This window comes from Onychomys torridus, chromosome 16, assembly GCF_903995425.1.
Source record: "Onychomys torridus chromosome 16, mOncTor1.1, whole genome shotgun sequence".
Taxonomy (NCBI): Eukaryota; Metazoa; Chordata; class Mammalia; order Rodentia; family Cricetidae; genus Onychomys; species Onychomys torridus.
The window spans coordinates 20,861,716-20,933,804 of NC_050458.1; the positions used below are offsets into that span (position 1 = coordinate 20,861,716).

General features: G+C 41.5%; 1 protein-coding gene across 1 annotated transcript; it reads left to right on the forward strand.

The window, feature by feature from the left end:
- Nucleotides 1–10,469: 10,469 nt before the first annotated feature.
- Ccn3 (cellular communication network factor 3) lies at nucleotides 10,470–18,394 on the forward strand. The gene is made up of 5 exons (XM_036208251.1): nucleotides 10,470–10,894; nucleotides 11,021–11,246; nucleotides 12,408–12,659; nucleotides 13,749–13,963; nucleotides 16,889–18,394. The coding sequence occupies exons 1-5, from the start codon at nucleotides 10,811–10,813 to the stop codon at nucleotides 17,183–17,185; spliced, it is 1,074 nt and encodes a 357-aa protein (XP_036064144.1). The 5' UTR covers nucleotides 10,470–10,810; the 3' UTR covers nucleotides 17,186–18,394.
- Nucleotides 18,395–72,089: the final 53,695 nt, after the last annotated feature.

Sequence of the window (72,089 nt, forward strand, 5' to 3'; positions counted from 1 at the left end):
AGTTCATAGATTCCAAAAATATGCCCAGGCATAGCATCCACCAAAGACATTAGTCAGAATATTTTAAGGTTTATGTGCTCTAAGGGAAAAAAAATCTACTTGGCATGCCCATTTGGTGCAGACTCTGCTAGAGGAAGCACGCCACCAAAACAAGAAAATAAATTCAGAAGTAGTGTCTGGGTTCCCAGAACAGGAAAGTCAATGTGGTAATGTGTAGATGAATTTCTAAATGGCCTTATTAAATTAAAAAAAAAAAAAACACAGAGCCAGATATAGGGGTTAAAGCCTGAGAGAAATCAGAGGAATAGGAACAGCCACAAGCTAACCTCATCTCACCCATACCTCAGCTTTCAAATGCGAGCTACTTCCTATCTACCCACGCCTATATGCCTTGCTGTTCTGCCATCTGATTTGCTCTATCTGTCCAGCTACATCACTTCTTCTTTCTGCCCAGCTCTGTCACTTCCTGTCTGTCTGTACAGACCTCCATACCTCCATGGTTAACTAGTGTTGAATTTAAGATGTGTGCCATCACACCTGGCTCTGTTTCCAGTGTGGCCTCAAACTCACAGAGATCTAGACAGATCCCTGCCTGCCAAGTGATAGGATTAAAGGTGTGTGCTACCATTGCCTGACTTCTTTGTTTACTTACAATGGCTGGTCTTTTCCTCTGAACTCCAGGTAAGCTTTATTTATTAAAGCATAAATAAAATATCACTATAGAATTGGGAGCTCCCAGATGCAGGGTAGCCTCAGTAAAACTCAGAAATCAGCATATCTGGAAAATACCACATGAGGAGCAGGTTGCAGGCCCCAAGCAAAACATAGCCAAGTGGAGAGAAAGGAAAAGCAGCAGTTCATTGAATGTTGTTGGCCATTTTTTGAGGAATGCTATGATTGGCCCTAAAAAAAATTTTTTTTTTAGTGAAAATAGAATTGCAACACGTTTCCCTCCCTTTCCTCCAACTAAACCCTCCCAGGGACCCTCCCACCAACCCTCCCATGCTTCCTAACTCTCAAGTTGATAGCCTCTTAATCTTTGATTATTATTTTGCATACATATATTATATGCATACACACATGCATGCACAAATATGTATAAGTTCACCCACTGAATCCAGTTGTTCATTTTGTATATATAGTTTCAGGGATGACTATTCTGCATCAGACAATCAATAATTGGGCTCATCCCTAGAAGAGGCTAATCCTCCTTCTCCCAGCAATTATTAGTTGCCTGTAGCTTTTTATCTCTGGATGGAACCCTGGGAAAATATCCCCCTTCTATGGTAACATATCCATTGATTTTTTTTTTTTTTTGGTCTGGTTTATGCAACCACTTCTAGGAAAGACTGTTTTACAACTGACTTCTTGGCATTCTGGCTTTTAGAATCTTTCTTTCCTCCTCTTCTTCAATGTTTCCTGAGCCACAGATGCAGGAACTATGCTGTAGGTGTATACATTGAGCCTGGGCACCCCAATAACCATTAGATCTCTGTGTTTTGTCCAGTTGTGGTTTTATGTGTTGGTTTCCATTTGCAGTGGAAAGAGGCTTTTTTGATGAGTGGTAGCAGCCACACTTATCTGTGGGTATAAGGATAAGTTTGAGAATGAAGTAGAGGACTGTGCTGGTATAGCTAACAGGCAATAGTAGATCCTTTTCAAAGGTCTATAGCCTCCTTAACCCTGGGAAGCTGCCAACTTTTTCTCTTGTTGAATGAGCTTTAAGTCCAATTAGACAGCTGTTGGTTACCACCTATAATGTGAGTACCACTTCTTGCACCTTTATGCTAATCTTGCCATGTTGGTGATGGCTGTGGCTCCTACATGTTGCAGCTGAGGTGAACTTTTTCATTGCTTCCCTCTCTTGGAAGCTAGAATGGTATTTTCTAGAACCATGGAAGATACACTGCAGGAAAGAGGCTTTCAGGTCAGATCCAGCTCTAATCACCTGAGTCCTGTGTCCTAAATGTGTGATACCTTCAGCAATCCCAGGGGTCCATGCTCAACAACTGATAGGCAATCAAAGGCTACATCAATAATCTATGTTGTTTTGGGAGTCACTTGGACAACCACAACCAACAATTCAAAAGGAAGTTTCTCCTGCCTCATACTGGAGTTTTTGTTAGTCTATGGTTCATACGGGAAACATAGTCAGACTAAGTGTGTCTTAACTTCCTTTAAGATATGTGTGTGCATGTATGTGTGCAATATTAATCATATTATTGTAGATACTGAAGTCTGGAATAGCAGTCCCTCCAGTATTCTTCTCTTTGCTTAGGATTGCTTTGGATGTCCAGGGTCATATTTCACTCCGTGCAAATTTTAGACTTTTTTCTATTTCTATAAAGGATGCCGTGGGCATTTTTGGTTGGGATTCCATTGAATCCATAAGTCATATTTGGTAGGTTGGTCATTTTCACAATACTAATTCTTCCAATCCATGAACATGGGATGTCTTTGCATTTTCTATTGTGTTTCTCGATTTCTTTCTTCAGAGATTCCAAATTTTTGTTGCAGAGGTCTCTCATGCCCTTACTTAGGTTTATTACAAGATATTTTTTTGTTTTCTTGATGCTATTGTAAGTGTGTCCATGATCTCTTTCTCAGTGTGTTTGCTGGTAAAGCCCAGAAAGGCTACTGATTTTATAAGTCGATTTTGTACCCTGCTTTTCCCATATAAAACCAACTTAATCATGGTGGATGATGTTCTTGATATTTGCTTGTATTTGCTTAGCTAGTATTTTGTTGAGAATTTTTGCATCTCTGTCAGGAATATCAGCCTGTAGTGTTGTTGTTGTTGTCTTTTCCAGGCGTGGATATTAGAGTGAAATCAGTTTCGTAGAATGGGTGTGGAATGCTCCTTTTTCTTCCCATTTTTTGAAGCCTTTAAGAAGGAGTAATTATAGGTCTTTGGAAGTCTGATGAAATTCTGTGAATTCATCTGGGCCTGGACTTTTTAAATTTAATTTAATTTAATTTAATTTAATTTAATTTAATTTTAGTCAAAAGGCTTCTTATTACTGTATCAATATCTTCCTTTGTTATATAACCCTAGCCAATGATTTTAAAAGGGATGTGAAAAAATAAATAATAAGTTTAGGAAGTACAGAGTTTCATAAAACAGTGATCATAATTGTAATGCACCATCGGCTATAACTTAGATTATTATAATTAAATAACATGAACAGCACTTATCTAAACAGAAATTCTTCTTGGAGTTTAAAAATGGCGAATTGATGGGTGCAGAAAGGAAGCATAGAATTGTACTTTGTGATGTAAGAGAGATTAAATCCTCATTCACAAAAAAGTGGGGGTGGTTATTCCAAAATGCGGAAATTTGAAAAAGCAAGAAGCAATACTATGAGCTAACTTAGGGAATATTGTTGAAAGACACAGGGGAGGAAACTGGGGAGTAAGTAGTACTGAAGAACGTTTCAATGGGTAGTCACAGGAAGTGAAAGTTAATGTTGACCAGAACAAGAATGGCATCAATAGACACGCTGGCGTTGAAGCTGGAAAGCTTTGGCGTCTCAACCTAGACAAGGAGCTCCATGAACACATCAACTGCAATTCTTTCCCATTCCCCTTTCACCTCTTCCTGCTGCAAGGCAACACGAATCCCTGAAGGAAGAGTTTCCTGCATGTACCCAGAATATAGGTACGTTTTTAGACCACAAACTCTCCACAGTAGGAGATGACTGTGGACTCTTTTCCAGCCTTATCTGCGGCTACCACCATTTTCTCCCAACACATTCGACCACTTGTCATCTCCTGAACATGTTCAGAATTTCCCTCATCACACCTTTGTTCACATTGTTTGTGTCCAACACGCCTTTCCAGGCTTAACCAAATTTTATGACATTCGATCTCCAAAGCAATTTAGTGGGAAGATAATGTGTGTAAGTTACCTGTCCCAGAATTCTCTTCCCAGCCTCCACCATTCTCATAGTCTCACAGGAAAGACATTTCTTTCTTCTCTACACTGCCATGCCACTTTGCTTATGTTTATTTATAAGAACTGTCACATGCTGCCTCACACAGGCATTATTTTTACTTCATTTTTCTACTAAGTTATAAAATCCTTGAAACAAAGCATCTTATTTATCCTTGATTCACACCATGAAATATAAAGCAGTTATCTATGAAGGATTGGACAGTGTGGGCATTCACACTGTCAACTTCCCCAAAGTTCTGTGCTCATATATCTCCTTGCTGAAAATTCAGAAATTTTAAAGTGGGAGAGATTATGTAAGTATTTTCAGGCTCCAAATATAAATAGAACCTCTCTCAAACACAGAATGTGATTTTCATCTTTTTATTCTGAGGACAATAATTTAATTGGAACTTAACCTGTATTTAACTATGACCCCCTTCTGTGATATACATTTTGTCCCCAGCATTTATGAGTTGAGTTTCCTATCAACCAATATGAAGCACTGTAGACAGAGTATCAGATGACCTGATGTGCAGTCCATACATGGGTGCCTTGTCTCCAGTGTCAGTTTCTAGTCTTAGAAGCAGGACTGGTTTCACTCTGCCAAGTAGTCCAAAGCCACTTCAACTGTCCATAAAGAAGGAGAGTTCTGCTGGGTGGTGGCACATGCCTTTAATTCCAGCACTTGGGAGGCAGAGGCAGGCGTATCTCTGAGTTTGAGGCCAGCCTGGTCTCCAAAGCGAGTTCCAGGAAAGGTGCAAAGCTACACAGAGAAACCCTGTCTCGAGAGAGAAGAAGAAGAAGAAGAAGAAGAAGAAGAAGAAGAAGAAGAAGAAGAAGAAGAAGAAGGAGGAGGAGGAGGAGGAGGAGGAGGAGAGTTCTGGCCAGGTGATGGTGGCACTTGCCTTTAATCCCAGCACTCAGGAGGCTTAGGCAGGTGGGTCTCTGAGTTCGGGGCCAGCCTGGTCTACAGAGTGAGTTCCAGGATAGCTAGGGAAACCCTATCTTGAAAAGGAGAGCCAAGAGCTGTCTGTGAGTATTGCCTGAACATAAGACACACAGAGTCCTCTCCAGTAAAGAAAACTTTAAAAACAAGATTTGAATACCTAAATTTGGTTCCATTTCCCTAAAAGGAAGTCCTTAGCTAACTTATTTTTCACGCATCCAGAAATTTTCACTTGCATAATCTTTTTTCAATCTCTAGTCATTTTTTTCTTTAAGAAATTCATTAAATCCAACCTTTTTTTTTTTTACAGTATAGGCAATAGAAAAATACTGTTAAAGAATGGAAGATTAAATGTAAGAGGTTTGTGTGTGTGTGTGTGTGTGTGTGTGTATGTACGTACGTTCGCGCGTGCAGGCAGAAACAAGAGTTAGGTGTTTTCTTCTATCACTTTTCACCTTGTGTTTTTGGGACAGGGTCTCACTGAACCTGGAGCTCATTGATTGGGCTAGACTGGCTGGCCAGTGAGACCCTGGGATCTACTCGTTTCTATCTGCCTGGTGCTGGGCTTATAGAAGCTCACCACAACTCCTAGTTTTTAATGTGGGTGCTGGATATCTGAACTCAGGTCATTGTGTTTACATACCGAACACTAACCCCTGAGCCATCTCTGCACACCATGAACATTGTAAATTCAATGTTTTATTTCTCATAACCATGTTTTTAAATGTCCTGTCATGTTCCTGGAAAAGCAAGAAATAGGGGATCTGTCTGAAAAGCATTGACATGATCCATATAACTGGACATCAGCTGCAGCTGGCCTGCATCAAATAAGATGGGAATTATTCTGTGAGCTAACAATCCCCTGAAGCCCCAGAAAAGGAACATATAAAGGAAATTCAAAAAAGAATATGACAATTATGAAGGAGCCAAGTGAAGGAATATTAGCCCACTTGAGTATATGGCTCTGGCAGGCCTTGCCTTTCTCTTCCATTCCCTCTGCCTTGCTAAAAACTGTTAGATTACATTCCTAAAGCTAGCCACCAAGGTCTATTCCTTTATTTGGACATGTTTTTCTCCTGAGGATGACTACCAAGGTCCAGCTATCAAAGTATTGAGTAGCACGAATCTTAACATGTCTTATTAATAAAAACAAACCTGAGCCAGGTATTGGGGTGAATGCTGGAAGATCAGAGAAGCAGAACAAGCCACAGCCACCTCACCTTGTCAGTTCCTCAGCTGATCCTGTTTCCTCAGACTGGAAGCTTCTGAGGCCTCATCCAAATGGATCTCAGCTGAATCTCAAAAGCCTAAAAGCTTAACCAGCCTAGTTCCTGGTTTTCACACCTTATATACCTTTCTGCTTTCTGCCATCACTTCCTGGGATTTAAAGGCATGAGTCACCATGCCTGGCTGTTTCCAGTGTGGCTTTAAACTCACAGAGATCTGGATGGATCTCTGCCTCCCAAGTGATAGGATTAAAGGCATGTGTGCCACGATTTTCTAGCCTCTATATCTAGTGGCTGTTCTGTTCTCTGACCCCAGATAAGTTTATTAGGGTGCACAATATTTTGGGGAACACAATACCACCACAGTATTGAAGTCTAGTAATCAAAAGCCCCCATTGGCTCACCTAATTAACATGTCCAATTAAAATTAAATACCTCAGGCTGGAGAGATGGCTGAGAACTTGGTCTTGGGAGTCTTCAGCTGATACCTATCTCTTACACAGTGAAGGTGATCTATGAGGCCCATTATGCTAGTTAAGCACGTGGGGCTTGGATAAAGACTGACTGACTTAAAAATACCATGAGTGTCTGTTGATTTACAGAAAACACAAGGCTGAGGAAGAGAGGACACTAAGTGTTGTCCCAAAGATGGTAACATCGATAACTGCTTTTCATTGTTTCCATTTCTAAATAAGGAGACCCTTGGTTTAGTTGTCTACTGTAGAAGTAAGCTCCAGTGTTCTCTAAAACTTTTTTTTCTTTATTAAGATATTTTTTAAATTCATTTTAACATACTAACCACAGATCCCCCTCTCATCCCTCCTTCTTTCCCCCTCCCAGCCTTCCCTGCCTAACCCATCCCCCATCCCCTCCTCCATAAAAGTAAGGCCTCCCATGGGGAGTCAGCAAAGCCTGGTACATTCAGTTGAGGTAGGTCCAAGCCCCTCCCCTGCCCCTGTATCAAGGCTCTGCAAGGTGTCCTCCCATAGGTAATGGGCTCCAAAAAGCCAGCTTATGCACCAGGGATAGATCCTGATCCCACTGCCAGGGGCCCCTTAAACAGACCAAGCTACACAACTGTCTCCCTTATGCAGAGGGCCTAGTCCAGTCCCATGGAGGCTCCACAGCTGTTGTTCTAAAGTTCATGAGTTCCCACTAGCTTGGTTTGGTTGTCTCTGTAGGTTTCCCCCATCATGATTTTGATGCCCCTTACTCATAGAATCCCTCTTCACCATCTTCACGCCTGGACTCCTGGGGCTCAGCCTGGTGCTTGACTGTGGATCTCTGTATGTGCTTCCATCAGTTACTAGATGAAGGCTCTAGGATGACAATTAGGGTAGTCACCAATCTGATTGCTGGGTTAGGCCAACGCAAGCACCATTTTCACTTTTGCTAGTAATCTAAGCTGGGGTCATTCTTGTGGATTCCTGGGAACTCCCCTAGAACCAGATTTCTCCTTATCCCCGTGATGTTTCCCTTTATCAAGATATCCTTTTCATTGCTCTCCCACTCTGTCCCTGTTCCAGCTTGACTGACAGAGGGCTAATCTCCAAAATATATAAAGAACTCAAGAAACTAGACATCAAAATTCCAAACAATCCAATTAGAAAATGGGCTACAGAGCTAAACAGAAAATTCTCAACAAAAGAATCTCAAATGGCTGAAAGACATTTAAGGAATTGCTCAATATCCTTAGTCATCAGGGAAATGCAAATCAAATGACTCTGAGGTACCATCTTACACTTGTCAGAATAGTCAAAAACTTTTTATAATCATGAGAAAGCACCTCACATACAAAAGTAAGGAAGGTTCTCCAAGTGCATTCTGGGTAGGAATATTGACTGTTAAGTAATGAGGTTGCATTAGATGCAGAAAATGCAGACAAGAACCTCTGGTATCAAATATGGAAGGAGGGAAAGTGAAGAGAGAAGGAGGAAAAAGATAACCAATGTTGAAGCTTTTAACCCCATACCACGTGGCCTGGCTGCCTAACCCAGTAAATCAGCAAGACTTTCCAATAAGGACTCCCTTCCCAACGACCTCAGTTCTCATGGCATCTAAATTATAAAGTGATGTAAGAGACCAGCAAGCCATACCTGGCTGGCTCCAAGGGCAACACAAAGCCTGATGTCCCTTGGGTACTGCCAGATGGTCTTGTCTTCAGTGTATAGTTATTTCGATTTGAGGGTCTTCATTCCAACCTGCTTAGCAGATCATAGAACAGAGGTGTAACGTTTCGCTTGTCAAGTTCACTCTCTTCCTAAAGAACAGACCCCTTCTCCCAAGAAACTGTCTCTGCTTTCTCTGCCAGTCATGCATGTTAACTAACAACATACCTCACCTTCCCATCACACCTCACCTTCCCATCACACCTCACCTTCTCAGATGAGCCCATATAGATTCCTGGATCCTTTTTCCTCAGTTTCCCTAAATTGAGTCCAGGGAAAAGGGATGTGGCCATAAACATCAAAGACTTGGAAGGATCAGGCCTCTCTTTATGTGAGTGTTTCTCAACCTGTGTGCCATGACCCCAGAGGAGTCACATATTAGATATTTACATTACAGTCCATAACAGTAGCTAAATTACAGTTATGAAGTAGTGGCAAAAATAATTTTATGGCTGGGGGTCAGCACAACATGAGGAACTATATTAAAGGGTCACAGCGTTAGAAAGGTTGAGAACCACTGTTTTGGAGGGAAGGAACTGGCTTATGTTGTCACAACACAGAGAAGCTGTGAGGACTGTTAAAGAGACTTAGTCTTGACAGCTTTCAAGACCCTGAGACCAAGTTGCACTAATCCCGTTCAGTTACTATGGAAACATCACAGCATCCTTCTAATAAAATCCTCCTTCAGGCAAAACTCATTCAGGTTTGGTTTCTCTCATTCACCAGCAGGAGTCCTAGCAGCAGTGACTGCCATTTCCACCTTCTTCCCCTGTGCACCCTTTCCTAGAGTCAGCTCACCGTGGTGCTGCCCACTTGTCCTCATCCCCTCTTAGTCTACCCATACTTAGGGAGCATGGCCAACACTCTTGCCTCCCCACTAGATCTGCTCCTACTTGCTTTTCCCAAAGCTGGCCTCCATTTCATCACACATTCAGCATACCAAGAATCACCAAGAAGAGGGGCAAGTGTCAGGCCGAAGAATCTGTACTTTGGGAAAGCATACAGCTTAATGGTCTCTGGCGTGCAGCCAGCTGGAGCCATCCCCAAGCCAGGTGATGCATGAAGCCCATTAACCTGACAAGTACATGAATGCCCCCAATGGGATGGGCGAATTAGCTCTCCCACCTCTGTGTAAACGCTGAGTGCTTCTCAAAGAAAGCAGAATTGCTGCTGTTGTAGGAATATATGTACACCATAAAGATGGTGGAAGTGACTTTGCCATCTTGGAGCATTGTAGAAACAGCCCAGCTTCACTAGACAAGCTGCCACTGGCCTCCCTGCTATGGAAGGTCAATAATGTAGGGGCAATTTGTTTCTTTGTAAAGTCTAGAGTTCCATCACAGGACTACATAATTTTTCTCACAAAGTGTCTTTCTGAAGTAGTTATCCTCAACTGGGCTAGGCATAGTTTTCTTGGGGGCAATGTTGATGTACAGGGGAAAAACCTGTTTTAAATCAGTCACACTGGGTCACCTTTGATGGAGTGAAACCAGCTCTTTCTTTATCACTAGAGACAGCAAGCATATCACAGCAGACCACTTTTTCTTTCCTTTTTGCAATGAATACAAGGTTGGAGAGCTATTGTTCAGTTAAGTCTAGCAGAAACCTTCTCAATTCATGGGGCACTGTGTGCAACCCAGTAAGGCTTTCATAAGGACCTTGGACTGTTTGAAGTGGTTTTATATTTGGTGTGATACGGCAGGTGTTTCAAGACTTTTCCTTTGCCACAAAACGTTCCCCTCCTCTTTTTATTTTTATTTCATTGTTTTGTGTTTATTTCTACCAAGCATATGGAACTTGGGTCTAAAAGCCTTTGCAAATCTTGGAATGATTACAATCAGAAGAATTTGACCATTTGGCCAATAGTATCCCCTACTCTGACGGAACGTGTGGTGTGTGTGTGTGTGTGTGTGTGTGTGTGTGTGTGTGTGTGTGTGTGTGTCCTTTCTTCATCCCCACCCCGGTCAACACGTTTCAAAGAGTGCCCTAATAAACTGTGACAAACTTGCATGTGCTTCCCTTATGACTAAACTTCTGGGCCTCTGGCCAATCCCTGCCCTGCTCATATGGCCCCAAACGTCAGGCATCCCGGTCAGGAGCTCCTCCTTTGTAGCCCTGGTTCTCGAACAGCGAGGGCGGAGGGAGTAGCGGTGTCTTCCTCCTAGGGGAAGGTGAAACAACTACTCAGAGGAAGAGGGCGTTTCCTTCCCACGAGCTGGAGCTGGCTCTGGGTCTTGGCCTCAGGGCTCCACCCTGCCCTTCCCGGTGCTCTGGGAAAAGCCAGTCGCCACACACAGGCACATGCAGACCGGGCGCCACGCCCTAAGGAGAGCAGCTTTGGGGCCCATCACCATGGCAACAAAGGAGCTCCTTCCACTTCTCCACCCAGCTGACTCCCCCCACCCCTCCGAGCGCAGCCAACCGGCTTGTGCGTGTCCCGGGAGCGCGCTATAAAACCTTGCACGGGTGGCGCTCGCTGCTCAGCTTGACCTGAGTGAAGGGACAGTCCCCATTTCCAGCCCGTGACAGCCTTAGCATGCGGAGCATGCAGACCACGAGCACCTTCCTGCAAAAGCCATGCCTCTGCCTAGGCTTCCTGCTCTTCCATCTCATAAATCAAGTAAGTGGCGCACGCTTAAGATGCCCCTGGTCTTCCTGGACTGCCCCCAATCCGTCTCGGGCTCGCTCTGCCTTAGTTGGTCTCTGATAACCAGCGTTCCTTTTCTTGTCTTGCCTGTCTTTCTAGGCGTCTGCAAGTCAGCGCTGCCCATCCTCGTGCCCGCTCCAGTGCCCTACTACACCGCCGACCTGCGCCCCCGGGGTGCGCTCGGTGCTGGACGGCTGCTCCTGCTGTCTGGTGTGCGCCCGCCAGCGCGGAGAGAGCTGCTCGGAGCTGAAGCCCTGCGACCAGAGCAGCGGCCTCTACTGTGACCGCAGCGCAGACCCCAGCAACCAGACTGGCATATGCATGGGTAATGCTGTCTGCCCCGCCTGCTGTCGGTGGTGAAACTGTTCCCTCCTTTTGCCCTCGTCTTCCCTTTCCCCGGAGAGAACTAAGCGAAAACATTTGTAGCAATAGTACAGTACAGTAAGTGACGTGTAAGGAGAGCTTGCTGCGGAGCAGGCATCAGACTGAAAGGAAACATGCTCAGCGCAGGTACATCACTAGAGAGGGGACGAAAGCAGAGTGTAAGGGCTAGGGAAATCATTGCATTTGGCCATTTCCAGGGGAACACTTAGGGTGATGGAAGTATGGGCTTACTCACAGGTCTCCAGTTCCCCTCCCCCAACTGCCGTCCTGCACATTTGTTTGCACACCTGTAGTTGTCCTCCTTGAGCCAAAGCAATTCCTCTCTCCTGGGAGGACTATGTCGCTCCTATCTGGGCTGCAGTAAAATAAAACGCAGGCAATGAGCCAACACAGGCTCATGAAAATTAATCAGTGGGAGATCAATTTCCCACGAGGTCCACGGCTGTAATCAGGGTCAGTCAGCCCTACCTCCTCCCTTCAGTACGAGTTTGAAGTGAGTCTTCCCTTTTTTTTTTCCCCCTCCAAGCTAATGATGACTTCCTGTGCTTCGATGCCATGAACTCTTAATGCCCTTCTCAATCTGACCAGTGAAGCCATTGGGTTTTAAATCCTAAACCACTGCCGAAGGCGAATCAAAGCCGGTTCTGGAGAAGTGATGTTGTCTTCGGAGATAGGGTCTCCAGAGTGTGACATTACCATTGGTTCTTGCCTTCGTTCTGTCTTAGAAATGAAATTGTTTCGGAGTAGGAGGTCTGACAAGGAAGTAGAGATGTGTTAGAAGCCATCAGTTAGCCAGACCATGTATATTGGCAGTGTCCAGAGTCCACCTCTTTGCTTATCATCAGAACTAGGTGAAGAAAAAAGGACCAGGTGGGATTGGTGCCTCCTCCTGTTCTGGAAGCATCTACCAAGGTGCATTTCTCCTTGATATGTATAAGCCAGTCATCTGAAATAGAAAAGGAACAACTTCTGACCATGTCCAGGCAATCCAGTTTAACTGTGCCTCTTTTCTCTTTTTCCCCTCACTTTCTTTCTCTCTCTCTCTCTCTCTCTCTCTCTCTCTCTCTCTCTCTCTCTCTGCCTTCCTTCCTGAATATTCCAGTTCTAGAGGGGGACAACTGTGTGTTCGATGGGGTCATTTACCGCAGTGGAGAGAAGTTTGAACCAAACTGTCAATATCACTGCACCTGCAGAGATGGGCAGATTGGCTGTGTGCCCCGCTGCCAGCTGGATGTACTACTGCCAGGTCCTGACTGCCCAGCTCCAAGGAAAGTTGCAGTGCCTGGAGAGTGCTGTGAAAAGTGGACCTGTGGCCCAAATGAACAGGGGACACTGGGAGGCCTGGCCCTTCCAGGTGAGGAACTCAGCAGACACAGGGGCGTAAGGGGAAACACGGTCACAAGATAGGCATGGCTCTGAGTTTTGGATGGGAAGCCGGCTTGCTTCTGGCCATTCTCTTGTGAATTTCAGATTGCCCCCACGGAGATCAAATGCATCATTTATTTAAGCCTGAGCTAAGATTACAGAAATATTCACACAGCTTCTCTTTTAAAGGGACCCAATGGAATCAGTCATTTTTGTTTAATTTTTACCTTATTGGGTGGGTATTCTTTAACTGTCTCTCCTGATTGGCCCTTAGTAAAAACTTCTTTTCTGTTGGTTTTTTTGTTTTTTTTTTAATTTGGCTGTCTCTACCTACTCACCAAAATTAAAATGTAACGTTGAGGAAATGGCTTAATTAGTAAAGTGATTGCAGTGCAGGTGTGAGGACCTTCCTTGGATCCCCAGGACCCTTAATATAACTACCCTATCTATAATCCTAATACTGAGGAGGCAGAGATCTGTGGGTTACTTGAGTTCACTGGCCAGGTAGACTAACCTAATCAATTAGCCCAAGATTTCAGTGAATGAGTTCCTGAGGAACAACATTTGAAGTAAACCTATGGCCTCTGTACACATGTGTATACATACACATACATGTATACCTTCAAACACATGGCCACACAGAGAGAGAGAGAAAGACAGACAGACAGACAGACAGACAGACAGACACACACACACACACACACACACACACACACACACACACACCTGAATATATACACAAAAAATTGTCAGCATGGCCTTCCTGTGTAGCAAATCACATGTTGAAAACATTCAGCTTATGATGAGATATGGTCCTATGTTCATATAATTACTAAGTTTCTATGGCAAGTTGTCCTAAGCATCTTAGGGTCAAGTGAATAAAGATTTCTTCAAGTCCTGCATTGTGCCGTCCCTGCTTGTTAGGGGTTTACAAATAAACCTAGTTCTGTGCTCTGCATGAACTGGTATATGTTAGCTACAGAATTAAAATCCGCTGTCTAATGTTGTCTGGGGTGGGAGGGCAGCACTTACTGATGCCCGCATTTTGCTCACATAACTGTATTTGTGCCTTCGGTAGCCTACAGACCAGAAGCCACCGTAGGCGTCGAAGCCTCTGACTCCAGTGTCAACTGCATCGAGCAGACCACAGAGTGGAGCGCATGTTCCAAGAGCTGTGGGATGGGCTTGTCCACCCGGGTCACCAACAGGAATCGCCAGTGTGAGATGGTAAAGCAGACCCGCCTCTGTGTGGTTCGGCCTTGTGAACAGGAGCCCAAGCAACCGACAGATAAGGTAAGAGTCTAGATGAGGCCTGCCACTTTTGCATCGGTTACAGGTCTCCTTGAAGCCTTCAGAGTCACTGTCACACTAGTGACAGATCTGCTGTAGACAAGGGGCAGGGGGCATCCTGCATCAAAACTGTACTTTCTGTCTTTCTTTTTAAATCTACATAAATGCCTCTCCCAAGCAACTCACAGAAGTTCTACAAACAAATGGGGAAGAGCACACAGTTCTAGTCCTTCATCCAAATGAGGATGCCCAAGTAAATCCCATCCCAACCATGGAGGGAAAAACAAAATAGCTCTTCGGTTGCCAAATGCTGACTTTAACGAGGTTAGTTTTTTAAATAAATCAGGTACAAGCTATAGGAAGGAGCAGAATAGAGGCTATGTCTGCTTTGTTCCCATTGAAGTCACCAGATCCTACTGTGCGCCCTGGAACATACTGTGCACACAATAAATGGCTGTCAGTACGTGCCTGAATGGGTGTCTGGGAGTTATCAACAATATTTTTAAAAGCCTGGTAGAAATAGTACCTTTGCCAGAGTAAGGCAACCCGAGCCAAATGAAACAGCATATTTCTTTCCTTTTTCTTTTTCTTTGGGGGGGGCGGGAGAGGAGGGGCTTAGAATTACGTCAACACGGTATGTTGATTCTGAGTATAAGGTGTGCAGATCAAGAGCCCTAATTGGTTCCTGATGACATAACAGGTCTTGTTACAGAACTGGATCAGATAAATGTAATATCATATTTCACTATTACATAGATCCACAAAGCAGCCTGAGGCCAAAATAGAACAGCCCTTAGAAACTCAAGCTCTGTGTATCTCTGCTCTGAAGCAGTATCGTATAATGTTTAAGGGGGCAACACTAGACCTCTTCAGCCTAGCTTTAAATCCTCTCAACATGATCTAGCTAGCTGTGTGATATTGGGCAAATTATTGCCAATTTTTCCCCCAGAGAGTGTGACCATTGAAAATATCTCTTGCAGGTATAGTGGCACACACCTTTAATCCCAGCACCCAGAAGGCAGAGGCAGGCAGATCTCTGTGAGCTTGAGGCCAGCCTGATATATAGAGAGAGTTCCAGGAAAGGCAGGACTACATAGAAAGACCTTGCCACAAAAAAAAAAAGAAAAGAAAGAAGAAAAAAAGTAAGGAAAGAAGGAAGGAAGGGAGGGACGGAGGACATAGGGAGGAAGGGGGAGAAAACACCTATCTTGAGGTTGTCATAAGGATTAAACAAAATGAATTTGCAAAATGTGGGACATAGATCAAATATTCTGTTAATGTTAGCCATCAAACACTTAAAATTTTTCCCTACCACTAAAACAGGAGCCGTTGTGATTTCATTGGCTATGTGGCTGCCCACCTATAGGATTTTAGAGACATAATTATCTTAACTTTATGTTCCTTCTGCAAATTTTGAAAGAACACTTAGAAACACCTTTTCTCCAAAACTATACCCTAGAAATGCACCTCCTGACACTTAGGAGACAGATGTGTAACTTCACAATGAATGTTCACCCACACAAGCAGTCACACATTTACCTGCACACACACACACACACACACACACACTCTGCAGCAAAGTTGCTCCCTCTGGCTTTTAATGGCCATAGAAAAGAATATATCCTAAACATTAGCTACAAGAAAAGGAGAACTAGGCCCTGCAATATAATCATGAACATGGTTACTTCTTTGTTAAAGAAGGCCTTTTTACACAACACCTCTAGAATTTGGTCTTTCATATCATTCCTTTGCACAATCAGGTTTCTTTTAACTTAACACCTAATGTCATATTAGGAAATCCTGTACTTAAGTTGTTTATATGGTGTACGTGTTTTACACAGGTTCTAGAAATGTGTTTGGATTGTAGAACCAGATTCTTGTTTCTGAGGTTTCCTATCGTGTAGTTCCCCAGGTAAACAGTAGCATCTACAGATTCATGGGCCTATTATCAGATGTGCTAACTCTGGTTGTAGGAAGAACAGTTGTGTTCTAACAAACCACTGGAGTGATGCTGATGTGCACGAGGGTCTGAGAGCTGCTGACACGAAGGGATTCCTAATCATCACCCCACATACCATGAGCCTCACCCAGGAAAGTGTGCAGTGGAAAATTGTGGCAAATTTAAAGTGAAGAAGGAAATAAAAGTCATTTGTTTGCTTATTTAATGAAACTTGGATGATTTCTTTATTATCTGAACTGGTAGGATATTGAATAAACTCTCCACCCAATTCAGTTTCATAGAAAGAATCTTAAATTTCACTGTCCTAGAATTTCCAAGGTCATAATGTATTAGAAGGAACTGGCTTTGCATCAAACAAATTCCAGTGCTTGTAATTTTCTGATCATTTCAGTCCTTTGAGACTCTGTTTTTCAAATCAAATTAGGGTGGTTGTGTCTTGTATTAACAGTTACTCCTTTTGTGAATGAATGTTGTTGAAGTTAAATGAATTGATGCCTAGAAAGTGTTTTAAACATCAATAGACTTTAATAATGCCACATTTAGTCCCTCTCTCAGTAACACCAAAGGATGCATTTAGCTAAATAAAATAATGGCTTTAAATGAGAAAGATTCTTTCTCCCTCATGTTCACAGCCTCAAAGAAAAAGGGGGATTCTGCATATTTAGCATTATGTTCAAATTCTATGCAGAAAAGAACATGAGTGTAAGAGAAAAATAAGAATTGTCCAAAAGGCAAAGGATTGTCCAGAATTATTGGATTGGTGTTATTATTGGTTAAATATTATTACAAGTTCCTAGGTACTCTAGGGAAACACTGATTTTAGCTGACAAGATTGTCCAACTAAAGTTAATGATTTACTTAAAAAGATGAAAGAGCAAAGGACGCTAGGTAGGCGGGATGACTGCTAAAGTGGTCCTTCAGGAGAACTGCAGGATTGCCACTCAGTCATCTTTTTTTTTCTTTCTTAGAAAGGTAAAAAGTGTCTCCGCACCAAGAAGTCCCTGAAGGCCATCCATCTGCAGTTCAAGAATTGCACTAGCCTGCATACCTATAAGCCCAGGTTCTGTGGGGTCTGCAGCGATGGTCGGTGCTGCACCCCCCACAATACCAAAACCATCCAGGTGGAGTTTCAGTGCTCCCCAGGGCAAACCATCAAGAAACCAGTCATGGTCATTGGAACCTGCACCTGTCACTCCAACTGCCCTCAGAACAATGAGGCCTTCCTCCAGGAGCTGGAGCTGAAGACCAGCAGAGGGGAAATGTAACCAGTGTTCCAGGAAGCACATAGATGGAGGCAAACTGTTGCTGCTGCATGACCCAGCATCACCTGAATATAAGAAACATAATGAAGAAGTGTCCTATGTATGTTTCTGTGATCACATGAGGTCATTTATATTTGTCTTTTTTAATGAAAGGTGTTCCAAATGTAAACTTGGAATTGAGGTAAGCGCAGGATATGGCTTAAGGATGTCTTGCTTTCCTGTGCTGTTTATTGCAAGTGTAAATTTGTATAAATTTAAGTCAGACAGGAGATTTAATTTGTAGAATGTGTCATGTTACACTCATTTTCTGTGCACCAGTTCAATCCCAATAAATGTCACAGAAATGGATGACACAGTGAAATCTAAGCTCACCTTGACCATGTACATATATGTATCACCATATACTGACGTTGACTTGAGGGATCTCTACTGAGCTCTTTTTGGGATAGGTCAACTCTGCACTCCCAAGTCTAAGATGAAAGGCAACATGAAACTCTTGAACATGAAGTTCAGAGACTAATTTTCTACTTAGTGGTAGGAAATGTGCAGTATCTACAGCAGTGGAATGTCTGTTAATTAAGTGGGATTGGTGTCATGAACTTTCTCCATCATAGACAAACTGACTCCTTTCTAATCGAAAGAAGCTGAACCAAAAACTCCAAGTGCAGAGATGACTGGGCCTCTCAGACCATCATTTGTATCCTAAAGGCTGCTGAGGCTTATTCCTTCATAATCCAGTAGGGATTCTCTCATGCTTACACAGTACACTGAGGCTCAAGCCACCTAATTACAACCTCTGATGACTTTCAAATGTGCTTTTAGTGCAATTTAGAGGAGGAAAGGCAGAAGCTGCAAATTTTATGAGAGCTTAAAGTTACTGAAGACCTGCTTAAAATGCATCCTCTGGTCATAATTATGAAAATACAAGAGATACATGTGTACATATGTGTCTAGTAGATGAAGATCACCAAATGTGCTGCAGAATACAATTTGTACAACCCTTTGATGTCACCACACAATGATCTACTTTTGTCCTTAAAGTATTTATAAAAATATAAATTATACATTTTGTAAAATATTCTTTTTAATTTCTCTAGTTGTCAGACACAACTTTTAAAAATATGATGTTATCAGTGAGCGACTCTGGTATTAGTTTCGTGTTACAAGTTTAATGTTGTTTACTGAAAATAAAAATCCATGAATTAAATAGGACATCAATCAGTTGCATCTATTGAAAGCAAAGTAGATATTTTGTGATGAGCTCATAACTCTTTATCGGAAGGAAATGAAAGACAGCTTCATTGTGTTCCATGATCGCCATTCCCAAAGCCTCAAATATTCTCTGTGCTATTTGCTCAGACCGTTATCTTCAACCCCAGTCATTTTCCAGAAGCCCCCCCCCCCATCCTTATTCACTGATATCTTAATTTACTGTCTGAGAATCAATTTTCTTTCACTTCTCTGGCTCCCTTACCAAATTAACGGACATTCCAGCCTCCATTCCCATTATCCAGGTGAAATCATTAGTATTCTCTTGATCAGTTTGCACTGAATACCCAGAAAAACACCCAGTTACCCATCCATCAGCACTGTACAAGGGATGCAGCCAGCTATGACTGAAGAGATTAGGGCAAACAAATGTTACTTTGTAGCTAATTTCTACCATGAGGTTGGCCTAGATTGGTTGCATAGGTAACTACAATTTGCATAGTATAAGTGTTATATTGGCTATTTTGAATAATCCAAAGATGATAAGGTAAAGGAGGGTGTGTATGTGTTCTATACAAATACTACTGTTCTGTAGAGGGCCTTGAGCATCTGTGGATTATGAGATACCGAGAGGCACCTGTATTTTCAGTGATGATGCAAAGCAGGAACATGACCAGAGCTGCCATCTGGGTGATATAAGAGCCAAGCCACAGTTAATATGAGCTTTTGTAGTTTGAAATTTCTGGCTGGTGCAGGAATAAGTTCTTCAATAATTTTTTTTAGAAAATGAATTTTTTTCTAACTCCATTTCCACAGACTATAGCCTCCTTTCCATCCATCTTTACAGCTAGTTCATATTTGCCTTCAAGATAAACTGGAAAGCAAATTGGACTTCCAGGAGTTGATTCACAGATTATCAAGGCCATCTAACATTTATTGCATTTGTACATTGGCCTAAGCACTTCACTTCTGTTACGTCATTTAATTTGCATAATAACATAAAGTCAATACTCTTCATGTCCTCTTATTATTCATGAAAAACACTTTTTAAAGAAACAGAAAGTTAAAAGACAGGGCTATGGAGAAGTCTCAGAGTGAGCCAAGTGCCTGCTACACAAGCCTGAGGGATCTGAGCACTTGAGAAGAGTTGGGTGTGGCAGAGCACACCTGTGTTCTCAGCAATGGTGGAGAAGGGTGGAAACAGTATGATCCCTGGAATTCACTGGCCAGAGAGTCAAACTTAAAACTTCAAGATCTGGGTTTAGTGGGAGACTCTGTATCAAAAACAGAAGGTGAAAGGAAAAGAGGAAGACACCCAGTGTTGACTTCTGGCCTACACAGACACACACACAGACAGACACACACACACACACACACACACACACACACACACATACACTCACACCTACACATATGCACATACCCACACCTACACACACACATACACTCACACATGCATACCTACATACACAAATACATACACATACACTCATACACATGCAGACCTACACACATACACTCACATACCCTCACATCTACACACACACACACACACACAATCATCATAAACACATGCACGAATACACACAAACACTGTTCAAAAATATAATTTAAACCAAAATCTTGTTTGCAATGTGCTTCAGCTGCTGAATGAGTTCCCAACAGGATTATCTACTTTGGAACTCTTTAAGTCTATGCTTTTCACAATGAGTTCCAGCAACATATATTTAACTAGCTAAATTATGGTACATCAATTTTGAGGAAAAACAAGGCAATCTTTAACATGAGAATGGAAAAATAAGATAAAGTACACACCTCCAAAGCACAGGACTATTAAAAAAAGAATTTGTTACTATTTAGTTTGAAGATATCTGGGAACCTGATACAGTGGTACACACCTATAATTCCAGCTGAGGCTAAGGCAGGAAAATCACAAGTTCAAGGCCAGCTGGTGTTATAGCAAGACCCTGTCTTAAAACAATACCATCTATGAATATCAGTCAAAGAAGATCTAGGAGAGAATGTTCAGCATAATATTATGAGTGTAAAAAAAGATTAGTGTTAATGCTGTTTACACTTTTTATGACTGTGAACATTTTTCAAACTGAGGATGCACAATTGTTGTAACTAGAAAAAAGAAAATAAGACTGGATGAAGATGTCCCTTCAAGCCTCTGGTGACTGCTTCATGTAGAGTTAGTTGCCCATTCAAGAATCAAAAACAGTTGCTAATCAATTCATTTTCCTCATTTAGTGAATATTAGTTTGCCTCTATACACCTAGCATTGTTTTAAATCCTGCAAATATAGCTGAAGACAAAACAAGAAATAAATTAAATAGGTTACCCCTTCTTTCTGATATTTACATTTGGAAAAGCTAGAGCAAAAAGCAATGAGTACAGAGAATAAATATTTAGTAGTGAATAATACATCCTACAATCAAAACAGTGGCTAGTTTAACTTGAGGTAGAGTCTTAGTTAGGATTTCTATTGTTCCAGTGAAATACTGTGAGCAAAAAGCAAGTTGGGGAGGGAAAGATTTATTTGGCTTACCTTTCCACATCATAGTTGATTAGAGGAAGCCAAGACAGAAACTCAAACAGGACAGGAACCTGGAGGCAGGAACTGATACAGAGGCCACAGAGAAGTGCTGTTTACTGGTTTATTCTTTATGGCTTTCTCAGCCCACTTTCTTATAGAATCCAGTACTGCCAGCCCAGGGATGGCACCACTCACAAGGGCTGGGCCCTCCCTATCAATCACTAATTAAGAAATGTTCTACAGGCTTGCCTACTTTCTGATCTTATGGAGACATGTCCCCAGTTGAGGTTCCTCCTCTCAGATGACTTTAGCTTGTGTCAAGTTGACATAAAACTGTCCAGCACAGATAGCCAATGACTACCCTTCAGTTATTCCTGAAGAGTTGACATTTCCTCTAAATAACAAAAGAGAATGAACCTTCCAGTCAAAAATAAGTTAATGCCAATGGAGAAGAAGGAGGGGAAAGGAGGGAAGAAGAGAGAAATGGGGGGAGCTAGAAGCATGAAGGAAGGCCCATGTGGCTTCATGTAGTTCAAGCATCTCATGAGAGAAAGCAGCCGGGCAATGTCCTTGCAGGGCATGGGGTTGGGACTTGTCACTATTGCCAAATCTACCACTATTTTACAACTGATTCTTCATACTCCTGTTACAGACACATTGAGTGTTTTAGCCTCCATTATATCTCCCCAAGTATCTTACACACAGCACACCTCCTTGTATACCTGTTGAATGAGTAAATAATTCATGAATGGTTTCTACATTCACAAAACAAAGACCAGACTTTTAGACTTTCATTCTTACTATCACTATTTCTCACTCTCCAACACATACAAACACCCCCTCACAAATGCATTCCTGAAATTAAAATTAAAGGTTAGAAAAATGTGGTCTGACGTATGAATTTTTGTAAAGTTCAAGATGTTCTTGTAACACAGTAGGGGAACCAACACTCACTGAGCCTAGTTTAGGACCACAGACAGCCCTGGCTTGGGATGCATTCAAGCTTGGGTTTGAATACCAGGCTTGTTCTTTCCCAGCTCTGGCATATTAGGCAGTAGTTTGTGCCTGAGTCTCAGTTTCCATACCTGTAAAGTGAGACCACAAAGTGATGGGTGAAGAACTGCTTTACTTTGTCCTCAGCTGAGATGGTCCTGAAGATTCAAGACTTTCCCTTGTAAACTCAGGCCAGTCTCAGACAAAGGAGGTCAAGCCAGTTACTCTACACACAAATTACAGAGTTAAGACAATATGTGCTCAGCACAGTTGATTGTGCCTGTCACATAGCAGGCTTGTCAATGACAAATGTTATTGAAAAATGCCCAGCCCTTCTTTTCATATAGTTAATGCATATGTAGATTATTGAGTTGTGTGTGTGTGTGTGTGTGTGTGTGTGTGTGTGTGTGTGTGTGTGTTGGTCTGAATGTGTGTGGAGGCCTGATCAGCACTGTATGTCTTTCTCAATTGCTCTCCACCCTATTTTGGGAGAGAAGGTCTCTCACTGAACCTGGAGCTCACTGATTTGGCTAAACTGGCTGCCCCAGCAAACCCCAAGGATCCTCCTTTTTCCCACTCTTCAGCACTGGGATGACAGGGGACATTGCCATACTCAACTTTTTGCATGGGTCCTAGGGGTCCAAATTCAGATCCTCATCCTTAGGCAGCGAGCACTTTACAAATAAGCCATTTCCCCAGACCCTGGGAAGCTCAGTTTTATAAGGAAATAGAAAGGGACACAAAAAGCTGAATGACCTATTAAGGACAGAGTGCATGAGAGGAGGAGGGTTCAAACTCGGGGTCTGCCTAAGCTCAGAGCCAAAGCTGTTTCCTTTCAAGAGTGCCACAGCCACTGAGGCCAAGTATATTTTCAGCAACCAAAACAATTCCAACAGTTCTCATTTTCAGAGCTATTTTCCCAAACCATAAACGTTCTCTTTTAGTAAGAGCATTGCAAAGTAGTGAGAGTGTGAGGTCATTCAGCGAGTGTGAAATTTTGAAAGCACTTAGTCACTGGAGCTGTGATAAGGCACAACTTCATTGAAAACTATCATCAGAATTTATTTCAGGAACTTTCTTTCCCACACAAGGATTCAATTAGAGAGTGAGGCAAGGATACTCTTGACTAGACAAGGAGATAATTTGTCATATGCAAAGCTCTACTTGATGAAATTTTCAATGAAGTTTTTGATAAAGATTTCTGGGAAAGATTAGATTTCACTCTAAATATCCTTCCTGTAGGTACCAATCATCATGCTTCTGAATGGACCCCAGACCTCAGTATCAGAAGTCAAGTCATCAAATCAGTATGTCTTTTTGGCTGAGTGCTACCACGCTTCGGCAGAAGATCCTTTATTATAAGCCATGTGTTCATCTTCAGCACACTGTATGCTACGCTGGCTGGACCACAGAAGGTTCACAAAATTCAATTGTCACTTCAATAACATTGCTGGCATCGGCCAAGCTATGGATAATAAAGAATTCTCTGCAGCCTTCCAGCTGGGGACTGTAAATTACTTTTACATTAAGCCAGCTGTTCAAGGGATAATCAGGAGGTGTAAAGGGCAAGGATGGCAATGTCGACCTATTCTTCCTAATGGATGTGTTTCTCCTTAGGACTGAATGTCAGTCCAAGAAGGTCCACATACCATAAGCAGTTCCATTCTAATGGCAAGACTTCATACCAGAGCTTAGAAATAAATACTGTATAATTCAGGAAGAAGATGTTACTTTGAGTTATATTTTGTTTGCAGAACCTAAGACTCAGGTTCTGCTTGGAACATTTCAGAAGTTTGGAAGAGATTACAAAGTTCTTAATTTAGATTAAATATGGGTCATTGTGCTCCAGAAGTGATCCAGACTTGGCATAGTGAAGCAAAACCAGCTAGGGCCTTGGAGGGTATTGGCATCGGAGGGCCCTGTGAGAGGTTCTAGTTTCTATGAAAGTTCAACACTGCAAATCTTCTCTGTTCATTTGTGTAGGGCAGCATACAAGGAAGAGGATAAAAACTGCAGATTCTATGTGATGTTTCTTAAATCTGTGTTATGTTCACCTTACGTAAGGCAATTTCTTGACCAGCATACTTTTGCACCGAGCTAAACTAACAACCCTTCCTTAAAAAAAAAAAAAAAAACCTTAAAAAACCTATTTACTCACACACAACACACACATACACTCACTACAACACACTTAAATAAAGGTCAAAGGACAACCCACAGAAGTTGGTTCTTTCTACCATATGGAATCAAAATCCCAGGGATCAAAATCCAGTCATCAGGCTCAATAAGTGCTCTTTTTTACTGAGCCATCTCACTGGCCCCAGTCCCTTCTTTGTGGTCAACTATTTTTTATAACAATTATTATTGTTACTACTTCCACATTTGTCTCTCACTAGACTCCAATCTGTGATTGCAAGGGTCATGTGTGGTTTTTCTCGCCACAGTTTTATCTGATACTTCTCAATCTTTTCCAAAGCAATGCATCATACAACAGAATACGCTGAGCCTTTGCCATCTGAAAATCTCACATTAAAAGAAATTGTAGAATTCAGGTCAAAGTTTGTGAGGTATGTTATATGTTCTCTTTAAAATTCAGGCAAATTGTGATTTCTCCTTAGCATGCTATATATTTATATATATATAAAATCTCTAACATGTTTTTCTTGGCCTGAGTATGCAAACTTTTCTGTCAAAATCTCCAAATGATATCATTGCTTTGAGAAATGTACATGTTTAACTGAAGCCTCACATATCTTCTTTTGTACCTCATAATGTCAAATCAGTCCTGATAATACTAGCAATAGTTCCCAAAAGATTACACTGCAGACATCACTGATTTTAAGATGAACTGTAATCCACATATCAAAAGGAAATTTTTAAGGTCTATCAATGAACACAGAACTCCTCATTAATTGCAAGACTTGGGTCTCTCTCTCTCTCTAATACAAAGGAAAAAATTCAATGTTTTTTTCAAAATAACTGAAATTAAGAAATAAAACAGAAAAATAGAAAAGAGTGAGGAAAGAAGGTGGGAGAAAGGTAGAGGAAAGGAACTAACGTGTATCAAGTTATTAGTTACCAAGCATTATGTCAGGCTGGTGCTACATCCTCACAAAAATGCACTTAAGGAAAACCAAGTTTTGAAGATATGAACAGCTTGTACAAGGTTGTAAATCAATAGATCACAATTGTAATAACGTAGTAAAGTCAAGATCCGAGTCCTCCACATTCAATCAAAAGAAGGAAACAAGCTAGCTGGAGGAAAGCAATTGGCATGGGAAAAGCCAGTGGAGGAGGGAGTGGAGGTGGGAAAGCACTAATGACCTGTGTATGAAAATGCCATGATGAAATCCACTAATTTATGTGCTAATGCAAATAAAGTAAATAAGTAATGTTTTAATTTGATCCTTCTGCCTCCCTTCCTGTATCTTAGTCTGCACATATGTCATTGGATGCTGAAAAAAATGCAAAAAGGAAGTCACCTGCTCCAGAGCTTGAAGGAATTTTGTTCTAGATAAAGATCCCCACCTAAGGAATCTCCACAACCAGAGGCAATGGAAGTCACACATAGCCCTTTCGTAAGGAAAGGTGTTGACATTTGGTGAGAACTGTGGGGAGGAGGGGAGAAGTCGATATGGTGCTTGTGATGCTTATATAGTTACATTAATTTTTCCTTCATCCTTGATTGCCCAGAACAAATTCCCTGGTCATTTTAACTCTTCCTCTCCCAATCACCATTTGAACCATGATTGTGGGGGTAGACATCTTGAAGCTGAGCCCTGGAAGGTCACTCTGAGGCAGGTCAGCCCCTGTTAATTTCTATGTGAACCCCCTTTCATATGAGGCTCCCTCAGATGCCAGTTTCTGAGGTGACATGATGTTATCTACTTGAAAAGGCTAAATCCTCCCCTACCTACTAAATACATACCTTGAAGATTCCAGAAAGAGGAGCTTCAGATGATCCCCTTCATTCATGAAGAGAAAGTTCTCATTCCAAACATGTTCAGTGGCCCATGTGGAGGCCTCACCTTCTGCTCCTTTTCCCTTTGGCCAAGAGGGTTCCGGTCTTCCTGTGCTCATATTTTCCATGTTGCTGCGTTTTCCAAGTGCCCTTCTTACTCTGATGTTGCTTTATGAAATCTTGTCTATTATTTAATACCAACAACAAAACACTCTCTACCAAGATTCTCACCATCCCCAACACAGACTGACAAAGGCAAAGCCATGATCAGAAAATCTTTTAGGAAACAATGTGTTTGCAGTCAGAAAACCAAACCAATGTCAAGGTTTCCCATTGTTAATGCTTCTGTGACCACCAACAAAGATATTCAGTTCAGCAACTTCTGTGGCCCCAACCATGTTAAGACTTATGAGACCGCCCAATGTGATAGACTTGTAAATACCATGCGTCCTGATTTCCCTTCACTACAATCTACTAGAAAGGGATTCACACCCAGAGTGCCTGACTCTAGTGTCCTTCCACCTCTGTCTTCTTCAGGTACACATTTATCTGGATGACTATACTGTCACAAAGGCCTTTTGATTTCTCAATTAAAAAGTACCACAATGGCTTTCAGATGAATTCTGCTCTCTGAAAGCACAGAATAAATGCCTGTGAGGAAATATTCATTAAAACTGTACTCATGGCATCTCCAGAAATGACAGAAGCTGTAAAAAAAAAAAAAAAGTCACTATTATCTCACTCATCAACAAATTTGACTTGTTATTTTTATAGGACCGCTTACTTTGTCAGGCTGTCCAAAGGAGATATCAAGGTGCATCATAAATACAAAGATTTATAGACAGATTCATTAAATTAGTCAGGTCAGTTTGGAAATGGGTCATTATGACCAAACAACTTTTGGGAGCCCAAGTTATTAATTAGTTAATGATTTGATTTAATACGTTGAGAATAATTACTCCACTTAGTAGAGCCTCAGTGGTATTTCTAATATCAATCTATAATGTTTGTGCAGGAAGGCTTATTATTTATTACTTTCATTCAACCAAAACTTGGGATTATCTTACAATGGGCTTCTTGTCTTCTTATAGTGGCCATCACAGATGAATTCTTGCATTGCATTGTGGGACACAGATTCTTTGACAAAAGAGTTGAACTTTAGTACAAAGTAGGACATTTAATAAAATAGATCACTCCAAGTTAAGACAAAAGTAATAGTCAAGTATTGTTTTATTCCCTTGAAAAATTTTTAATTTTATAAAATAAAAGCATTTATTATGTTGTTTCCACAATGTATGCAATTTATACATTCACACCATTACCACTACTTTTTCTTACATACTTTCCTGGTTTTCCATTTCCACATTCTTACTATTTCCATTTTACTGTCATGTCCTTTCATCTCTGCTGGACTCCACTTGTGGAAAAGAATCTGGCATGCCCTTCTCGCTGAGCCTGGCTTAGTTCATTCACTGGGATAATAGCCATGTCCACCCATTTCTTTGAAAAAGACACAATTCTGTTTTCCTGAATTTGTGTTTATTTGGTTTGTTTTTCAAAAAGTCTCAGTGTGTAGCACTGACTAGCCTCATACCTGTGATCCTCCTGCCTCAGTATCCCAAGTGTGCTAGAGTTACAGACATATGTATCCCTTTGTTCTCTTACAAAGTTTTCGTTCTTCCTAATGAAGGAACAAAACTCTATTGTGTGTGCATATACATAAATAACATATTTTTATCCATTCTTCTGCTGGTGGGCCCTAAGCTAATCATTAATCTGGGTATTGTGAATAATGACACAATAGATACAGATATACAGTTATCTCTATAGTAAGGTGACACTAATTCTTTTGGATGCATACCCAGAAATGCTACAGCTGGATTGTATAAAATTTTCGTTTTTAATTTTTGGAGGAACTTCCATAGCACTTTTCATAGTGCATACTTTTTAGGCTCATCGGTTGTTTATAAGGAGTCCCTTTCTCCTACATTCTTGCCAATGTTTGTCATTCCTTTTCCTTGGGAGTAGTTAGTCGGGCTAGGGTAAGATAAAAATCACAATCTAGTTTTGATTTGCATTTCCAAGATAGCTAACTACATTGAACACTTTTGGCATATTTATTAGACATTTGCCATTTCTTCAAGTCATGTTTCCCACAAATGACTTACTCTCTTACTTTCCCAACTGAAAAAAAAAAAAAGGTATCCTTTTGGTTTTGTGGCACTTGCCCCTTTCTAGAAAGCTCTTCAGTGTCCATTACAGAACTTCGAAACGATGATCACCATTTACTTTACATCAGTCCATCATCATATGCTGGGAATATCTAATTTCTATAGCACACTTCTACAAAACATGTAAGTCATAACCCATTTTGCACATGATTGACCTGCCCAAGAAAAATGAAGAAATGGGAGTGATAGTTCCATTTCCTATAAACCATGCCTTGTTCCAGTTTGTCCTCAGTATCAGAAGAGAATTGATGCTATTTGGATGAGCTCATTGAAACATGTCAGATTCTTTCCACAAGGACTAATTAGGATGCGTCAGCTATGTTGGTGGCAGAGCTATCTTGTTTAATGATTTTTAAGAAGTAATAGACAAAGCAGAACTACAACTGCTCAATCTTTAACATGACATGCATAAAATCAATATTTCAAGCTCCTTTGGGAGTTACAGTCCAACATGTTGCTTACGGATCGTCACAATGACCTCAGCCAGCCCCTCCTGTCCAGTGGGAGAAAATGGAATTTCTCAGCCTTTCAGAAGAAACTCAAAATCTGGGCAGTCTGCAGAGCCAGCAGACAGGTTGATGGTTTTCTAGAAGACAAATGTCAGATGTAGGATTTTCCTAGATGCCATGCCCTAATCAGTTCCATGTGCTCCACACTCACAGAGCCAATCTTACTCACTGGAGACGGTTAGTGACAGCAAAGTTTGGGCATGTTCAGAGGCCGTCCTGAATGATGTGTCACTACCCAGAACACAAGCATTCCATGAAGATGAGGACCTTCTAATTCTATCAGTATATATATATATATATATATATATATATATATATATATATATATATATATATGTGTGTGTGTGTGTGTGTGTGTGTGTGTGTGTGTGTGTGTGTGTGTATGTATGTATGTATGTATGTATATGTATATGTATATGTATGTATATGTATATATATATATATATATATATATTTTTTTTTTTTTACTTCTGGCCTGTATATGTATATGTGTGTGTGTTTATGTTTGTGAGTGTCCAAGTGGAAGCCAGAGGCTGATACCAGTTGTTGTTTTCTTCCTCGCTTCAAGTTCTCTCTCAGGATAGGGCCTTCCACTGAACCTTGAGCTTATTGATTTGGCTAGATTGACAGGCCATCAAGCCTCAGAGATCCTCTGACTCAACCTCCTCAGTACTGGTATGAGTACTGGTTTTGCCTTACTGCAAAACTTGAAGTTTTCACGTGGGTGCTGGGGATCAAATTCAGATCACCATGTTTATGAAGCAAGCATTTTACAAACTGAGCAGTCTCCTAATGCTAATTCCTGACATTTTTAATCTTAACGGAAAAAAAAACTGATGTCGTCCTTTTCCATTTCGATAGTCAAATACCCACCACTGGCATCTGAAACTTTAGTTCTAATTGAGGATAATGCAAAGATGGCATGAGGTCTTGCTACTTTGTATGTCTCACCAGAGATGATTTTGCTCCTCCTGTCACTTGATTCTGTCTGGAGACAATTTTAATCATAACCATGTGGGACTGTCACTGGCATTAGTGGATAGAGACCAGACCTGATTTTCAATGTCCCTTCACAGAAAGGAACTGTCTGTACCCAAAATGTCCACAGTGTCACTGCTAAGAACCTTAAATTAGCATAATGGTAAAAGACTACCACCCAATGGTAAAAGCTCAAAGCCAATGGTCAAAAAGTTGTTTTCATATCATGTTGTAGGAAGCAAAGAATAGAACAAATGGATTGTTCTAATAGTGAACAATAAGAAATCTGAGTCCATGCCTACAACATCTCTCTGGAGCAGACAGACAGACAGACAACACTGTTAGGTTTGACATTGACCCAAATCCTTATGCAGGTCTGGAGTGCCAGCAGCCTTAGATAGTGGTAAAGATTCTATGAGGGTATTTTATAGCCAGAGATAGTTTGAAGCATGTTGAGTGGGTTTGAGGAAGGATGTTTTATTTTGTTTGTTTGTTTGTTTTAGTTTTGGAGTTTTGGACAGTATTGGTACTGTTAAAGACTATTGAGAGTTTTGACGTCAGACTAAATACATTTTGCATCATGAGCTGGCCATGTGCCTATGTGGCTATGAGGTGAGGTGTACTGCTTCAAGTGAGGAACATCTCCTATAGGTGCATGGATTTGAGCATTCCCCTGTTGGTGATGCTGTTTTGGGGATTACAGAGCCTTGAGGAGGTAGAGTTGTGCTGGAGGAAGGACCTCACCTCACTTCCAGCTTCCTCTATGCTTCCTGTTTGCAGTTAGGATGTGATCTCTCAGGTTCCTGCTCCTACCACATGTTACCATGCCGTGGTGGGCTCTCTCCCTCTGAAACCATAAACTATTTGATCTCTAAGTTGCTTTAGATTGTGATTCATGGCAAGAGAAAAGTAGCAGATACACGCTCCATCCTATGGAAAATGTCACAAAGATAGTATCTCACTCATGAAAGTAAGCATGCTGGAGTGAGGAGGACTTCTTGATCTTGGGGATGAGGATGGAGTATGTGTGTTGCTGCCTTGTGAAGATCCTCCACCAACCCCTGATACATCTTGGGGAAAGCAGAATCCTTGAGAGGAAAAATGACTTAGTCAAAGCTGTTCAACAGGAAGAGTGGATGACCATATAGAGGATCTGAGTCTGTGAAGACTATAGACCCTTCTTACTTCTAGTCCTGATGCCCCCACTGACCTGCACAATCCAGATATGAATGACCTTGCATCAGACACTCCCTTGACAAAGTCTTGGAATGAGGAGGAAGCCGATGAAGAGGCAGATCTGAGAACCTGAAAACCAACCCAAGCTGGCTCTTCTTGGAAGGAAAGCCTAGACTCTTCCAGGGAAAACTCTCAACTCTTTCTTTGCAGTCAACACCAAGGGAAGGGAAGGATAAAGGGATGGCCTTTCTCTTCCTGTCTGTGAATGGACCCTCCCCTACTTCATAGCCAACCATTTCCTACTGCAAACCTCCACTAGGTCTTGGCTTACTCCAAACATCAAATGTAGGAGTGAAAAAATGGAAGAAGTGATAGGAAAAGATGTCACTGCTTATGTAGCACTCCCCTACCCACAAACTGTCCTGTAATCTCCCCAGAGTCTCCCAAGCCAGTGTTTCTGGGTCCTTTACACTTCAAATAAGGTAGTACTCCAGGGGTCCTGCCTCTTTGCATTCTTTTAGGAACAGGGTGCAGGACAAATAATAATGAAAGGAAAGAAATACTGGAGAAATGAAACCATGCATGTGACAAAATCAGACAGTCAAAAAATTCACATGGCCTTACAGCTACCATTATGACTTAGAAAAGTAAATTCCAGCCACAACTGGACGAAAGAATTGATATTCAAAAAAATTTCCCTCTGGTGATGCATTGTAGCTGACTTAAGAGTCCCCAAGTCCCAAAAGTGTGAAGTTCAAGAAAAATTGAAAGACCAGGATGGAGGTAAAGATAAACATCAGCTGTGACTTCCCCCTAAGCCACAGCTGAAGAGAAGCCTCCAAACATGTTTTTTCATTCATTTGTCTCTCTCTGTATCTCCCCTATGTGAGAATCATGGCACGCACAATTGGCGCCTATATTATCCCCTGGCCAATACTTTACCCCAGTTGCCTTAGCAACTGTCAATATTTGTCCGGTATGTCACAGCCCCAGTTGGCTGGTGTCTGGTTCAACTCTTGCTTTTGTGAAATTTAGGGAAGAGAGACACCCAGTGGTATAAGTTAATGGAGGTGGTGAAAACCATGTCCTGCTTTTTATTTTCACTGGGGAAACTTTTAGCAATTTAGAAGTTTAATCCTCTTGTAATGATCAATAATCCACACAGTAAAAGTTCTGGGAACATAGAAGGAGAAGGGCATGGGTAAACACACTAACCCTCTCTATAAAGGTCTGACAGTAAATATTTTAGGATCTGTAGCCCAGATGATCTCTATTGAAACCACTCAGCTCTGCTGTCCCCATGCAAAACCAGTGTTAGAACTTATGCCACCAAGCACAGTGGTTCTAATAACATATTTATGTGTGTGCACACCCATGCACATCACAGTGAAAACACAGAACATCAACATCTATTTGTAACCAGCACCTGTTGAACTGGTCCTGGGCACCGTGCTAAGGACCACCGTAACAACAACACACCAACAAGTCTCTACATTGCTGATGTTGCAGTTTCTCAAACTCAGATATTAAAACCCGACCCCGCAGTGTGACAACATTGGGAAATGAGGCCATTAGTTCTGAGAATGCAGCCTATAAACATAATGAGTGGCCCAATGAAAAGAGAGCTAGTCTCTTGTGTCTACTTGCCTCTCTGTGCACAAGAGAACACAGAAAGCTAGTCATCTACAATTAGGAAACAAGCCTTCACTAAATCCCACAGCTGCCAAAACTTGGAGATTGGATTTTCTATCAGACAGTGCTGGCTTGTTTCATGTCAACTTGACAGAAACAAGAGTGTCATTTCAGAAGAGGAGACCTCAGTTGAGAAGATGTCCCCAGAAGATTGACCTGTGGGCATTTTCTCACTTGATTACTGATGTGGGACAAGGGGGTGGGGTGGGAGAATGGTTCCATGAAGGCAGTGCAACCTCTGGTGGTGTTGGGCTCTATAAGAAAGCAGTCTGAGCAGTCCACATGGAGCAATCCAGTAATCTGCGTTCTTCCATGGCCTCTGCATCACTTCCTGCCTCCGAATTCCTGTCCTGCTTGAGTTCCTGCCCTGACTTCCTTTGATGATGGACTGTAATGTAAATTATACACTGAAATACAACCTTCCCCTCCAAAGTTGGTTTCAGTTGTGGTTTTTTAATCGCAGCAACAGAAGCCCTAACTGAGACACAGACTATGATAAATTAATGTTTCCAGTATTTCGTAATAGCAATGCAAACTAGTCAGTCACCTTATAACACAAATTGTCATTTAACTCAAATGATTGTAAATAATACTATCAGAAATTTTTAAGGCGAATCAGGCTAAGGAATATAGAATTGAGGAAATTTTCTATTAGAAAGATCACCTAAGTCAGAAATAGTGTAACTAGCCAGTAATTCCAGCACTCAAGAAACAGAGAAAAGAAGGTCATGACTTCAAGGCCAGCCTGAGCTACATACCAAGTTCATGATCAACAGGAGTTACATATTGAGTCAGTCCCCTGCCTCATAAAACCAGAGCTGGGGATGTAGTTCAGTGGCAGAGTACTTGTCTAGCTCATGTAATGCCTGGGCTTCATCTCCAGCACTGAAAATAAGTAGACAAATAATATAAAGAACGTTAAAGGCTAGGCTCACAACCAAAATAATTTAAAGAACAATTCTGTTGTTATTTAAGGTGGCAGTTACTATTTTTATTTTTTTAAGATGCTGCCCCTTTATTTAAAAAGTTTTTTAATGAATTTAAGCAATAATAACATACATTTGTATAACAACTGACCATTTCTGGTACAGAAACCCAGCATTGGTAATATTATTGAATAAATGTAAATGCTACTTAACATTTTTCTTTTTAAATACATTTTAGACAAACTTTTTTCTTTTTCTTTTTTTTTATAGTTGCACAATTAACCTCTTAGCTGCTAGCTTGATGCAAATGTATGTAACAATATACAAATTTTAAAATAGTTTTATTCTACATAAAAGCTGTCAAAATTCTGACTCACATCAAAAATGCAAAATAATGGAATATACTTTTAAACTTAGGCGCAGGTCTAGCAGCAAGGGGACTGAGTGAGTGCGGTCAACATCACGCAATGTAGTCTGTAAATTAAAGGCTGTATTTTTCTTAAATCAACCCTTTTAGTCATTCTGGGGCCAGGGTATAAGCAATGACAGTTATTCCTTTCTATAGAGGAATTTCCCATTTAAATCAAAGGCCTGCAGTCCTTCCAAGACTAAGCTCTTACATTCAAGTCAGCTCAGCTGTATTCAGATCAATATCTTATCTCAGTCCTGCACAAATTACTCCCTGTGGTAACTCAAGGTCATCAGAGATTTCTTGTTTGCAGATAAGAAATGGAGACTTTAACTCTATCGTCATAATTTCATTTCTTGACCTCTAAATATATCACTGGGAACACACACACACACACACACACACACACACACACACACACACACCCCACATACACACACCCCTTTCCCTCATGTTGAGAATACTCCAAAACAAGCACTAATATACAATCACAACCTAGTCTATTAGCTACTGACACTGTTTAAAATCTTGCTGGATTTGTTCCTATCTGAACCAGATTTCTCTGAGTCAATACTTGTCCCGAAAATGACTTGAGATAAGCTTCCCATTCTCACTGTCAAACAGCCTGAGAATGCCAATAACATGCCTCGACCTGGCTGCTTTGAAGAACTAGAGGCACTGGACTCTGAAAAAACATGAAAAGAAAAGCCCAAAGCAGAATCCCTTGACTCATCCATCCATTCTCTCTATATTAATTGAGTACCTGCACTCACCTGGAGCTGAGTGGCTGAAAGTAAATTTCAGGGCCAGTGTGGTAGGGGCCATCTTTAATTTCATTACACCAGAAGCAGAGGCAGGTGGGTCTCTGTGAGTTAGAGGCCAACCTGCTCTACATAGCAAGTTCTGGGATAGCCAGGGCTATACAGCAGGACTGTATCTCAAAATCATTAGGGTTCAATGTCAGTACTCCTGGGTTCAAGTGCTACATAGTCTTTGTTGCCTTGCTCAGGTAATTTACTGTGATAGTTTGAATGAAAATGGGCCCCAGAGGTTCATAGACACTGACACTATTTGAAGGTGTGTTTCTGTTGGAGTGGATGTGGCCTTGTTGGAGAAAGCGTGCCACTTTCTCTAGGGGGCAGACTTTAAGGTTTCAGAAACTCAGGCTGGCCCAGAGTCACTCTCCTGCCTATCCAGATGTAGAACTCTCAACTCCTTCTCCAGTGCCATGTCTGCTTGTGTGCTGCCAGGCTCCCCACCATGATGACAATGAACTAAACCTCTGAACTGTAAGCCCACTCCAATTAAATGCTTTCCTTTACAAGAGCTGCTTTGGTCATGGGTCTCTTCACGTCAACATAACACTAAGACACTGAGTCTGAGCCACAGGATACTTCTCTGTAAAGCATCATAATAAAGCTGCTTTCTACCCTAAACCACTTCCCCTACTAACCTCAGAAGACATTGTCCTATTTCATGTTTTGATGTGGGCCTCTTTACTTTGCCTAAAGAACACTCTTGGCCTCACATTTTTTTTAATTTTTTGAACTAATACACTTCTTCACAACTTACTTTTTCAAAAAAGCATACTTTGAGTGTTCCTGGGTTCCCCTTGGCATGGCCTCCCCTCTGGTTCCAGACACACACATTTCTCATCTGAACAGTTCTCATCCAAAGCTTTCCAAGTCAACTTCCTGTTGTGTGATCTTTTGTTTGTGTTCTGACAAAGAAAGCTTGCCTGGAGATCAGAAAAGCAGAGCAGCCAGACACCAGAAATGTCTTACTTCTATGAAGTCTCAGACTGAATGCGGGGGGATCCTGTCTCTATGAACCCTCATACTGAATAGGGCCGATCCTGTCTATGCCTGCCTTATATTCCTGTCTCCACCTCCCTAGTGCTGGGATTAAAGGTGTGTGCCACCACTGCCTGGACTCTACGGTTAACTAGTGGCTGGTTTCACCCTTTGATCTCCAGGCAGTTTGTATTTGTCAGAACACAAACAAAATATCATACAACAACTTCCCATTTCCTCTCTCTGCACACATAAGTTCTCCCTGGGAAGAGTTCATCCTCTGTTTAACATAATTGAGAAGCTTGCTATTGTACTGTTATCAAAAGCCAAGACCATTGGTATAAGGTGGGAAAGACCATTAAATGTGTTTATTTAAACCCTTCCTTCCTTTCCACAGTAATGGGACTGTACCAAACGGGGAATTCAGCCCTCCCTTGAAGCTCCATGTGGCCAGAGTTTACTTAGCTATTGCTGAATGACAAATCATTCTGAAAGGTATTATTTTAATAATTAATTCTTACTTATAAAGTTAATTATTTCATTATCATTAATTTATTGTCATGCAATTGCTCCTGTAACACGCACACACTAAGTTAAATAATTTTTTTTTTAAAAAAGACTTTGCTAAATTTGTCTATGAGGCTGGGGTGATAGTTCAGTCACTAAAGTCCTGAGCTTGACCCCCAAAACCCACATAAAAAGCTAGACATGATAGCAAGATTATAATACTAACAGTGGGAGATGGAGATAAGCAGGTCTCTGGGGCTTGCTGCCCAGACAGTCTAACTAACTTGGTATTCCAAGCCTGAGACCCTGTCTCAAAAAAACAAGGTACTTGTCACCTGAAGAATGACACCCAGGTTTGTCCCCTGACCTGCATGCAGACAACCGCACAAGTTCACATGCACACACAAACACTCACACTTCCCCATTTCCACATGCAGCCACACGTCTTTGTAGTAACCCGTGTCTTTGCACTATGTAACACCTAGCCCCATCTTCCATCCAGCACCCTCTTCCAGACCCCACAGGCCCCCTGTGCTTAAGTCACAGCTGCATATTTGCAGCTCCTGCAAACAGTTCCTGGTCGGCCATGTCTTCCCCATCAAATCTTTATTTAAACTGGCTCAGGATGACATTGAACTTACTGCTTCCTCCTCCCAAGTGCTGGGATTAAAGGTGTGTACCACCACTGTCTGGGCTCTATGGTTAACTAGTGGCTAGTTTCACCCTTTGATCTCCAGGCAGTTTTTATTTATCAAAACACAAACAGAATATCATACAACTTCAAATAAAGGTTGCACACTTTATCCATCTGGAATGTCCATCCATTGCTCTCTCTAAAAGATGGATTGTCCCCTTCAAAGTTTCTTCCAAGGGTCACCTTCATGACCGTCTAACCTTTTGACATTGCAACACAACTTTGTCATCTACAAAGTTCATGCTAGTGAACCATACAATCAAGTCACACACACACACACACACACACACACACACACACACACACACACACACACACACACGGCATCTTACAATATTTTAAATAAGTTTAGGATTTTGTCTTGGGCTACTTTCATAGCTACCCTGACTACACATGGCCATATGGTCTATACACCGCTGGTGGGACACACTTTAGGTAATCTTCTCTACCTACACTCAAATTCCTCTTCAGTTTTGAGGAAACTTGTGTTTTTAATTTATCCCAACAAGGAATAGGTTTTGTCTATGAATCTCTACTTCCCCACAATATGTCAAGCTCTCTTTAAACATGGGTAATGAGCACTCCAGGTTTCTCATTGTCAAACATCTGAAGTTGCTATGTTGGTGGGAAAAGAGTTACCTGGGCAGGGCTTGCCTCACAAGCACACGGACCTGAGCTTGACTCCCAGAACACCACATTTGCCAGGCGTGGTGGCACAGGTTTGCAATCCCAGTACTGGAGGCATGGAAAGGTGGAGACCAGTGGCTCTCTGGGGCTTGATGGCCAGTGATCCTAGACTACTCAGCCATCTTCAGTCCAACCCCAGGGAGGGACTGTCTCAGAGAACAAGTGAATAACTTCAGAGAAACAACCCTGGAATTGACTTTCAGTGTGCATTGTTTATAGGATATGTTTTATTCCTTTGGACAATATTATGTAATTTTAGGAGGGAGAGTGAAATGCTCTCTTGGGGAATAGAGGCTTCCCTGGACATCTGCATTTAGACTTTGATTACAAAGACACACCAGTCTACAATGGTGAATGCTGTGAAATAAATACCTATTTAGTGAATGACATCTTAATTTGGGGTTTCCTATGACAGTAAAGAGCCACCAGGGGGCGCTTTTGTTACAGTCAAATTAGTTTTGAGCACAAGAAGAAACCAATGTCAACGTTTGTTTAGTCATTCTGATTTTTCAAAATGAAGTAGAAAATGAAGTTTCTGTTCTTTATTTCCATCTGAACAGTTCAAAGTCTGCTCAGATTCTCATACCTGTGATATTTCTGAGGAAACTGGATTCCTCATTCTCCCTCTCACTCCAGTTCATCATTTATCAAATGTTATCTTCAAGTCTGCGTATAAGACAGTTTGGAAGACAGAATTTCCAATCGTGTATGCAGTGGGCTGATCCAGAGTTTAAAGGTTCAGGGTAATAGGATAGTGTGTATCTACATTACTCTATTCACCCTCAAACAGAAAAGAGAAGTCACTTTATGCATGTTACAGAGATAATGGATGCAGTTGAAAACAGCATGCATCATTGTTCTTCTGTTATGAAGACAGCAGCAAAAGAACAATGTGGAAATGGCTGGGGTTGAACTCATGCAAGTTGGCCATGCCTAAAGATGGAGAACGACCTGCAGAAGGGCTACATACATGAGCATATAAAACGACAGTACACACATCACCTATTGAAGCTCATCTGTTCCACAGAAGCCCATCCTGAGTAAAGTAAATATGCCCTAGTTAAAGGTGGGCTGAAAGGAAACTTCATCCTCTTCCTATTGAAAGTTTCAAAAAGAGAGAGAGGGAGACCTCTTACTAGTTGAGAGACAAATAGTCAGAGACTGAGGCTGAGGCTGACAGAGGTTGAGGCTGAAGCAGAGACAGTGGCTGAGGCTGAGACAGAGGCAGAAGCTGAGGCAGAGGCTGAGACTGAGACTGATACTTTATGATTGATATTTCTTGGTTGTCACCTTGACTACATATGGACTTAATCCCCTATGTGATGGATTTCTAATTAATTTGAAGTGGGAATATCTTCTTCTAATCCAGATCCATGAAGTGGGAAGGCACACCTTTAATCCAGATTCTCTTAATCAAGATGTAATCTGATGGAAGCCTATATAAGCCTTTGCTCTTTGCCTGCTTGCCCTCACCCTGCTGGCAAATCCATTCCTTCACTGGCATTAGAGGCTACTTCTTTAGGATTCCAGTGTATGTTGGAGACCAGCTGAAACATCCAGCCTCATGGACTGAGCAACTACTCTACTGGATTACTGGACTTTCTGTTCATAGCTAGCCATTGCTAGATTAGCTGGACTACAGCCTGTTAGTCATTCTAATAAACCCCCTTTCTCTCTCTCTCTCTCTCTCTCTCTCTCTCTCTCTCTCTCTCTCTCTCTGTCTCTCTCTCTCTCCATATATATATAAAGATTCATTCTATAAGTTCTGTTACTCTAGAGAACCCTGACTAATACAGGCCTCATTAAGTCCAGGGTCCTCAAAGCAGAGGTCATCCCTACCTTCAAGTAGAAGCAAATGTGCATCCTATCTGCAAGAAAGTTTCCCATTTTTTGCTCTGAGACTTTCCAGAAATTTAATCCAACTATATATGATCTCATCATCAAAGGTCACCAATACATGGGATTATACCCCATGAGACAAAACCATTGGAAGCAAAATATAAAACAGCTTAAGATGCTGTTTGAATAAAGAGATAAAACTAACTGAAGTAAAATAGAGTAAACAGTTCTAAAATTTTAAGCTATGAAAGAAAAGTTTTAAAATGCTAAATATGGAATTGGAATGGCCAACATCTGCCCAATCAGAATTCTGGAAAACAGAATACGTTAAAGGGAAGTTAGCAAATAGCAACAGGAAGCCTAAGAATGTTCTAGGACTGATCCCACTTTCACCAAAATCCTGAATCTCTACATATCAGATAGCACAACATGCCAAGCAAGGCATGACATACATGGAATACCTTTCATTATATAAGGTATGGGCTAAAGCATGCCACATACATAGTACCTTAAATTTTAGAGGGTTACTTGCTAATAAGTATCACATACATAGAACCTTGACTATGTTTAGGTACAGGCTAAGAAGACACATCAAACTGAGTTCAAGTTCAAGTGAGTTTAGGAAGATGAATTTCATGTTTCATCACACACAAAAAAAGGCAAGTAAGAGTTCCTGTCATTGCTCTGCAGCTCAGTGAGACTCAGAGACAAGGATCTTCCACCTTAAGCCTGATTCTACCGTGTGTCCCAAATGCTATAGTGGCTGCTGATTTCCAGCCAGTATGAACACATTTTTTAATAATTTATTTATTTTTTATTTCATGTGCATGTTGTGTTTTGCTTGCATGTACGTTTGTGTGAAGGTGTTGGACCCCCTGAAGTTGGAGTTACAGGCAGTTACGAGCTGCCATGGTGATGCTGGGAATTGAACCCAGGTTCTCAGGAAGAACAGCCAGTGCTCTTAACCACTGAGTCATCTCTCCAGCCCCGAACACACTGTCTTTTAAGAAAGAGTCCAGAGATTATGTGCACCATTTTGTGAAGAAACTAGCCCAACATTTGACAGCCTGGTAAAAGCAACAAATCAGATTTGAAAATGGAAGAGACGCAAATGCAAAGATCCCATTTTCCATCCTCTCATAGTCTCTCCTAGGGATTTTCTTGAGTAGACAAGCCTCTGTGAGATGAACAAAAGACAGGAGTAATAGTGAGGGACTTCCAGAGCTAGAGCATGAAAGGCAAGTGACTGCCTTCTTGGTCTGTTAGACTATTTGCCATTGGGCAAACCAGTGACAATGTCATGAGGTCACTCACATACCTCATTAGAAATTTGTGTATATATATATATATATATGTGGACGTAGCTCAGGCTTAGCATGTACAAGGCTCTGGCCAGCAGAAGAAAGAGAAGAAGGAAGGGGAGAAGGAAGGAAAAGAAATATCAGAAACATCTAAAGTAAGTAGAAAGGGAAACATGGAGACTAGAATAGGTTAATCAACAATGTGGGGAGACTGGGAAGTAGAGGCAGGATGAAGAGTTCAAGGTGGTCCTTGGCTAAGGCTAGCCTGTGCTACATGACACCCTGTCTCAAAAGTAAAAAGCAAAAGTCACTACAAGAAAATACTATAAACAAATGTGTGGTAGCAAATTATACCAATGAAATGGATAAATTCTTTTTTTTATTATTAAGAGATTTTTCTATTTGTGTTACATATCAACCACGTATTCCCCTGTCCTCCCTCCTCCCACCCCCTAGCCTTCCCCTCAACCCGCCCCCCATTCCCTCCTCCCACAAGGCAAGGTCTCCCCTGGGGAGTCAACAGAGCCTGGTAGATTCAGTTGAGACAGGTCCAAGATCCTCCTCCTTGCACCAAGGCTGCGCAAAGTGTCTCAGCATAGGCACTAGGTTCCAAAAAGCTGGCTCATGCACTAAGGACAGGTCCTGGACTCACTGCCTGGGGACCTTTAGTTCAAGCTAAACAACTGTCTCACTTATCCAGAGGGCCTAGTCCGGTACCATGGGGGCTCCTCAGCCATTGGTTCACAGTTCATGTGTTTCCACTAGTTTGGCTAGTTGTCTCTGTACTTTTTCCAATCATGGTCTTAATATCTCTTGCTCATATGATCTCTCCTCTCTCTTGTTGATTGGCGCTCCACCTGGGCACTGGCAGTGGATCTCTGCATCTGCTTCCATCAGTCACTGGATGAGGGTTCTATCATGACAGCTAGGGTGTTCAACCTTCTGATCACCAGAGTAGGTCAGCTCAGGCATCCTCTTGACTGTTGCCAGTAGTCTATAATGGGGTCATCTTTGTGGAGTCCTGGGGATCTCTCTAGCACTCTGCTTATTCCTATTCCCATGGTGTCTTCATTTATCATTATCTCTTTCCTCGTTCTCCCAATCTGCTCCTGATCCAGCTAGGACCTCCCACTCCCCTAAGCTCTCATTCCCCGGACCCTTGCCCTCCATTACCCACCCCCACTCCCAGTTTGCTCATGTACATCTCATCTGTTTCTCTGTCGCTGGATGAATGCTTTGTCTTTCCTAGGGTCCTCTTCACTAGGTAGCCTCCCTGAATTGCAGTCTGGTTATCCTTTGCTTTACATCTAGTATCCACTTATGAGTGAGTACATACCATGTTTGTCTTTCTGAGTCTGGGTTACCTCACTTGCCAAATTCTTAGAAAGACATAGTTCCACTGAATCAATAGGAGAAAATCTGGACCTAAAGGTAGAGGTTTAATAAATAAAAAGGCACACAACCCCCATGACGTGTCAGGCCCAGATGCCATGACTGGAAAATTCAAATCTGCAAATGAAAGGAACACCAATCTGGTGACACAAGCTTGTGACTCCAGCTTGTGGAGGAGTCACAGAGGCCAAAGGTCACAAATCCAAATCCTATGGGGGGCATAAACAGGGTTCAAGGCCAGTGCAGGCAACTTAGCAAGACCCTGCCTCAGACCAAAATAAACGATTTTAAAAGGGCTTGAATATAATTCAGCGGTAGACATCTTAGGTGCAATCCCCAACATAGTAAAAACAAAACAAATCAACACAAAGTCCAAAGCCTGGACACAAACCTTTTTTTGTTTGTTGTTTAGTTGGTTGGTTGATGATTGTTTTTTCAAGACAGGGTTTCTCTATGTAACCCTGGCTCTCTTGGAACTCACTCTGTAGACCAAGCTGAACTCAAACTCACAGAGATCTGCCTGCCGCTGCCTCCCAAGTGCTCGGATTAAAGGCGTGCGCCACCACTGCCTGGCACAAACCTGTAACTAATCAATGAGTTCTGAAAAGTTGTGGGATACAACATAAATATATTTTTTAAAATCATTTCTAAGTGTAATAATGAAAAAAAAGAAACCAAAAATTCAATATAATTTATACCATTTAGCTTTAAAAAAGCACTAAATATAAATCTGATACAATAATCACAAAAGTTCCATAATGAAAAATATAAAATATGAAAAATAAGAGATGATGTAAGAGGACAGAAATGCTCATGAATTCAACACAGTAAAGATGACAGCTCTCCTCAAACTGATACAGAGGTCTAATAAAATGGTAGCAATATAGATTTAAATAATGTTTATAAAAAAGCTGATATACAAAGACAATGAAGAAATTATAACTAAGCAAATGAGAGATGCTAGGAAGAACCTGCATTGGAGTCAGAGGTATCAGTGTCCCTCAAGTTTATTCATGTCCATATATATGTATACTGGAATTTATAAACTTATCCTTATCTATAGGTACATTTGTATGTGTCTGTATACAGATATATGAATAGAAAAATAAAATGCAAGTGTGTGTGTGTGTGTGTGTGTGTGTGTGTGTGTGTGTGTGTGTTCTTCTTCTGTGGCCTGAAAGAGCCTGCATGTAACAACTCCTCAGTAGCAACAAACATACTTATTTGATGGCCACATTTTGGATTCTAAATTCCACTCACCCATATAAGGTGCCTGGATTCTTTACAGGAAGGATCTATTCTAGGCCTTAGACAATGGAAGTACAATTTATGCACATGTATCCTAGAGCATATTATGACACCACAAAGGAAGAAAGTGACAAAGAAATAAAAAATAAAAAGGCATCCCACATACACAAATAATCTCATGGTAAAAGCAGAAAGAATTGGGTGACCAAGTAAGTAGTAATATCCCCCCAAAATAAAATATAAACAACCAGGACTCAGGTCTTAGATAAATAACTGAATGAGTAAGTTGAAGGGAATAGAAAACACTTTCTCACAGAATTCTAATTAATAAATGAATAAATGAGAAAAATCAAAGTCATTAAAACACTAGTCATTTCTGAAGGCAATTGACAAATATTTGAAATATCAGGCTTAATGACACAGCCTCAAATTATCTTACTATTTATGACAATCATTTCAATGTGTCCAAAATTCTTTAATGTTTCTCCATCCAGAGGAAGAGAGTTACTCTCCCTACCTTGAGTGTGATCTAGACTTAGTTACTACAAAGATTAAAATATGAAAATAGAAAATCTTTACCTAAGAAGTCTATTAAACATCATGTAAACAAGTGGCCCAAATTATTGCAACCTGTCATAAATACGTGGCTGTTACTCATCCTGGACATCATGTCTTGGTACCACCGTGATGCTCTTTCCCTGGTCTGTAACCTCCGTCCTGTCATGAGAATTCTTCATTAAAATGCAAAGCCAATAAAGTCACGTAAGAATTTTTTTCATGATGCTTTGCCTCTGTTCTGTAAGTCCAAGTTATTTCCAGATAAAATGTTCAAAATATAAATTGTGTATACTTACAATTCAGTAAATTGTGTTAAGAAAGGGGAAGACAATAATGAAAGATTGACAGATGCAAAAACAAGAACTGTTTTCAGAAACATGCTAAGCAAGGGGAGCCTGGCATGAAGGAGGGCATAGTGTATGTGTCTGGTTACACAAAACTGCTAGATGAACAAAACCAGTAATGACCAAACTTTACTTGTGGTGTCCACGAAGGGGGGAATGTTCTGGAATAATGGAATATTCCATGTCTGAATGAGGGTGATTATTTCATGAGTGTTTACATTCGTAGGATCATATAAAGACTCTGTTTTAAAGGTGAGTTCATCATATGTGAATTCCACCTCACAAAAAGCTGCTTTTAAAGGAAAATGGTGAAGTGAAGAAATGAACTTAGAAAGGATTCTTTATAGAACTTACAGGACACAGACTCAACAGCACTACCTTGAATAGGAAAGGATGCAAAGAGCGAGCAATCATCCTTTAAAGCTTTGAAAATAACCACAACACCCCAATTAAGCCCAATGCTCTGAGCACTGAAACTGGGAAATGGTTGAAATTTCCGGTAAAGCAAGGGTGGCTGTGGGCTGTTCCTACACCCCCTGCTAGCTCTAGCCCCATGTACATTTAAGATTAACCTGCGGTAGTAAAGCACTAAGAAATGATCAGAACCCATGGCACCATTCAAGGGCACACTCTGAAGTGCCAGCCATTTCTTTCATCTGCTTGGAAGTACTTGAAGACAAAGTTCTCCAAAGAAACAAGTAAGCTGACCCCCGCAAGATGAGACTGGGCAAGGTCATCTAAGGGGTTCATTTGAGGACAACTTTGTATCACCCGATCCACACATCCAGCCCCAAAAAAGGATCTTGGGTGGCTTCCAAGCCATTGGCAGGGTAAACTAGCCGAGAAGGAAGACAATGGAGAAGAGATATGAAAATTAAGTTGATCTTGCAACCTTGTGTTTGGATCATGGGCAATAACAGACTAGGAGAATGGAAAGAAAAATGAACCTGGTTTGGACAATGGACTCTGGATTGAGGCATCAAACATAGCCTTGCTCTGGAAAATGTGTGCTTGTAAGCCATCTGGATGTCAGTCTCACAGTAAGAGAAATGTTAATATCCATACCGTGAGGAGAATTCCCCATAACCCTGCATGGAGTACAAAGGAACTAAGCAAATGTGGCCGGAACAGACAAGAGACCAAGGATAAAATAAAACACCACTGGCCAAGAAAAAAAGAAAAAGAAAAAAAAAAAGATGATTTCAGGCCTCCTGCCTTGGTGATTGAATTTGAGTGGGAGTGATCCTCACATTCATTTCTGGTTGACAACTTTTTTGTTAGATTATTTATTTATCCCACTTTTCCCTCAAAATTTGGGGGTCTGTATTCTCCCACCCCCTCAGGATTCTCACAACAAAGTCTCCCAGAAATAATGTACTATCATTCAGGATCAGCTTCCCAGGGTCTCAGTCAATATTCTCAAGAGATGAGATAGATAAATGTATGTTGTTGTTGTTGTTTAAGTAATTTCCTAGATAAGTGATATGATGTACTCCTGTAATCCCACACCTGGACTTGGGAGGTAGAGGCAGGAGGCCTGGAAGTTTAAGGACAGCCTGGGTTATACAACAAATTGAAGATCTATCTATGATCCTGACCCATAAAACCATAGACTGGGAGTATGACTTATTAGTAGAGAATTTGTGTAGCATGTGCAGAGGAATAGATTCAATCTCCATTGCCATTAAACACACACACACACACACACACACACACACACACACACACACACACACATTTTTTTCCGTGGAGAAGTTATTTGTTAGTTTGATGGATTTTCCTTTATATAAACTTACCGTTTTCCTCTTTCAGTTTTCAATACCCTTGCTTTGCTCTGGGTACTAGTTGTTTTAACCACAATATAATAAGGGGGGGGGGAGAGTTATTTTCTGATCCTATTTGTCTGATATCCTGTGTGCTTCTTCCATCTGAATGGGTATGTTTTCCTTAATTTGGGGGAGTTTTCTTCTGTTATAGCATTGAAGATCTGGCCTATGTGATCGACCTGCTACTTTTCTTTCTTCCATGCCTAAAATTCATTGATTTGGTCTTTTCATGGTATCTCAAAGTCCCTGCATGTTCCTTTTGAATGTTTGTAAGTGTTTTCATATTCTTTGATTGAGTGATCCAGTTCCTCTACTTTCTCTTCAAGTACTGATGTTCTATCTTCTACTTACTCCAGTCTCCTGGTAAGGCTTTCTTTGCATTTTTGAACTGGCTTTTTGAGTTTTGCAAGTCCATCTTCATTTCAGCTTGAGTTGTCTTCAGTAATTTTATCTCTTTACTGAATTCAGCTTTCAAACTCTGAATTATCTTTATCATTCCATTCATCAATTGCCAGTGGCCAACCCAAAACACAGGTACATAAAAGTAACACTAAGTAGACTCAGTAGCATACATTCATTCGTGTGTGCATGCATGTGCATGTGTGTGTGTTTGTGTGCATGTATGTGTATGTGTGTGTGTGTGTGTGCCACAGCATGTGTGTGAAGGTGAGAGAACAACTTGGGGGAGCAGTTTCTGGTCCTGTCTTTCCACTATATGGGTCCTGGCTTGGATCTCAGATTATCAGGCTGACAGCAGGCGTCTTTACCTAAGGAACCATCTTACCTGCTGCAGCAAAAAGACTTTTTAATTGCTCAACTGAAATTAGAGTGTAAGTATGATGCTCCAGCCTTCCAAGTGGAAAATCCCAGCAGCAAGGACATTCTCTTACAGAATCAAAAACAGGATACAGACACATACAATGATCATTAGGTTTCAGTCAACATTTGCTGTAACTAACAGTGGTCTTGACACCAAAAGAAATCATCTATTGTCTTTAGTTACAAAGCCAATTGAGGTTTCTCCAGGGTGGAACCATTTCTCTGTCTTCTTTTTCCCCTTGGCTGTTCTGACCTCAGTTCTTTTGGGCCCCACATTCTGTGACTGCTTATCCCATCTAAGCAGATAGCATCCCTGCTCTGACTCTATCTTGGGACACTCCACATAGGAGCAGGATGCTCTCTCCACTCTTCCCACAAGTGTGCAACTTTAACACACTCTGACTCCAGCATGCCATCCTGGCATGAATGACTCCTTCAACTACCTTTGAATGCCACACCTTTAATAAAACGCTTCAGGAAGATTTCCACATCCCACCTGATTTAGGTTAGGGAGCAGGACGTATAAGTGAATTTGGGCATTTTAATGGTTTTAAAGCCTGCTAGCATAAAGTTAGCTTAAACAAAGCTACTGAACTATGTGAATACCAGATGTTAAAGACAAAAATGTGCTGGGAACTGGTGAGCCAACTCTCAACCAAGTCATATGGTTCTGTGCTTTCTTCTTCCTTCACAGAACTGCTAACGGCCGCCGAGAGGCACATTTATTCCACCAGTGTGAGTTAGAAGTGGTCTCAGCTCAATCCTGCCATCCCATTAACACTCAGAGAAAAACATGAGTATCTCAATATTCTTTTATTACCAAAGGCAGAAATCATCTTGCCATTGACCCCACAGTTAGACGTTTGCTAATGACGCCTTCCAAAACATCAGGAACAAAGAAGGCAAAAGAGCAGGAGCTGAGGGCAAAGCACAAAGTGTGGCCATGGGGAGTAGACCATAGGAGGAATGTATGACAGGGCCATCTGGCCGCTCATGTTGCAGGTCATTCGTCACCTCCAGCCCTACTCTCCCGCTTCTCCTTCATCTTTCCCACAGCATACAGCGTTTCTAAGCCTCTCCCATCTTTCAAATTCCTCCTTTATAACGAACAACCCATTCTTTCTCACCTTTACCTTACTTCCTTCACTCCCAGACTGCTTGCTCAAGGCAGCTAATGCTGACCATTTCTGCTTTCTCACCTCATTTATTTTTCCCATTTTCAAGCCATATTCCCTCATCGTTCCCCCACCCACCCCTTAAAAACCGCCATCAACTAATACTCTCCTGCTGCTAAATCCAACCGGCAAATATTTGTCAATCTCTGTGTATTAGCCTTCCCAACAGCATTTGGCTCCTACACCATCTCCTCTGACCTGAGCTGCTCTGCCATTGCATCGCAGGGTGTTCCTACATCCTGGTTTTCCTGCTCAGCTCTCGGCCTGCTCTGCTGTCTTCATGACCTCTGCTTCGACCTCCCCCAGCCATCCCAGGGTTACACCAGAGCTTAGTTCTCATTCTCCAACGGATCACATGCACTCGTGTCCCAGCCCTTCACAAACAGGCAATGTGCTTTGATCTGTGTGTCCTGCCTGCAGCTCTCCTAACACCTCCAAAAGCACAGTGTTGTTCACCCTGTGTCCAAAGCAAAACTTCTGAGCATCCGTTACTGAATCTCAACCTAAACCTCTCTCCATCGTTGGAGCATAAGCAACAGAGCTGATCAGAAAGCTGGGAGTCCTTCTGCACATGTCCTTCTCCCTCACCTCTCCTAGCAAGTCTCACAGAGGCCAAGCATCACTTAGGCTCCATCTCTATTTCCATCATCATTGTACTTAGAATGTTTTCCGTCTCCCGTTCAAACTACTGACGAGCCTTCAGACAGCACCATGCTTGCCCTGCCTCTGTCCCTTTCCACCAGAAAGGTCTAAGTTTCTGTCTGGCCATGCTGAAGACTCTGCTCCGATTCCCTTGACAAGTCCTACTGCCTTCAGAACACGCTGGGAAATCTTTATGGCCTATTCTTCTCATCTGGTACCAGGCTAACTCACAAGCTTCATCCTACAAAATTGCAGGCTACCCTGCAAACCATGAGGTCCCCATTCTCTGCCTTCAGAGCTTGCCTCACTGTACTGCCTTCGAACCATTCAGGTGTGGTCCAGTCACAGGCTACTTTGTCTAGCAAGCATGCCCAGGCCTCACCACTGGACTACCACAGGCCTCCCTTCTCAAAACACTCACCAAACTGCTTTGTGTCTGCTGGCCCTCTTATCTCTGTCCTTGTCTACATTGTTATAGTGGTTCCCTATACAATGTGTTCAATCCAATGCATACATGTTTTTTATCTACAGAAACATATTTAAAATTTCTACTTTAAATCAGTTGCCAATGTGAAAACTCTGGAGATTGTCTTTCATAATAAAAAAAAAAAGTCTAGATTTCTGTTATTTCTGGGATGTAGGCCCAAGTTCCATCCTCCTGAATTGTGCTGATTTTCTTGAAGTCAAGTTATAGGTGCTTCTTTTTACAAAGAGGAATTGATCTTCAAAACACAGTCCCTATATGACCTCCCTGCCTGTCTTCATTTAGGTACTAGACTTGGTAATCTGCTTCGTAAACCATGTGCTCCCTTCAAACATGAATGACATCTTATGTGTCTATGCTTAAGGAAGCTTAATAGTTTCATGTTGTTCTCTCTCCTTGGCCACAACGAGTGCAACAGAGTACTCTTCAGTCAACAGCTACTGACCAGGCAACTAGACACAGGCTGTTGAGCCCTTCAGCCATGATTACATGAAACCGACCAGGGTGACTGCGCCTAAGGCTCTGTAAACACAGGCCAAGTGGGGAAGGGTGGAGCTGGAGACACTGAGGGAACTGTGGAAAAGAAAATCAGCCTGCTATTGTATTCCGGCTACTGTGGCCCTGGCTTCTGCTCTGGTAAGATTGGGTATTTGGTGAATGAAAGCTTAGCCCAAAATAAAATATGTCTACTTTTCCCCACTCTGGGGACATGACTTTTTTTTTCTTTCTCTTTGGAGAAAAGACCACGTTTAAAGATCAATGTCCTCAAACAGCTTTGAGAGTTGGGGTGTGTGTGTGTGTGTGTGTGTGTGTGTGTGTGTGTGTGTGTTCTCAACTATTGAGAATATCCTAGTTTTAGGATTATATCCTGTCCTCACAGAATCACGTTTTATTAATTATTTCTATAGTTCAGTGATAGAGATGTTAGATAGCTAAAGCATGGTCATTTCCATTTCTAAGACAGTAAGTATTCCACTAATGCTGTAAGCTTTGAAGTCAAGGAGAATTGTGTTCATATCTTGGTGCAAACATTTCCTAGGTGGCCTAACTCAAGTCACTTAACTGTATCAGAAGTGACTCATGATGGAATAAATTGGTTTGGGAAAATATTGGTTGTTGGGATAAACTTGAGAACTATTAAATACAAAGAACATTTATAATACTATATAAACACCAAATGTATTTCTTAGTAGGCAACATCTTTCCATTGCATGATATCAAAATCACACAACTCTTCATCATGACCTGTGCAGGATGACATCATCCACGTAAGTATTCTTTCAAAGATCAGGAATCCCAGATGGCCAAGAGCAATCACTGATGGCTATCCACTACATGAGCAAGAGTCAGGACTGAGCCTGTGGGACCCATATGATAGTTGTCAAAAAGATCAAAAATTGAAAAGACTTAAAATTACTTGTACTTTCAAAAATGATAAATGGTTCCTTAGCCCACTTACCTCCATCCATTTCATAATATTCTTCCCCATCCTCCAGCTCTTACACTCTTTCTGCTCTGGGCCACAACTTCTGGTGGAAGTGTGCCACTGTGGGGGTGGGCTTTGGGGTCTTTTTCTCAAGTTTCACTCAGTGTGATAGTCAACTTCCTGTTGCCTCTGAGTCAAGATGTAAGACTCAGCTCCAGTACCACATCTGCCTACATGCTGGCATGTTCCGCATCATTGATCATAAATGGACTGAACCCCTGAAACTGTAAGCTAGCCACCCTAAATTCTTCACCGCAAAGGAGAAACTAAAAATACTGCTTTTTAATTCTCCCCCACACTTCCAATTCTTTTCCTTTTTTTCTAATTACATGAATCATATCTAATTAAAAACAACTTTTTCCTAGATGTGCCTTTAAATATAAGAAACACAATTTAATGACATACTGACCAGCACCAGAATCCTGATCTAGGAAAGGGGTGAAATTGCTGAACACATACAACATTCTCTCTCAGCTGGAGAAGAGAAGTTTTCTGAACATGTGCCAAACACAAGGACTGTCCAAACTTTAATTATGTGGAGCCAGGGCAGTGACTCTGTCCCTAAATTCCCATCTTTGCAGCTCTCTATTTTCTGTTCAATGTAACCCTTGGCCCCTCAGCCTCTTCCTGTTTTCCTCATGTTTCGACTCCTCCTGGCTTCATGGATCTCCCAACCTCACTTTTCCTTTACAGTCCAAGAAGACCCATTTTTTTTCCTTTGTTCACTTCTCTTTCTTGCTAAAGCTGACAGCAAAGAGGCTCCAGATGGCACTATTTTTTAAACTGTGGTTAAAAATATATAAGATCTAGTCTCTGCTTTAAAAATGATAAAGGTACAGTGTAATGCTGTTAGCTAGGAGCACATTGCTATACGGCAGTTCTCTGGGGCTTTTTCACCATGCCCTACCGCAGCTGGACAACAATCCCCTCACCACCTTTCCTCAACCCCTAGCAACCACAATTCTATTTTCTGTTGCAACAAGTTTCTAATTGTATGTATTTCCTATGAGTGGAGACAACCTAAATATCTACCGATGAATAAATGAGTCAATAAATATGATTCTGCATACAGTGGGATATTATTCAGCCTTTAACAGAAGTCTACCACATTCGACAAGATGAATGTTGAGGTCTATCTATGGTCTGCTCATGTCCCCCAAAGTTCACAAGCTGAAGCTCAGTCACCTACATGATAGCACTCAGAGATGGACCTTTTGAAGGCTGTTTTAATTAAAAGTTCAAGAGCTCATAGATTTAGGCATGGGGCTTTGATATGAGGGTTTGATGGATAGGATCACTCTCTTCTCCTTGTCTGACAGTCGATCTTATATTAAATCACAGCGTTTGTCTTTCACCAAGTAGAGATAGAGCAAGAATTGCCAATGTGTGGGCAGAAAGCTGTTCTTCCACTGTGAATCTACGAGAGCTTTGAACTTTTGACCCCTAGCCTCAAAATTCTGAGAAAATAATTTTGGTTCTTTATAACTTATCCAGTCTAAGTTATTTTTTTCCAATGGCAACACAGACTAAGACTTCACACTAAGTCAAATAGTTGGGTTTCATTTCTACAACAGACAGGGTTCCCTGAGTGTAGAAAGCTTCCAGAGAAGACTTACTCATCTCTGTGTCCCCAGGGTGTGGAAGACATTTGGCACTACTGAATGCAGACATGGCAGAATGTTGAAATTGGCCCCAATGAAGTATCTCCCTACCTCCAGACTTCTGCGAGGCACGTAGCCTGAATGTTGAGCATCCTCTTTTGAATCTTAGCTTCTCTTCCTGTTACTGTGATAAAATACCCTGACAAAAACAAGGAAAGATTTATCTTAGTTCAAGCTACAGCCCAAAGCGGTAGAGAAATCAAGTCACCAGAACTTGAAGTGGCTGATCATACCATTTCTACTACGAGAAAGCAGAGAAGAATAAATACATGTATGTATTTATTGCTCAGTTTCCCGTTTCATACATTCCAGAATCTCCTGCCCAGGAAATAGTCCTGCCCACAGTTAAGATGGCTCCTCCCATATCAATTAGCACAATCAAGATAATCCCTGGCAGACAATCTCTGAGGCTAACTTTAATCTAAGTAATCCCTCACAGGTGTGCCTAGAGACATCTCCTCAGTGATTCTAGATTCTTTCAAGTTAATGATTAATGCCAACCATCACACCATCCGTAAGTGATTTCTTATTAAATGTCCACAGCTACCCTAAATCTTTTCCACATGTCATGCTTCCATGCCCACTTCCCCACCATCTGCACCCTATGTTCGGTCAGCTTGTTCTCTCCTTTGAAGCTATCTGTTGAGAACAATCTTTGCATGTAATTATTCAAGATTATGCCTCCCAGTCCCCAGCTACTCCCCAGAGTTTTGTGCTGACAGAGACCCTTTTCAAATCACACTGTCATGACTACGTCCACACTTTTTCCTACTAAACGTCTCAAACATATTTGAACCACATGGAACAGTTTTGAAATCCCATGTTTTCTCACAGAAGTCTTTATTTCCCTCCAAGCTTACCAGCCTCCAGAACGTGCTTTATAGGGAACTGGAGAAAGAGAAAGAAAAGTTAGCAGAACAATATATTCCTGCATCAGTCCAGAGATATTTACCACTAAAAGCCTATCAATTCCAAAATCAGGTCATGCCACATGATGACAAAACTCAATTTCCTTTTTAAAAAAATTAATTGTAAGTTTTTGTTCAAATATATATAGTATTTGAACCCTCATACCTCCTCCTTTCCATCCGTTGCCTCTGTCCCTCTACACAATTCCACTTTTATCTGACGCCATGCATGTGTACATTGTTTATTCGTCTGCATAAAACTCTGGAAACGTACTATGTCTGTGTTTCTGAGATTGGCCTGATTCACTTGATACGGGTACTTCCAGTTGCATCCATGTTTTCGACAAGTAGCATGATGTCATGATTACTCCTTTTTACAGATGAGGCTTCTCTGTGTTTCAGAAGTGGTTCACACAGTGCTAAGCCTCTCACAAATGAGTAGCGGCCAGATTCCCAAGGCCAGTGAGCAGTGAGTCTCCAACACAGAAAGTCGGTCTATCCCCTGCAACCCAGCCTCCTAAACTCTTCATATTCTTACTGGTGCTTACACAGGGATGAGAGGAAGTTCAATTTAAGGAACCTGTCTGCAAGTGTTTGGTAACTGTAATGTCTTAACCAAGGGGAAATGCACTCTGTTTATACCGGAATCCTTGTGATGTTATTATACAAAGAATCTTAAAAAACAAAACAAAACAAAACAAAAACCACTTTTTAATGATTCTTGGTGGATTTCACATCATGCATCCCAATCCCCCCAATCCCACTCATCTCCCCATCCCCTTGCTTCCTCCCTCTGCCCTTGCAACCTCAACCTCCTCCTCCCAAAACAAAATTTAAAAGTAAAACCAAAAAAAATCTTGGCATGGGGAAAGCTGCAGAGATGACCAAACCAAACAAGTGGGAGCTCATGAAAGTTGGATCCATGGCTGTGGAGCCTGCATGGGACTGGACTAGGCCCTCCACATGTCGAGACAATTGGGGAGGAGGGGCTGGATGTAGGATCAGACTCCATCCCTGGTGCCTGAGCAGGCTTGTTGGAGCCCACTACCTATGATAGGACACCTCGTGCAGCCTTGAGGCAGGGGGGAAGGGCTTGGATTTGCCTCTACTGGATGTGCCTCCCCCCGGGAGGCCTTGACTTCTTGGGGGTGGGAATTGGGTGTGGGTTGGGAGGGGGAGACTGGGGGCCAGGAGGAGGGAAGAGGGGGATCTTTGATTGGTATGTAAAATGAATGAAAAAAAATTCTTAATTAAAAAAAAAAAAAGAAACTGCCCCCCCAAAAAAATCTTGGCATGGAAGCTGTAATGCGACACAGTGATTCACACAGTATATTCTTTGGTTCACACATCTTTACTTGGAAGTGTGCATTGCAATGAGTCATTGGTCCAGTTCAAGGCCTCTGGCTTCTGCTATTGGGACTCCATTTGGATATCTTATTGTTGTCTTGTGTTGTGGAGATCCTGCAGCTTTGGATCTGCAGGTTCAGCCCCTTCATATGCTCCAGCATTTCATAGATGAGACAGATATTGGGGTGGGTTCCCCCGTAGTCCTAGTTCTGGGTCTCAGTGGTTGCTGGGTTTGTTAGCCTACCAGCTTTCCCTCATTGTCACCACCAGGGAGAGCTCTCCAGGACCGCGTTAGCTAGCTCACCCAATGCAGCAGACAGCAAGGAGCCTGGACAGTTCTTCTCTCATAGCTTTGGGTCCAGCTTACCTGCCCACACTCACACCACCAAGGGTCAACTCTACCGTTTTGCCCAGGCGAGGTGTAGGTCCCGCTCTCTGATTGCTGCACTTTGTGAGGGCAGATGAGGCCAGCTCTTCTGATCTCATGCCCCCAGGCCAGCTCTCTCGCCTGCCACAGATATCAAAGGGCACTGGGAGGGAGGACATGTTTCCTCACCCATGCCACCACATGGCAGACAAGTGGGGAGCGGGGTCAGTCCTCCTGTTCTCATGCCTGCCTCCAGGCCACTTCACCTGCGCCCGCACCAACAGGGTCACCTCTATTGTGTTGCCCCAACAAGGTGTAGGGCCTGCTCTCCAGAACGCTGCAGTTAGTGCCAGGCAGGGCCAATTCTCCCATCTCTCCTTTTCCCACTCCACCATATAGCAGATGAGGGGTGGGACCAGATTTCCCACACAGGTTCATGACACCGGATCACCTGCTGCCCTGTACCACCTGAGCCCTCCCCACTACCCACCTCCCGTTCCCCCACTAGCCCCCATCAACAGAGTCAGCTCTACTGTGCTGCAGCAGGTTACAGGATCAGCTCTCTCATTCTCTTGCAACCCTGGGACCAGCTTTTCCCACCTGTAGTCGGGAGCGAGGGGCGAGGGGCAAGAAGGATAACTCTCCCTCACCCACACCATCGTGTGACAGACCATGGGGCTAGCTCCCCCACTCTCACATCTTCAGGGCCAGTTTACCGGCACCCCAGTAGCAGGTACAACTCTACCATGCTACAGTTAGTAAGGGACGTGGCTAGTTCTCCCGAGCGCTGCAGGCAGTGAGGGGCAGGGCCAACTCTGTGCAGCTCTATCCCCACTGCTTTGGGTGGCAACAGAAGCCGTGGACATCAACATAGACATGGCCCTTGGCAGCAGCCCAGGCCCTGATGACATCATGCCCCCAGCTGGCAGCACAGGCTACTCAGATCTGTATGGTCCCAACAGAGATTCAACCCTTGGACACTAACCTGGCCCAAGGTGGCAGCCCAGGCCCCCAGGAGTGAGTTTCAGGCAAGTTGGGGCTACATCGATCCTGCTTCAAAACAAAAAAGAAAAAGAAAAGAAAGTTGAGTGTGGTGGCACACACCTCCCAACACTCAGGAGGCAAAGGTGAGCAGACTTGTGTGATTGGAGGCCAGCCTGGTCTATATAGTGAGTTCCAAGCCAGCCAGGACTGCAGTAGTGAGACCATATCATAGATGGATGGATAGATAGATAGTCCCTCTCATTAATTATTTAGTACTTTGTTCACAGTAATATTCTCTAAGTCCCTGTTATAGTATGGGAGTAACTGAACAAATGTTTATTTAGCTGCCACTAAGTACCAAACACAAGATTACTGATAGAAAAAAACACTACCCCACAGTTAGAAGAATAGCAGGTTATGCAATTCAAAATAGCACTGTTTATAGTACTAGAGAAATAAAAATGACTTCAATGTCTACCATTAGTGGAATGGCTGGATAGTTCATGGTGTATATACACCGGAGATCTATTAAATAAGTTATACCCGCAGCTACAGACAGGAAAGTAGATCAATGGTGCATTGTTAACTAAGAAAAGATATTTCCGATTAGTATGAGTGATACAATGTCATTTTTATAAATACAAAAGAAACAGAAAAATTATACATTCATGTGTATGTTTTTGTATGAATATGGAAAAGTGTTTTTAAAAAACAGGTATTAAGTTATTTACAACAATTACTACTTGGTCACCAGGGGAAGAATTTTATTAGTATTCATATATCTCTGCAATTGGGCAGTGGATGTGGTATGATTTATTTTTATGTTACAGAGAAATTCAATGAGGAAAACATAAAGAATAAAACAAGATGTAACTCCAATTCAGCAGTGCTCCTCACATCTTTGACCAGTGTATATAAATTGCCGTGATACTATATGTAACATGAACAAAGAGGAACATTTTCATCTGGTTTGGCAAACAGGAACAGAGACAGCATGCAAACAGAACTGAAAACATTTAAAGTATTTACCTAATTTTCTCATGTATAAGTATTTCTCTGGGTGATAAAGAATTTAGTGCTGACTAGATGAATGTATATTGGTCTTGAGTCCTGAAACAAGTGATATGGTAGCCATAATCCATTCTCTTGGCACCATTCACCATAGACAACCACTACCAACAATGAATGGCCTCAGTCTCCTGATGCAGGCTTTCCCTACACACACACAAACACAAACACACACATACACACACACACACACACACACACGCACGCACGCACGCACGCACGCACGCATGCACATATATATCTGAGCTTTCACTGATCATTGAGAGAAGGGACGTATGGTTATGCTAACTGATTTAAGTAAATGACCCACACTGCAAACAGACAGAAAATGTCTCCTATATCACATGCTAAAGGGGTTCATTCACATCTGTACTCTGCCCTGTGTTGATCATACTTAAGCAAAGGACTTCAGTTTGACAGTGGGGATAAGATTCTGCTTTTCCTTCTGCATAGAAATAAGAAGACCTGTGGCTTCACTTCACAGCCTTGTTAAACTATGAAAGGGCTTTGCACAGATGTTAACCAACAACAAAAACAAAAGCAAAGATGTGCCTTGGTTTTATGGATGCCTACCTGACCTACAATCCACCTTAATGCTGAACTTTACAATCATGGACACTAATATATTTTATTTACTGATTATACCAATTTATGCTAAGTATTTTGCTATATGCCACCAAAATATTTTTAAAGTAACCCCCTGTCTATAATAGTCAGATTTAAAAAAAAAAAAAAGGGAGGAGAAGCAGACAGAGGAGGAGGAGGAGGAGGAGGAGGAGGAGAAGAAAATTTGCATTTTCCTATATCTGAGGTATAATGAGAAAACATTAGCCCTTTCTAAATTACCTTAATGCGAGTTTCTTCTTCAAAGGAAGAAGCCATGGACCAGCAACTGAGCAAGATGACAATGGTTGTCAAGAACAGAGGTTGAAGGCGTTAGAGAGATATCATTCAGAAGGTCAAAATTCCATAGAAAAGGGAAGAAGGAAGTTCAAGAAAGCTGTTGTGCAATATTGTACTTAATACATGGTACTTAGTCCTGGCTGACCTGGAACTCCCTATGTAGACGAGGATGACCTAAAAGCTCAGAGATCCACCTGCCTCTGCACCAAATTAAAGGCATGTGCCACCATATGCTCTTGAGAATTGCAAAAGAACAGACCTTAATTATCCACACTACAAAAGTATGTGAGGCAATATGTGTTAGTTTTAGTCATCATGGGTGTGTGTGTGTGTGTGTGTGTGTGTGTGTGTGTGTGTGTGTGCATGTGTGTGTGTCTGCATGTGAGTCAAAGCATTTTATTGTTTACCAGCAGTATATGTAATTTTTATACAGCAATTGAAATAGTATTTGAATCAAAGTCTTAATTCAAGCTGGCCTTGAATTCGATATGTAGCCAAAGTTGGCCTTGAACTCACAAACTTCCTGTCTCAGTCTCCCACATGTTTAGATTATACCTGTATGCCACCAAGTAGGCTAAAAAATTATTTTTAAAAGTAAGATATACAAAATAAAATTTAAAAGACCAACAGAAGATAATTAGACTACCTGGAATATACTCAACATTGAATTTTACATTTTATTGACTTATATCCTGCTCCTTGGCATTTGTTTTTCTCAGCAATAGGAAGGGCCACAGGCACAATTTTTTTTTTTTTTTGTATGTCATGAAACTCTTTTCAGTACATCACATAAGATGGTGGCCAGCATCGTTGAGAGGAAGGGAACATGTATTTACTAAACTCTTCTCTGTTTCCTAAGTCTCACCCCAGATTTAGTCTAAAAGCACACGAGTGCCGATCATGTGTACCCAGAAGGGCTAGGAACCATGACTAGATGGCTGGAACCTGCAAATGGTTTGGAATATCCTCATCAGTAAGCTAATACCTTGAAGACGGAGACAGTTTAGTGTATTGGGTGTAAATGCCATATCCTGCGTCAATCATGAATTAATTCCTGTCAAGTCCGGAACATTGGATACCTGTGCATTCTTCAGCATCATTATCTTTAAAATGGAGGTGACAATTAATAACTACCTTAGGACTTAGTGCTATTGCTAAATGTTGTCTGGAAATCATTAAAGCAGTGCCTCGTAAAGGTAGTGAGCACTCAGGAGCCGTTACCTGTAAAGATGTGAGAAACTGGTTAAAAACATGAATGACTGACAAGGAAGTGGAGAGCCCAGATGCTTGAGAACCAGATTCAGTACTTGTAAGGGGTCCATGCTACTTCATTGTCTAATACTTTGCCAATTTTTCCACATTATCAATAATGTGTTTGCCCATCACATCTGGGAACAATCAGACCAAGGGCAAAACTTTCCAGCCAAAGACGCAGGCACTTTCCTACCCCCACCACGAATCAATCGAAATTGCTTTTCCAGTCTCCAAATGCCATAAACACACACACACACACACACACACACACACACACACACACACACACCAGCAGCAGCAGCATACTGAGATATCTTTTGTGCATGACAGTGGGCAAAAGCAAGTATTACTCAAGATCAAACACTGTTTTCAAGTCTAGGTTAGAATTCCTGGAAAATCCATCCACAGTATTTTTCGGGCAGGTTAAAATTTCTGAGCTGTGATCTAATAGTGCGCCAAGAGCGTGGCCAGACATACAGGCTTGGAAAACTGGAGAGAAGGGCTTATTTCCAAATGAAAAGCAGAACAAAGTTATGCAGGCAACTCAGCCTGAAGGCCTCAGTGTGGAGGACTGCTTTGTAGAGGATTCTGACTGGTAGATGAATTGCTAGATGAGGGCAACATCAATATTTTTCTCTTAATTTTGAAAGATCCTCTCACATAATCTGGGTTTGTCTTGAACCTGCCATATAGCTGAGGATGATCTTAAACTTCTGGTCTTCCTGCCTCTACCTTTGGAGTGCTGAGACTACAGGAAAGCACCACCATGCCTGGCTTGTGATGCTGAGGAGCCAACTGATGGATGGTCTTATGTATATTAGGCAAGCACTCTACCAACTAAGCTGCATTCTAGGAAAAAAACAAAAACAAAAACAAAAATACCCACACTAAAGTCAGTAGAGGTGGCACACCTTTTCATTGTTACTTGGAATCTTGTTTGTCTTCTTCCTTTCTTTGTAGCTCATTTGATCATGACAAACATGTCCCTAAAATGGAAGAAGTGTCATGATGCCAGCAGGCTTCAGGCTTTCAAGAAAGACTGTAGGGACAGTCTGCCTGGTGACTTTCTCTTCCCTAAGCCATCTGAAATACAACTTAGTCCTTCCTGGAGTCCAAGGCCACAACCAGCATTCAATAACTAATCCAGCAGTGGTCAGTAGCATAATTTGGGTTGGGTGGCATCAATTAAGGCAGGATCTATTGACTCAGGGTGTTTAGATGCACACACACACACACACACACACACACACACACAAAAAAAAAAAAAAAAAAAAAAAAAAAAAAAAAAAAACCTCCTCATGTAAGTATATGATTTATGGAAAGGAAAATGAATGTACTCACTCTGGAAATTTATAGGATCAAGACACAAGCTCAAAAATGGGCAAGAAGAATAGCAAAGATGGGTGGTATTTAGACTCACAACTAAGATTTCAAGCTAAGATTGGTCTGGATTGGACTTCTTTTCTTTCTTTCTTTCTTTCTTTCTTTCTTTCTTTCTTTCTTTCTTTCTTTCTTTCTTTCTTTCTTTCTTTCTTTAACCTGGAAACACCAGATGCTTCAGCAATGAATTAATAGCCATTCCCTATGACTACTTAGTACTTAATCTCCACTCAGGCCATATAATCTGATGCCAAGGCTGCCAAGGCTGAAGGTAAGGAGGCATTTGATGGCAGGCTTCCTCAGCAGGGGACTAAGGTCCTGACTCTCACCCCAGTCATGTGAAGGAGGGTCTTCAGACAAGAGTTTAGATACTGGGCTGGTGTCTGTGTGTGTGTGTGTGTGTGTGTGTGTGTGTGTGTGTGTGTGTAGATAGACAAGGCGATATAGACATAAACATATATGCTATATTTATACAGACATCAAAAAGCATCAACTTAACTTGGCTCATCACTTAGGCTATATCATTTACATTATATCGCTTATGTATGCAAGTATCCATGTGAAATTATTTAAAAGAGGGGAAAGATTTATCTAGGTTCATGGTTGTAGAGATTTTGGTACATACTCACTTGGCTCTGTTGATTCTGGGCCCTTACATCATGATGGGGAGTGTATAGCCAAACAAAGCAATTTGTCCCATGGTAGACCAGAAGCAAAGGAGGGACAGGAAAATTTGGGGATAAGGTGTATCCTTTCAGGGCTTATCTCTACTGACCCACATTCTCTAACTAGGCCCTACCTTGTGGTTTTCATCATCTTTCAACATGCTGTCTTATGATCCATCAAAGGATTCACTCATTGATTATATCAGAGCTCTCATGATCAAATTACCTAGCAACTTCTGGATCCACCAGCTGGGGCACAAGCTTTCAACACATGAGCCTGTTAAAGGACATTTTGTATCTACACTGTAAGTACACTCATGGGAAATGGTTAGTCAGAATTGTGCAAGTGTCAAGGTCTTCCAAAACAAGGAGATTTAGACAGTAGGTTAAAATAATGAAGATGATGAATAATCTCTAAAGACCAAACCACCACTTGGGTTCTGCCTCCATAAGAATGGGTTAGTGAAAGCTAGGCAAATATTGAGTCCAGATGGCTAGACCCAATATTGACATGCGGTTCCAGTTTCTCTAAAGTAACCGAAATGCACTCAGGAAACCTAGGGGGAGCCCCCGTCAAAAGCTGGAGATGAGAAAGTGACAAATGTCCATGGCTCCTTCCCAGCACAATATTATCCACAATATTGCCCAAGGGACCTTACGATTTAGCCAGGCCTGGTGTGGGCACTAAGTGGAGGTTGACGCTTGAAGTTAAAAATTTTCCTGTTTCAGCAAACAAGCGTGGCTAACAAAGGCCATGCCAGGAAGATAAATGACCCAGAAAGAGGAGCAAAGAGCATTCTCTTCTTCTCTATCACCTCCAGAACCCTCCCTCAAATAAAGGAAAAGACAGAACAACATTTCTTCGGTGCCAATGTACTGAACACTATAGTACTTTAAAACCTCAGAAAGAGATCTGTTATCCTCATTTTCCCACTGCAGAAGCTGAATACCCGAGATCTTAAATAACTTGTGTTGAGTCCTACTGATTTTAGATTCAGATTCTAGACTGCCCAAAACCAGGGTGTGTGTCTGTGAGCTACCTATGCTCTCTTACCTGCATTTCATTATTGGTCTATCACCCTCATCTTACTCTAAGGGTGTCTTCCTCCATTTTAGAATGGTATACAGCTAACTAGAGTACAAATTTTCGTTATAATGTGTCAGGGGGTATAGGAGGTGACTGGGTTGGAATAAGGTACACTATGCAGTAGCAATTTTGTGTGGAGATTTTCTAGGGCTGGGTTTGCAGATAGAATCAGGATGAGGGCTGATTTAATTGCTCAGCAGTTGAAACTCTTTTTGTACTAAAGGAAACAGGTTTGGGGGAATTATAAATAGGTAGGACAAAAGGTATAAAGCCAAGGAAATCTCAAATCATTTTGGCCTTCCCTACAAATCCCTGAGACAGGAGTTCACCCTTCTCTGTCAATAGAATATATTTATCCCAACTTTTTTTGCATGTGTATGTATGTGTGTGTGGTTTGCCTATGTGTGTGCATGCTCGTGTGTGTGTGTGTGTGTGTGTGTGTGTGTGTAGAGTCAAGAAATTGACTTTGAATGTCTTCCTCATCACTAACCACTGAATTTACTTAGGCACGGTCTCTTGCTAAACCTCGAGCTTACTGGTTCCAGCTAATTGACCTAGCCAGTTTGTCCTAGGATTTCCCCATCTCTGCTTCTCAAGTTCTCGAATTACAAGAGGCTACAAAGCCTGTTCAGTTTTTGTATGTGGGTTCTAGAGATCTGAGGCCTGGTCTGAGCCATCTCCCTAGCCCTGTGAACCTCAACATTTAAAAAATACAAAGAACTGGAGAGATAAGCTGTCCAATAAAGTGCTTAGTATGATTCCCCAAAAACAATATAAAAGTGCTAGATGCTCTGGCACCTGCTTGTAATTCCAGTTTTAGGGAGTGGAGACAGTAGCCTCACTTAACTGCTAAGTTACAGGCCAATAAAAGATTCTGAGTCAAAGGTGAATGTACCTGAAGAATGATCTGAAGTTAACCTCTGGCCTCCACATGCACAAAAACATGCATCTGTATACACATGAATACACCCGCATACAAGAAATTCTAATTATGAGGGGGAGCCATGAAGAAAACCCAGCTAGGCTCATGGGGGCTCTAGACTCTGGGCTTCATTCTTCAGGTCCCCATCAAGAAGCAAATGAAGAATTAACGATCCTTCAGAACATCATGGACACTAGGGAAATTCCAATGGAAAAAGTCCCTAAAACTTCCAGATTTTTTGGAAGAATGGAAACTTCTAAAGCCGGAATGAGTCAGAGACCCAAGAGTATAAAAAGAGGAAAATAAGATAAAATAGAACAAAGGAAAACTTTAGCTCAGAGTCGGGAAGTTTCCAAGCTTGGAAGAACTACTAGGTGATGGAATGGTAGGGAAAAGAAATGTAAAGTCAGTGACAGTTGGCTCATCCTATTGGGTATTCCCTGTGATGAGAACTGCTTGTACCAACTCCTGAGGAAAGAGATGACCATGCAGGCCATTTTCAGCTTTAATTTCAGCCTCTCTGCAGAATCCAAGGGATTCATACTGTATGCCTTTAAACCACTTTTCATTTTTGTGACTTGGGCTCTTTTAAGGGATTACATGACTAGGGCCCTTGTAACAAAACAAAGCTCTCACAAAGTTTGTTTCTGACCTGACTCTCTTATCTTCTCTCCACTCTGCATGTCAGGCAATATACTTTCTCTTAGAACTGGAGCCAGCATAAACTGGATTGATGTAGTATTTTTTGTAAACTATGAGACCAAAGAACAGGATAGGAAAGATCCCACGGTGAGCCAGATCAAATTTCAGGGCAGCCCAAGGTTCTGCATCCGACTTTGGTAACCAGGGATGTGTGGTAAAGAAACACATTGGTTGATATTAACCTCAAAAGGACAAGGACTAACCCGGATCAGGGAAAAAAAAAATGTGTCTATCTTGCACGCAAATCTCTCTGGTAGATGTCTAACTCCATCTCTAGAATTCAGTTGCAAAGCTCTGGGCTATGGAACCAAAGGTCACCCTGCATTACCCTGTCATACAAGAAAGAGACTTATTCATCTTTAAAATAGATATAATAAAAGCTATACTGAGGAATGGCTAAGAATGAGGAGGAAAACGAATGTGCAAGAAAGATGAATGTGAAAGACTGGTTGAGAATGGGAAAAGGATAGTAAGCAGGAGTGATTGGGGGTATGAGAGTAATGGGGGCTGGGAATATGATAAAATGCCGTATGAAATGCTGTATGAAAGTGTTATAATGGAACCCATGGTCACATATAACTAACAGAAAACTTAGAAGTACCACATGTAAACACGGGCTTGTATTATATCTGGTACAGCACTACTAGAAAAAAAAATAGAAAGAACAGAAAACTTATGTGCAGTCCAGAGTACAGTGGCTGGGACCTAGTAGGTACTTCAAAAATTATAGTAGGAATACAATGGATGTTTGTTCTAAAGTATTAACCTGTGCACTGTTTAGGTGTGTGTGAAACCCAAGGCACTGTTTAAAATGTGTCCCTTTAATGAGTAATTTCCCACCTAACCAAGAAAGGCCCTAGCTGGAAGGGAAGGTTAGTATTTGACTAACATTGCCTCAACCCCAGATTGCAAGAAAAGCCTCCCTCCGTTCCTTCTTGGTTCCTAGGACACTCTTGACCTCTGACTTCTCTTCTCAACTCTTTCCTGACTCCTTAGCAATTATCCTATTCCTTGCCTTCCAGTTGCTACACATTAACCTTCCTCTTTTATGGGTTTATTTACACGAACATAACACTCACTAACATCTGACATCTAACAAGAGATTTATTACTTACTTGTTGCAAACAGAATGTTAGGAGAGTCAACGAGAAACCAGTAACAGCTTGTAGTGGCCTTGGCAGCAGATTGTGGTTTGCCCGGCAATCTCTTTGGAAACATGCTAAGGTATTTGTAGATCTCTCATGTCGTTTTTGAGAGTGCACCCAAATGCACACATCTGGGGGCTGCACTGATAGGGTTTCTTTTGATAGTAATCCTGCCATAGAATTATAAAGAGTGCTTCTGAGATAGGCCTGCATCACATTAATCACTAGTCCAAGTATATGCGGTCTATGCTCCTATGAGTCATTGATTCATTGAGAATTACTCACCGAAAGATTTAGATTTTTGCTAAGATTCATACAGTGAGAAATACCTGGGTTGGATTCATGATACAATAGACAAAATGTCCTGGTGTCACAGGTGAAAATGGAAACTAATGACTCTAAGGAATGCAGCTGGGACCTCAGGGAACAGCAAGTACCACTTGTTCATATTTGCTGAGCAACTCCAGTGTCCCTTTGCTCATTGCGAAGACCCAGGCTTCCTAGGGCAAAGAACAAGAATGCTGTTTTACATGGGAGTCTTCTTAGCAAAGGGGCGCTTGTTCCTGTCGATTTTCATCTACTTTGGACTGAGTTGCCCTTGAGTTTAACTGCCCACCCCAGTAGGTATCTGTAGAGCTAGGATTCCATTCCAGAAAATCCATAAACTAGGGTTTGGTAGCAAATTCCCTAAATAAACTCTAGACTCCTTGAGCAGAAAAGCTACTGACTGCACAGGTGCCCGCTACCTTACTGTACTGATAAGATGTGACAAGCAGGCTCAGCAGAGACCAAGGGAAACACAGCCCAGGTCTTTCTAGAAATGGTCTGCCTTCCAACCTTCTATGTTGAGACAAGATCTTTCACTGTATCCAGGACTCACCAATTTAGTGAAGATGGTTGGCCAGTAAGCTTCAGGGAATCTGCTGATCTTTACCTCCCAAATGCTGGGATTTGAGACATGCGTCACCGCATTGAGCTTTTCCAGGGGCTCAAACTCAGCTCCTTTCATTTGTGCAGTGAGCATTTTATTAAATGAACCATCTCTAGAGCCCCCAGAAATAACTTTTGAGTGTCTTACTCACCATATTCCTTCAGCAGTCAGTCTGCTGTATGTGATCTGATTGGCTACACCTGGGATATGATGACGCTCCACAAACTGGAGGGCCAAGCAAGGCTGAAAGTGGCCTATTCCTTCAGCTTCTGTACCTAGAATACTCCTCTACACAACTCAGAATGTTTCCCAAGATACCAAAGATACTTTTATTTTTATGAGCAGTGCAAATGACTAATGCTGATCACTGTCCACCATAGTAGCTAATTTCCTGCCAAATCTTCCTTCTTACCTTAACATCGCCAAAAACATTTCTCCTGTTTGACACAATGACATTCAATACCTCGTCTGCTACTCTAACCAGCTCAGAGTATGATGGCCATTCTCTTTCCTGATATCCTATCGCTGTAAGAAAATGAAAATCAGCTCCAAACAACACATGATATAAACCTACATGTAAGCACACAATAGAGAACAGGAGCAGAAAGGCAAGGGAAATCATCACCACCAAGGAAAGAAGTGTGGTTTGAGCCTGCGCCCTTCATTTCTTTCTGTTCCTGAAGTAAGACTGCAGCTTGAACTGGAGGCTGGGTACTTCAGAATATAGGCTCTGAGATGGGTGATGGCTTGCACAACTTCCTAAAGAAAATCTCCTGAAATCAATATTGTTCAGAGGGGTAAAGAAGGAACCATAGAAAAACAAAAAGAGCTTTCAAGTTACACTGTTGGCCCAACAACCTCAGTCAGTCCCTATGGAGACTTTGAGGGCTAAAGTGACATTTGGAACTGTCCCAAGGTGAGCTGAGATGACCAAGCTTTGGAAGCCCCACTGATCAGTTAACTATATGCGTGCCAACCTAAAGAAATCAAAAGAATGTGGGTAAGGCAGCTAGCTGTCCGTAGTTGAGCTGATCTGTGTAAGGGCTCTAAACTGAAGGGCTTTGGCAGGCTCTCATCAGCTAGGCCACGCTTCTTTGACTGAAGAGTGACCTGGATGCTGTATCTCACTCACTGTCCAGCACACTTAGTGTTTTTATCTTTTGCTTCCTCTTCTGTGCTATTTAACCTTCAACAGGCACTTCAATTAATTGAGATTATTCATTCAGTGAGGCAACCCAAATTTTATTCCTCAAAATGTGAAGTTAAAAGTCTCACTGTTTTTCCTGCAGCTGTAGCTAAGACTTCATAGAACAATCTATAAAGAATATTTATTGAATTGTACAATTTAGTGCTTTGCTGGTTGGGTACCACGAGATAATAAGATACATTCATAGGTTTATAAACATCTCTTATCTAATCCAAGGAGGACAAATAATGTCTTTTCTATGAAGTTTTCCATTAAGTCAACTTCTGTCAGGGCACAGGAATGGTCAAATGGTCAATTTGGTAATTGGTAGTAGTCACCAGCTTATCCATAGTCATGTTGTCCAGCTTATATATAGTATACATCCCTAACTTTGGCCCTCGCCCCAAGAGACACCATAGCCTCCTATTCATGTGTCAGTAAACAACATGGTGAGGTATTGGGAAAGAGACACTGGAATCTTAGATTCCTGAATTAAACATTTTTTCTCAACAGAGGAAGTCTTTTATTGTTAATTCAGAAGACATGAAAATTTTTGATGAATATTATCTAAATAGATACATTTTGTGTCAATTTTTAAAACCAATTGACAATTCTTAGAATAGTTTTAGGTTCACAGAAAAACTAAGTGTAAATTATAAAGGATTTCCAAATGCCTGCCATGGTTATCAATTTTGATACAGAATAATTGTTTATTCTTGAAACTTCTTAAGAAGCAACTTAGCACATTGAATTTGGTTTCCAATTGTCTAGGTTTAAATCCCTGATATATTACTTCTTAGCAAATGGGACTTGGAACAAATTTCTTAACTTCCTGTGCCTCTGTTTCCCCATCTTCAATATGAGGATAACAGTAGAACCTGTCTCTACAGCTGTTCCCTCAGAAAGAAAAGCATAGATAGAGCTCAGTGGTAGAGTGCTTCCCTCACGTGTATGAAACTCCATGATCAACCCCTACTACTGCCAGAAATAAAAGTAAAATAAGATAAAAAGAAACAAATAATGCTTCCAAATAAACTCTATGATACTACCAGTTATGAACACATCTGGATTTCAGACACATCTAGATGTAGTGTTTTTTAATTGAATGTGAATAGAATCACATCATGTTCCATCCCTTTCCTCCCTCCAACCCACTCCCAGTTACTCTTTTCTACCTTGCTTTTTACCCCAGAAGGCTGGTGCCAATGTACCATCTTCTAGTCTTGGACTGGGTGTAGATAGTGGGATTTACCAAGAGGAGATCAGCCGGAAAAGGAGAATGAAGAATTGATTTACTGGCCCTTGTTTGCCAAGTCGTGAGTTAGCAGTGACTAGATTCTTTTATCAAAGTCCACCATTCTTATTGAAAAACTCTTGAGGATTATGGGAAGTGACTGGGTTGCAGGGGCTCTCACTTCATCAGTGAGTTAATCCATTGATGGGTGCTGTGGATATTGCTCTGTGTAAATAAAGTTCTGATTGGCCAGTGGCCAGGCAGGAAGTATAGGCGGGACAAGAGAGAAGAGAATTCTGGGAAGAAGAAGGCTGGGGAGACACCGCCAGCCGCCGCCATGAGAAGCAGCATGTAAAGACACTGGTAAGCCACAAGCCATGTGGCAAAGTATAGACTAACAGAAATGGGTTAATTTAAGATAGAAGAAGCAGATAACAAGAAGCCTGCCACGGCCATACAGTTTCTAAACAATGTAAGTTTCTGTGTGTTTTCTTGGTTGGATCTGAGCGACTGTGGGCCTGGCGGGTAAGAGAGATTTGTCCTGACTGGGCCAGGCAGGAAAACTCTAGCTACAGATGGGTTCCTAACGTGGTATTAGGAGGTGGCGCACAAAAGGAGGTAGGTCCTATTTGCAGAAGTAGGTCTCTGGCTGTGTGCCATCAAGGGGTCGATCTTATCCCTGTTCAAACAATGTGAAGAAAGGGATTCCTTATTTTAACTCACTATTTTTAAAGTTTCAGGCCTCAGAGAAGCAGGGTGGAGCAGAGCAATTTACTTCCTGGAGGCTAGAAATCAGAAACAGAACACAAGAAGGGGCTAGGCAAGATCTAACCCCCAAGGACAGGCTCCCTAAAATACTTCACCACCCTTGCTGATTTTCTTTAAACTTGTACATGATATTGTAAACAAACCTTTGATTAAACTTTTCAAATGCCCTATTGGAGTCTACCATCTCTTTCTCATTGAGATCTTAAATAATAGTTTTCATTTTAGATTCCTGGAGCTCTCTTCTCTATGAGAGAGCATTATCCACTCATTCCGGCCACCCACGTCATATATGTGAGACCCAATCAGAAGTAATAGTTTAATTAGCAAATATCCACCTGTGTGCCTTGAACTTCTAGGTTTCCATCCCTGAAAAGGAGACCAGACTTAGAAAACTACCACAACTATCACTAGTGTTGTTTTCATAGACTAGTCTATGCCATAATTGTTAGGACCAACACCTCTAAACTTGGCCTTCATCTCTTTTCAACTCAATTTCACCACAGTTGTCCCTAGTGACCTCCAACTTCATGGCAATTATTTCTCTAGTCCACTTGCTCCAGCATTTTCATATCAGTCACAGACTAAGCCTGGAATTACTGCCCCAGGCAGCTCAGGTTCTCTGTCCTTCTTTAGACTCAGAGGTCCAGTGGGTTTTGTTTTGTTTTGTTTTGTTTTCCCTGTCTCTCATTCTTTCCATTGCCTTCCCTTTTAAGCATTCATTTGTAAGACCATTCATACTGCTCCTTGTCTCTGACAGCAGGGGATAATGCAGCTTTGGTAGGATTTAAAAGCCAGACATGTGTATGGGAATAAATTCATTCTTCCTTCATAATTTGTTAGAATTCTTTCTTAGTCCATTCATAATGGCAAACGCCAAGATAAAGAAATTCTCCAAACATTTATGTCACATTAGGGCTTTCAGGTTTTTTCTTCAATAGTCTGGAACACAGGCATGTCTAGCTGTCTGAGTAAAGCAAAGCATTAATTTATTCTTAGTTTTGCTAAAAGAAGCGAAGGACATGTAATTGTTCCTGACTTTCCAGTTCCAGGAAGAATCATTTAAGATACATTTCTTACACATAAAAAGTCAAGGCGAGTAGACATGTATTGTAATAATTTGAGGACACTTGCTGAAAACTTGCCCCTCCTGAGAGTTTCTGTTATACCAGACATAATACAGTGACTTGATGAGAAACTTTATGTAAAGATTAAGAAACTTCAGTGAAATATAAATGGTGGCGACTCCAACAATTTCCATTTCTGATATTCAGCATTAGAGCTCTTTAATAGATTAAGATAATCTTACAGACAACATCACCAATGGCCATTTTAAAAGGGACTTATAATGAGTAAATGTAGAGCATGGACAGAAGACAAGTTCAAAGGCCTATTCTGTAATGGAAAGGGATAGATTCCAACTGAGCATGGAGTTCACAGTCTTCCTGACTCAACGGTCAGTATAGATGCTTGCGAATAATGCATTTTCATGGGAATAAATTAAGGAGCTAGAAGTACAAAATACTACCCTTGAAGCTCATAAAACAGTGAAGACCTTGAAGAATTACTGTGTGGAAAGCCCAGGAATCTCCCCTAGCCACTCTATCAAAGCAACTTGGCAAGCAAGCAATTTGAGTATCATGGACACTGAACTTGGAGCCTTTATGTGTGTCATTGGACTTGTAAGACACATCATCTTAGTTAAATAGAATATGTAATGCTAAAATATTTGTATTATATAGACTTCTAATTCTGCTTTTTAAATCTATTTTTAAATAATTTTTTTCATATAATATATTCTGATCATGGTATTCCCTTCCCTCAATTCCTCCTAGATACTGCACTTCCCCCATCCAACCCACACCTTTCTCTCTCTCTCTTTAGAAAGAAAAAGGCAAGTAAAAAAAATAATAAACCAGAATAAAACAACAACAATGGAAGAAAAAGCAAGAGAAACATACACACAGAGAAAGACTGACAGACACACACACACACACACACACACACACACACACACACGAATCAAAAACCATAATATACAAACAAAAGACCAGTAAGACAGAAAAAATGCCCAAACAAAACAATATGAGACAAAAAAAATGTTCCAAAACACCATTGAGTTTGTTTTGTGTTGACCTGCTAATGCTGGGCAGGGACCTGCCATAAGCACAGTTTATATACTCACTGAGACTCCATTGGAGAAAACTAATCTTTCCTTTGCAAGTGGGTGTCACTTGGAGGTGCTTTCTTGGTTGGTTAGTGTTAGGGGATTGTGTTCACTTCCCTCTCTCAGTGTTGGAATCCTGTCTGATTGGACTTGTAGAGACCCCGTGCATGCTGCCACAGTTTCTGTGAGTTCATATGTGCATCAGTCCTGTTGTATCTGGAAAATTCTGTTTCCTTGGTGTCATCCATCCCCTCTGGCTCTTAGCATCTTTCCACTTCCTCTTCTACATGGTTCCCCAAGCCTGAAGGAGAGGGGTTTGATGAAGTCATCCCATTTAGAATTGAGTGTTCCAAGGTCTATAACTCTGCACATTGTCCAGTTGTGGGTCTCTGTGTTAGTTCCCATCTACTGCAGGAGAATGTTCTATGATGATGGCTCTTCACATACATACTAGGGAAAGATCCATCCACTAGGGGATGGCCGACACTGGAGCTGATGGGTTCATCCAGCCACCACCATGCTAACAGGAAAATGCTCCAAAGTTCATCAACTCTTGAAGAGTTGGACTTTGTACCATTGGGTTTGTACCCTTTTGTATTCTTTATACTGGTCAGCCTAAATCTGTGGCGTGGACATTATCTATTGCAAAGACTGAAACGCCATTCATTAAAAAAGTATATTTAAGCGTTTTACCAGTAAGACCTCATGATTAAGTTCAAGCACTAAATTGGGAATGGGTGGACCAGCTTGATTCCCAGACCTCATAAAACATTTAATTATCTGTGCAATTATGGACAAACAAGTTACTTTCTT

What these genes read in the sequence shown, in the direction of transcription:
- Ccn3 (XM_036208251.1), top strand. Translation starts at nt 10,811, where the DNA reads ATGCGGAGCATGCAGACCACGAGCACCTTCCTGCAAAAGCCATGCCTC. An exon ending in TCTTCCATCTCATAAATCAA is followed by an intron (nt 10,895 to 11,020) that starts GTAAGTGGCGCA and finishes CTGTCTTTCTAG; the next exon opens with GCGTCTGCAAGTCAGCGCTG. An exon ending in GGGAGGCCTGGCCCTTCCAG is followed by an intron (nt 12,660 to 13,748) that starts GTGAGGAACTCA and finishes TGCCTTCGGTAG; the next exon opens with CCTACAGACCAGAAGCCACC.